The sequence below is a fragment of the Lepisosteus platostomus genome, chromosome 6 (assembly GCF_059453375.1).
Source record: "Lepisosteus platostomus isolate fLepPlt1 chromosome 6, fLepPlt1.hap1, whole genome shotgun sequence".
Lineage (NCBI taxonomy): Eukaryota > Metazoa > Chordata > Actinopteri > Semionotiformes > Lepisosteidae > Lepisosteus > Lepisosteus platostomus.
The window spans coordinates 48,065,327-48,137,415 of record NC_142616.1 but is presented as its reverse complement, the minus strand read 5'-3'; positions in this window follow the sequence as shown (position 1 = coordinate 48,137,415).

The following is a 72,089-nucleotide window of genomic DNA, read 5'->3' as shown; positions in this document are numbered from 1 at the left end:
GTCTGAAAAAACGCGTTTATTTCAGGCTGAAAAACACGTTTTGAAAAGTGTGCTGTTACTGCCCCATAACTTACATGGGGTTGACCAAACTTGCAGAAACATGTTTATTTCTGCTGAAAAACACGTTTTGACCCTTTCTGCACACTGGGGTTAAGAGCTGAGTGTGTGGGCTCTTCTGAGCCTTGCTGTTACATGGGGATTCAGTTGTCTGAAAAAAAGTGTTTATTTCGGGCTGAAAAACACGTTTTGAAAAGTGTGCTGTTACTGCCCCATAACTTACATGGGGTTGACCAAACTTGCAGAAACATGTTTATTTCTGCTGAAAAACACGTTTTGACCCTTTCTGCACACTGGGGTTAAGAGCTGAGTGTGTGGGCTCTTCTGAGCCTTGCTGTTACATGGGGATTCAGTTGTCTGAAAAAACGCGTTTATTTCGTGCTGAAAAACACATTTTGAAAAGTGTGCTGTTACTGCCCCATAACTTACATGGGGTTGACCAAACTTGCGGAAACATGTTTATTTCTGCTGAAAAACACGTTTTGACACTTTCTGCACACTGGGGTTAAGAGCTGAGTGTGTGGGCTCTTCTGAGCCTTGCTGTTACATGGGGATTCAGTTGTCTGAAAAAACGTGTTTATTTCGGGTGAAAAACCCGTTTTGAAAAGTGTGCTGTTACTGCCCCATAACTTACATGGGGTTGACCAAACTTGCAGAAACATGTTTATTTCTGCTGAAAAACACGTTTTGACACTTTCTGCACACTGGGGTTAAGAGCTGAGTGTGTGGGCTCTTCTGAGCCTTGCTGTTACATGGGGATTCAGTTGTCTGAAAAAACGCGTTTATTTCGGGCTGAAAAACACATTTTGAAAAGTGTGCTGTTACTGCCCCATAACTTACATGGGGTTGACCAAACTTGCAGAAACATGTTTATTTCTGCTGAAAAACACGTTTTGACACTTTCTGCACACTGGGGTTAAGAGCTGAGTGTGTGGGCTCTTCTGAGCCTTGCTGTTACATGGGGATTCAGTTGTCTGAAAAAACGCGTTTATTTCGGGCTGAAAAACACGTTTTGAAAAGTGTGCTGTTACTGCCCCATAACTTACATGGGGTTGACCAAACTTGCAGAAACATGTTTATTTCTGCTGAAAAACACGTTTTGACCCTTTCTGCACACTGGGGTTAAGAGCTGAGTGTGTGGGCTCTTCTGAGCCTTGCTGTTACATGGGGATTCAGTTGTCTGAAAAAACGCGTTTATTTCGGGCTGAAAAACACGTTTTGAAAAGTGTGCTGTTACTGCCCCATAACTTACATGGGGTTGACCAAACTTGCAGAAACATGTTTATTTCTGCTGAAAAACACGTTTTGACACTTTCTGCACACTGGGGTTAAGAGCTGAGTGTGTGGGCTCTTCTGAGCCTTGCTGTTACATGGGGATTCAGTTGTCTGAAAAAACGCGTTTATTTCGGGCTGAAAAACACGTTTTGAAAAGTGTGCTGTTACTGCCCCATAACTTACATGGGGTTGACCAAACTTGCAGAAACATGTTTATTTCTGCTGAAAAACACGTTTTGACCCTTTCTGCACACTGGGGTTAAGAGCTGAGTGTGTGGGCTCTTCTGAGCCTTGCTGTTACATGGGGATTCAGTTGTCTGAAAAAACGTGTTTATTTCGGGTTGAAAAACACGTTTTGAAAAGTGTGCTGTTACTGCCCCATAACTTACATGGGGTTGACCAAACTTGCAGAAACATGTTTATTTCTGCTGAAAAACACGTTTTGACCCTTTCTGCACACTGGGGTTAAGAGCTGAGTGTGTGGGCTCTTCTGAGCCCTGCTGTTACATGGGGATTCAGTTGTCTGAAAAAACGCGTTTATTTCGTGCTGAAAAACACATTTTGAAAAGTGTGCTGTTACTGCCCCATAACTTACATGGGGTTGACCAAACTTGCAGAAACATGTTTATTTCTGCTGAAAAACACGTTTTGACACTTTCTGCACACTGGGGTTAAGAGCTGAGTGTGTGGGCTCTTCTGAGCCTTGCTGTTACATGGGGATTCAGTTGTCTGAAAAAACGTGTCTATTTCGGGTGAAAAACACGTTTTGAAAAGTGTGCTGTTACTGCCCCATAACTTACATGGGGTTGACCAAACTTGCAGAAACATGTTTATTTCTGCTGAAAAACACGTTTTGACACTTTCTGCACACTGGGGTTAAGAGCTGAGTGTGTGGGCTCTTCTGAGCCTTGCTGTTACATGGGGATTCAGTTGTCTGAAAAAACGCGTTTATTTCGGGCTGAAAAACACGTTTTGAAAAGTGTGCTGTTACTGCCCCATAACTTACATGGGGTTGACCAAACTTGCAGAAACATGTTTATTTCTGCTGAAAAACACGTTTTGACCCTTTCTGCACACTGGGGTTAAGAGCTGAGTGTGTGGGCTCTTCTGAGCCTTGCTGTTACATGGGGATTCAGTTGTCTGAAAAAACGCGTTTATTTCGGGCTGAAAAACACGTTTTGAAAAGTGTGCTGTTACTGCCCCATAACTTACATGGGGTTGACCAAACTTGCAGAAACATGTTTATTTCTGCTGAAAAACACGTTTTGACCCTTTCTGCACACTGGGGTTAAGAGCTGAGTGTGTGGGCTCTTCTGAGCCTTGCTGTTACATGGGGATTCAGTTGTCTGAAAAAACGCGTTTATTTCGGGCTGAAAAACACGTTTTGAAAAGTGTGCTGTTACTGCCCCATAACTTACATGGGGTTGACCAAACTTGCAGAAACATGTTTATATCTGCTGAAAAACACGTTTTGACACTTTCTGCACACTGGGGTTAAGAGCTGAGTGTGTGGGCTCTTCTGAGCCTTGCTGTTACATGGGGATTCAGTTGTCTGAAAAAACGCGTTTATTTCGGGCTGAAAAACACGTTTTGAAAAGTGTGCTGTTTCTGCCCCATAACTTACATGGGGTTGACCAAACTTGCAGAAACATGTTTATTTCTGCTGAAAAACACGTTTTGACACTTTCTGCACACTGGGGTTAAGAGCTGAGTGTGTGGGCTCTTCTGAGCCTTGCTGTTACATGGGGATTCAGTTGTCTAAAAAAACGCGTTTATTTCGGGCTGAAAAACACGTTTTGAAAAGTGTGCTGTTACTGCCCCATAACTTACATGGGGTTGACCAAACTTGCAGAAACATGTTTATTTCTGCTGAAAAACACGTTTTGACCCTTTCTGCACACTGGGGTTAAGAGCTGAGCGTGTGGGCTCTTCTGAGCCTTGCTGTTACATGGGGATTCAGTTGTCTGAAAAAACGCGTTTATTTCGGGCTGAAAAACAAGTTTTGAAAAGTGTGCTGTTACTGCCCCATAACTTACATGGGGTTGACCAAACTTGGAGAAACATGTTTATTTCTGCTGAAAAACACGTTTTGACACTTTCTGCACGCTGGGGCTAAGAGCTGAGTGTTTGGGCTCTTCTGAGCCTTGCTGTTACATGGGGATTCAGTTGTCTGAAAAAACGCGTTTATTTCGGGCTGAAAAACACGTTTTGAAAAGTGTGCTGTTACTGCCCCATAACTTACATGGGGTTGACCAAACTTGCAGAAACATGTTTATTTCTGCTGAAAAACACGTTTTGACCCTTTCTGCACACTGGGGTTAAGAGCTGAGTGTGTGGGCTCTTCTGAGCCTTGCTGTTACATGGGGATTTAGTTGTCTGAAAAAACGCGTTTATTTCAGGCTGAAAAACACGTTTTGAAAAGTGTGCTGTTACTGCCCCATAACTTACATGGGGTTGACCAAACTTGCAGAAACATGTTTATTTCTGCTGAAAAACACGTTTTGACCCTTTCTGCACACTGGGGTTAAGAGCTGAGTGTGTGGGCTCTTCTGAGCCTTGCTGTTACATGGGGATTCAGTTGTCTGAAAAAACGCGTTTATTTCGTGCTGAAAAACACATTTTGAAAAGTGTGCTGTTACTGCCCCATAACTTACATGGGGTTGACCAAACTTGCGGAAACATGTTTATTTCTGCTGAAAAACACGTTTTGACACTTTCTGCACACTGGGGTTAAGAGCTGAGTGTGTGGGCTCTTCTGAGCCTTGCTGTTACATGGGGATTCAGTTGTCTGAAAAAACGTGTTTATTTCGGGTGAAAAACCCGTTTTGAAAAGTGTGCTGTTACTGCCCCATAACTTACATGGGGTTGACCAAACTTGCAGAAACATGTTTATTTCTGCTGAAAAACACGTTTTGACACTTTCTGCACACTGGGGTTAAGAGCTGAGTGTGTGGGCTCTTCTGAGCCTTGCTGTTACATGGGGATTCAGTTGTCTGAAAAAACGCGTTTATTTCGGGCTGAAAAACACGTTTTGAAAAGTGTGCTGTTACTGCCCCATAACTTACATGGGGTTGACCAAACTTGCAGAAACATGTTTATTTCTGCTGAAAAACACGTTTTGACACTTTCTGCACACTGGGGTTAAGAGCTGAGTGTGTGGGCTCTTCTGAGCCTTGCTGTTACATGGGGATTCAGTTGTCTGAAAAAACGCGTTTATTTCGGGCTGAAAAACACGTTTTGAAAAGTGTGCTGTTTCTGCCCCATAACTTACATGGGGTTGACCAAACTTGCAGAAACATGTTTATTTCTGCTGAAAAACACGTTTTGACACTTTCTGCACACTGGGGTTAAGAGCTGAGTGTGTGGGCTCTTCTGAGCCTTGCTGTTACATGGGGATTCAGTTGTCTGAAAAAACGCGTTTATTTCGGGCTGAAAAACACGTTTTGAAAAGTGTGCTGTTACTGCCCCATAACTTACATGGGGTTGACCAAACTTGCAGAAACATGTTTATTTCTGCTGAAAAACACGTTTTGACCCTTTCTGCACACTGGGGTTAAGAGCTGAGCGTGTGGGCTCTTCTGAGCCTTGCTGTTACATGGGGATTCAGTTGTCTGAAAAAACGCGTTTATTTCGGGCTGAAAAACAAGTTTTGAAAAGTGTGCTGTTACTGCCCCATAACTTACATGGGGTTGACCAAACTTGGAGAAACATGTTTATTTCTGCTGAAAAACACGTTTTGACACTTTCTGCACGCTGGGGCTAAGAGCTGAGTGTTTGGGCTCTTCTGAGCCTTGCTGTTACATGGGGATTCAGTTGTCTGAAAAAACGTGTCTATTTCGGGTGAAAAACACGTTTTGAAAAGTGTGCTGTTACTGCCCCATAACTTACATGGGGTTGACCAAACTTGCAGAAACATGTTTATTTCTGCTGAAAAACACGTTTTGACACTTTCTGCACACTGGGGTTAAGAGCTGAGTGTGTGGGCTCTTCTGAGCCTTGCTGTTACATGGGGATTCAGTTGTCTGAAAAAACGCGTTTATTTCGGGCTGAAAAACACGTTTTGAAAAGTGTGCTGTTACTGCCCCATAACTTACATGGGGTTGACCAAACTTGCAGAAACATGTTTATTTCTGCTGAAAAACACGTTTTGACCCTTTCTGCACACTGGGGTTAAGAGCTGAGTGTGTGGGCTCTTCTGAGCCTTGCTGTTACATGGGGATTCAGTTGTCTGAAAAAACGCGTTTATTTCGGGCTGAAAAACACGTTTTGAAAAGTGTGCTGTTACTGCCCCATAACTTACATGGGGTTGACCAAACTTGCAGAAACATGTTTATTTCTGCTGAAAAACACGTTTTGACACTTTCTGCACACTGGGGTTAAGAGCTGAGTGTGTGGGCTCTTCTGAGCCTTGCTGTTACATGGGGATTCAGTTGTCTGAAAAAACGCGTTTATTTCGGGCTGAAAAACACGTTTTGAAAAGTGTGCTGTTACTGCCCCATAACTTACATGGGGTTGACCAAACTTGCAGAAACATGTTTATTTCTGCTGAAAAACACGTTTTGACCCTTTCTGCACACTGGGGTTAAGAGCTGAGTGTGTGGGCTCTTCTGAGCCTTGCTGTTACATGGGGATTCAGTTGTCTGAAAAAACGTGTTTATTTCGGGTTGAAAAACACGTTTTGAAAAGTGTGCTGTTACTGCCCCATAACTTACATGGGGTTGACCAAACTTGCAGAAACATGTTTATTTCTGCTGAAAAACACGTTTTGACCCTTTCTGCACACTGGGGTTAAGAGCTGAGTGTGTGGGCTCTTCTGAGCCCTGCTGTTACATGGGGATTCAGTTGTCTGAAAAAACGCGTTTATTTCGTGCTGAAAAACACATTTTGAAAAGTGTGCTGTTACTGCCCCATAACTTACATGGGGTTGACCAAACTTGCAGAAACATGTTTATTTCTGCTGAAAAACACGTTTTGACACTTTCTGCACACTGGGGTTAAGAGCTGAGTGTGTGGGCTCTTCTGAGCCTTGCTGTTACATGGGGATTCAGTTGTCTGAAAAAACGTGTCTATTTCGGGTGAAAAACACGTTTTGAAAAGTGTGCTGTTACTGCCCCATAACTTACATGGGGTTGACCAAACTTGCAGAAACATGTTTATTTCTGCTGAAAAACACGTTTTGACCCTTTCTGCACACTGGGGTTAAGAGCTGAGTGTGTGGGCTCTTCTGAGCCTTGCTGTTACATGGGGATTCAGTTGTCTGAAAAAACGCGTTTATTTCGGGCTGAAAAACACGTTTTGAAAAGTGTGCTGTTACTGCCCCATAACTTACATGGGGTTGACCAAACTTGCAGAAACATGTTTATTTCTGCTGAAAAACACGTTTTGACACTTTCTGCACACTGGGGTTAAGAGCTGAGTGTGTGGGCTCTTCTGAGCCTTGCTGTTACATGGGGATTCAGTTGTCTGAAAAAACGCGTTTATTTCGGGCTGAAAAACACGTTTTGAAAAGTGTGCTGTTTCTGCCCCATAACTTACATGGGGTTGACCAAACTTGCAGAAACATGTTTATTTCTGCTGAAAAACACGTTTTGACCCTTTCTGCACACTGGGGTTAAGAGCTGAGTGTGTGGGCTCTTCTGAGCCTTGCTGTTACATGGGGATTCAGTTGTCTGAAAAAACACGTTTATTTCGTGCTGAAAAACACATTTTGAAAAGTGTGCTGTTACTGCCCCATAACTTACATGGGGTTGACCAAACTTGCAGAAACATGTTTATTTCTGTTGAAAAACACGTTTTGACACTTTCTGCACACTGGGGTTAAGAGCTGAGTGTGTGGGCTCTTCTGAGCCTTGCTGTTACATGGGGATTCAGTTGTCTGAAAAAACGTGTTTATTTTGGGTGAAAAACACGTTTTGAAAAGTGTGCTGTTACTGCCCCATAACTTACATGGGGTTGACCAAACTTGCAGAAACATGTTTATTTCTGCTGAAAAACACGTTTTGACACTTTCTGCACACTGGGGTTAAGAGCTGAGTGTGTGGGCTCTTCTGAGCCTTGCTGTTACATGGGGATTCAGTTGTCTGAAAAAACACGTTTATTTCGTGCTGAAAAACACATTTTGAAAAGTGTGCTGTTACTGCCCCATAACTTACATGGGGTTGACCAAACTTGCAGAAACATGTTTATTTCTGTTGAAAAACACGTTTTGACACTTTCTGCACACTGGGGTTAAGAGCTGAGTGTGTGGGCTCTTCTGAGCCTTGCTGTTACATGGGGATTCAGTTGTCTGAAAAAACGTGTTTATTTTGGGTGAAAAACACGTTTTGAAAAGTGTGCTGTTACTGCCCCATAACTTACATGGGGTTGACCAAACTTGCAGAAACATGTTTATTTCTGCTGAAAAACACGTTTTGACACTTTCTGCACACTGGGGTTAAGAGCTGAGTGTGTGGGCTCTTCTGAGCCTTGCTGTTACATGGGGATTCAGTTGTCTGAAAAAACGCGTTTATTTCGGGCTGAAAAACACGTTTTGAAAAGTGTGCTGTTTCTGCCCCATAACTTACATGGGGTTAACCAAACTTGCAGAAACATGTTTATTTCTGCTGAAAAACACGTTTTGACACTTTCTGCACACTGGGGTTAAGAGCTGAGTGTGTGGGCTCTTCTGAGCCTTGCTGTTACATGGGGATTCAGTTGTCTGAAAAAACGCGTTTATTTCGGGCTGAAAAACACGTTTTGAAAAGAGTGCTGTTACTGCCCCATAACTTACATGGGGTTGACCAAACTTGCAGAAACATGTTTATTTCTGCTGAAAAACACGTTTTGACCCTTTCTGCACACTGGGGTTAAGAGCTGAGCGTGTGGGCTCTTCTGAGCCTTGCTGTTACATGGGGATTCAGTTGTCTGAAAAAACGCGTTTATTTCGGGCTGAAAAACAAGTTTTGAAAAGTGTGCTGTTACTGCCCCATAACTTACATGGGGTTGACCAAACTTGGAGAAACATGTTTATTTCTGCTGAAAAACACGTTTTGACACTTTCTGCACGCTGGGGCTAAGAGCTGAGTGTTTGGGCTCTTCTGAGCCTTGCTGTTACATGGGGATTCAGTTGTCTGAAAAAACGCGTTTATTTCGGGCTGAAAAACACGTTTTGAAAAGTGTGCTGTTACTGCCCCATAACTTACATGGGGTTGACCAAACTTGCAGAAACATGTTTATTTCTGCTGAAAAACACGTTTTGACACTTTCTGCACACTGGGGTTAAGAGCTGAGTGTGTGGGCTCTTCTGAGCCTTGCTGTTACATGGGGATTCAGTTGTCTGAAAAAACGCGTTTATTTCGGGCTGAAAAACACGTTTTGAAAAGTGTGCTGTTTCTGCCCCATAACTTACATGGGGTTGACCAAACTTGCAGAAACATGTTTATTTCTGCTGAAAAACACGTTTTGACACTTTCTGCACACTGGGGTTAAGAGCTGAGTGTGTGGGCTCTTCTGAGCCTTGCTGTTACATGGGGATTCAGTTGTCTGAAAAAACGCGTTTATTTCGGGCTGAAAAACACGTTTTGAAAAGTGTGCTGTTACTGCCCCATAACTTACATGGGGTTGACCAAACTTGCAGAAACATGTTTATTTCTGCTGAAAAACACGTTTTGACCCTTTCTGCACACTGGGGTTAAGAGCTGAGCGTGTGGGCTCTTCTGAGCCTTGCTGTTACATGGGGATTCAGTTGTCTGAAAAAACGCGTTTATTTCGGGCTGAAAAACAAGTTTTGAAAAGTGTGCTGTTACTGCCCCATAACTTACATGGGGTTGACCAAACTTGGAGAAACATGTTTATTTCTGCTGAAAAACACGTTTTGACACTTTCTGCACGCTGGGGCTAAGAGCTGAGTGTTTGGGCTCTTCTGAGCCTTGCTGTTACATGGGGATTCAGTTGTCTGAAAAAACGTGTCTATTTCGGGTGAAAAACACGTTTTGAAAAGTGTGCTGTTACTGCCCCATAACTTACATGGGGTTGACCAAACTTGCAGAAACATGTTTATTTCTGCTGAAAAACACGTTTTGACACTTTCTGCACACTGGGGTTAAGAGCTGAGTGTGTGGGCTCTTCTGAGCCTTGCTGTTACATGGGGATTCAGTTGTCTGAAAAAACGCGTTTATTTCGGGCTGAAAAACACGTTTTGAAAAGTGTGCTGTTACTGCCCCATAACTTACATGGGGTTGACCAAACTTGCAGAAACATGTTTATTTCTGCTGAAAAACACGTTTTGACCCTTTCTGCACACTGGGGTTAAGAGCTGAGTGTGTGGGCTCTTCTGAGCCTTGCTGTTACATGGGGATTCAGTTGTCTGAAAAAACGCGTTTATTTCGGGCTGAAAAACACGTTTTGAAAAGTGTGCTGTTACTGCCCCATAACTTACATGGGGTTGACCAAACTTGCAGAAACATGTTTATTTCTGCTGAAAAACACGTTTTGACACTTTCTGCACACTGGGGTTAAGAGCTGAGTGTGTGGGCTCTTCTGAGCCTTGCTGTTACATGGGGATTCAGTTGTCTGAAAAAACGCGTTTATTTCGGGCTGAAAAACACGTTTTGAAAAGTGTGCTGTTACTGCCCCATAACTTACATGGGGTTGACCAAACTTGCAGAAACATGTTTATTTCTGCTGAAAAACACGTTTTGACCCTTTCTGCACACTGGGGTTAAGAGCTGAGTGTGTGGGCTCTTCTGAGCCTTGCTGTTACATGGGGATTCAGTTGTCTGAAAAAACGTGTTTATTTCGGGTTGAAAAACACGTTTTGAAAAGTGTGCTGTTACTGCCCCATAACTTACATGGGGTTGACCAAACTTGCAGAAACATGTTTATTTCTGCTGAAAAACACGTTTTGACCCTTTCTGCACACTGGGGTTAAGAGCTGAGTGTGTGGGCTCTTCTGAGCCCTGCTGTTACATGGGGATTCAGTTGTCTGAAAAAACGCGTTTATTTCGTGCTGAAAAACACATTTTGAAAAGTGTGCTGTTACTGCCCCATAACTTACATGGGGTTGACCAAACTTGCAGAAACATGTTTATTTCTGCTGAAAAACACGTTTTGACACTTTCTGCACACTGGGGTTAAGAGCTGAGTGTGTGGGCTCTTCTGAGCCTTGCTGTTACATGGGGATTCAGTTGTCTGAAAAAACGTGTCTATTTCGGGTGAAAAACACGTTTTGAAAAGTGTGCTGTTACTGCCCCATAACTTACATGGGGTTGACCAAACTTGCAGAAACATGTTTATTTCTGCTGAAAAACACGTTTTGACCCTTTCTGCACACTGGGGTTAAGAGCTGAGTGTGTGGGCTCTTCTGAGCCTTGCTGTTACATGGGGATTCAGTTGTCTGAAAAAACGCGTTTATTTCGGGCTGAAAAACACGTTTTGAAAAGTGTGCTGTTACTGCCCCATAACTTACATGGGGTTGACCAAACTTGCAGAAACATGTTTATTTCTGCTGAAAAACACGTTTTGACACTTTCTGCACACTGGGGTTAAGAGCTGAGTGTGTGGGCTCTTCTGAGCCTTGCTGTTACATGGGGATTCAGTTGTCTGAAAAAACGCGTTTATTTCGGGCTGAAAAACACGTTTTGAAAAGTGTGCTGTTTCTGCCCCATAACTTACATGGGGTTGACCAAACTTGCAGAAACATGTTTATTTCTGCTGAAAAACACGTTTTGACCCTTTCTGCACACTGGGGTTAAGAGCTGAGTGTGTGGGCTCTTCTGAGCCTTGCTGTTACATGGGGATTCAGTTGTCTGAAAAAACACGTTTATTTCGTGCTGAAAAACACATTTTGAAAAGTGTGCTGTTACTGCCCCATAACTTACATGGGGTTGACCAAACTTGCAGAAACATGTTTATTTCTGTTGAAAAACACGTTTTGACACTTTCTGCACACTGGGGTTAAGAGCTGAGTGTGTGGGCTCTTCTGAGCCTTGCTGTTACATGGGGATTCAGTTGTCTGAAAAAACGTGTTTATTTTGGGTGAAAAACACGTTTTGAAAAGTGTGCTGTTACTGCCCCATAACTTACATGGGGTTGACCAAACTTGCAGAAACATGTTTATTTCTGCTGAAAAACACGTTTTGACACTTTCTGCACACTGGGGTTAAGAGCTGAGTGTGTGGGCTCTTCTGAGCCTTGCTGTTACATGGGGATTCAGTTGTCTGAAAAAACGCGTTTATTTCGGGCTGAAAAACACGTTTTGAAAAGTGTGCTGTTTCTGCCCCATAACTTACATGGGGTTGACCAAACTTGCAGAAACATGTTTATTTCTGCTGAAAAACACGTTTTGACACTTTCTGCACACTGGGGTTAAGAGCTGAGTGTGTGGGCTCTTCTGAGCCTTGCTGTTACATGGGGATTCAGTTGTCTGAAAAAACGCGTTTATTTCGGGCTGAAAAACACGTTTTGAAAAGAGTGCTGTTACTGCCCCATAACTTACATGGGGTTGACCAAACTTGCAGAAACATGTTTATTTCTGCTGAAAAACACGTTTTGACCCTTTCTGCACACTGGGGTTAAGAGCTGAGTGTGTGGGCTCTTCTGAGCCTTGCTGTTACATGGGGATTCAGTTGTCTGAAAAAACGCGTTTATTTCGGGCTGAAAAACACGTTTTGAAAAGTGTGCTGTTACTGCCCCATAACTTACATGGGGTTGACCAAACTTGCAGAAACATGTTTATTTCTGCTGAAAAACACGTTTTGACACTTTCTGCACACTGGGGTTAAGAGCTGAGTGTGTGGGCTCTTCTGAGCCTTGCTGTTACATGGGGATTCAGTTGTCTGAAAAAACGCGTTTATTTCGGGCTGAAAAACACGTTTTGAAAAGTGTGCTGTTACTGCCCCATAACTTACATGGGGTTGACCAAACTTGCAGAAACATGTTTATTTCTGCTGAAAAACACGTTTTGACCCTTTCTGCACACTGGGGTTAAGAGCTGAGTGTGTGGGCTCTTCTGAGCCTTGCTGTTACATGGGGATTCAGTTGTCTGAAAAAACGTGTTTATTTCGGGTTGAAAAACACGTTTTGAAAAGTGTGCTGTTACTGCCCCATAACTTACATGGGGTTGACCAAACTTGCAGAAACATGTTTATTTCTGCTGAAAAACACGTTTTGACCCTTTCTGCACACTGGGGTTAAGAGCTGAGTGTGTGGGCTCTTCTGAGCCCTGCTGTTACATGGGGATTCAGTTGTCTGAAAAAACGCGTTTATTTCGTGCTGAAAAACACATTTTGAAAAGTGTGCTGTTACTGCCCCATAACTTACATGGGGTTGACCAAACTTGCAGAAACATGTTTATTTCTGCTGAAAAACACGTTTTGACACTTTCTGCACACTGGGGTTAAGAGCTGAGTGTGTGGGCTCTTCTGAGCCTTGCTGTTACATGGGGATTCAGTTGTCTGAAAAAACGTGTCTATTTCGGGTGAAAAACACGTTTTGAAAAGTGTGCTGTTACTGCCCCATAACTTACATGGGGTTGACCAAACTTGCAGAAACATGTTTATTTCTGCTGAAAAACACGTTTTGACCCTTTCTGCACACTGGGGTTAAGAGCTGAGTGTGTGGGCTCTTCTGAGCCTTGCTGTTACATGGGGATTCAGTTGTCTGAAAAAACGCGTTTATTTCGGGCTGAAAAACACGTTTTGAAAAGTGTGCTGTTACTGCCCCATAACTTACATGGGGTTGACCAAACTTGCAGAAACATGTTTATTTCTGCTGAAAAACACGTTTTGACACTTTCTGCACACTGGGGTTAAGAGCTGAGTGTGTGGGCTCTTCTGAGCCTTGCTGTTACATGGGGATTCAGTTGTCTGAAAAAACGCGTTTATTTCGGGCTGAAAAACACGTTTTGAAAAGTGTGCTGTTTCTGCCCCATAACTTACATGGGGTTGACCAAACTTGCAGAAACATGTTTATTTCTGCTGAAAAACACGTTTTGACCCTTTCTGCACACTGGGGTTAAGAGCTGAGTGTGTGGGCTCTTCTGAGCCTTGCTGTTACATGGGGATTCAGTTGTCTGAAAAAACACGTTTATTTCGTGCTGAAAAACACATTTTGAAAAGTGTGCTGTTACTGCCCCATAACTTACATGGGGTTGACCAAACTTGCAGAAACATGTTTATTTCTGTTGAAAAACACGTTTTGACACTTTCTGCACACTGGGGTTAAGAGCTGAGTGTGTGGGCTCTTCTGAGCCTTGCTGTTACATGGGGATTCAGTTGTCTGAAAAAACGTGTTTATTTTGGGTGAAAAACACGTTTTGAAAAGTGTGCTGTTACTGCCCCATAACTTACATGGGGTTGACCAAACTTGCAGAAACATGTTTATTTCTGCTGAAAAACACGTTTTGACACTTTCTGCACACTGGGGTTAAGAGCTGAGTGTGTGGGCTCTTCTGAGCCTTGCTGTTACATGGGGATTCAGTTGTCTGAAAAAACGCGTTTATTTCGGGCTGAAAAACACGTTTTGAAAAGTGTGCTGTTTCTGCCCCATAACTTACATGGGGTTGACCAAACTTGCAGAAACATGTTTATTTCTGCTGAAAAACACGTTTTGACACTTTCTGCACACTGGGGTTAAGAGCTGAGTGTGTGGGCTCTTCTGAGCCTTGCTGTTACATGGGGATTCAGTTGTCTGAAAAAACGCGTTTATTTCGGGCTGAAAAACACGTTTTGAAAAGAGTGCTGTTACTGCCCCATAACTTACATGGGGTTGACCAAACTTGCAGAAACATGTTTATTTCTGCTGAAAAACACGTTTTGACCCTTTCTGCACACTGGGGTTAAGAGCTGAGCGTGTGGGCTCTTCTGAGCCTTGCTGTTACATGGGGATTCAGTTGTCTGAAAAAACGCGTTTATTTCGGGCTGAAAAACAAGTTTTGAAAAGTGTGCTGTTACTGCCCCATAACTTACATGGGGTTGACCAAACTTGGAGAAACATGTTTATTTCTGCTGAAAAACACGTTTTGACACTTTCTGCACGCTGGGGCTAAGAGCTGAGTGTTTGGGCTCTTCTGAGCCTTGCTGTTACATGGGGATTCAGTTGTCTGAAAAAACGCGTTTATTTCGGGCTGAAAAACACGTTTTGAAAAGTGTGCTGTTACTGCCCCATAACTTACATGGGGTTGACCAAACTTGCAGAAACATGTTTATTTCTGCTGAAAAACACGTTTTGACACTTTCTGCACGCTGGGGTTAAGAGCTGAGTGTGTGGGCTCTTCTGAGTCTTGCTGTTACATGGGGATTCAGTTGTCTGAAAAAACGCGTTTATTTCGGGCTGAAAAACAAGTTTTGAAAAGTGTGCTGTTACTGCCCCATAACTTACATGGGGTTGACCAAACTTGCAGAAACATGTTTATTTCTGCTGAAAAACACGTTTTGACCCTTTCTGCACACTGGGGTTAAGAGCTGAGTGTGTGGGCTCTTCTGAGCCTTGCTGTTACATGGGGATTCAGTTGTCTGAAAAAACGCGTTTATTTCGGGCTGAAAAACACGTTTTGAAAAGTGTGCTGTTACTGCCCCATAACTTACATGGGGTTGACCAAACTTGCAGAAACATGTTTATTTCTGCTGAAAAACACGTTTTGACCCTTTCTGCACACTGGGGTTAAGAGCTGAGTGTGTGGGCTCTTCTGAGCCTTGCTGTTACATGGGGATTCAGTTGTCTGAAAAAACGTGTTTATTTCGGGCTGAAAAACACGTTTTGAAAAGTGTGCTGTTACTGCCCCATAACTTACATGGGGTTGACCAAACTTGCAGAAACATGTTTATTTCTGCTGAAAAACACGTTTTGACCCTTTCTGCACACTGGGGTTAAGAGCTGAGTGTGTGGGCTCTTCTGAGCCTTGCTGTTACATGGGGATTCAGTTGTCTGAAAAAACGTGTTTATTTCGGGCTGAAAAACACGTTTTGAAAAGTGTGCTGTTACTGCCCCATAACTTACATGGGGTTGACCAAACTTGCAGAAACATGTTTATTTCTGCTGAAAAACACGTTTTGACCCTTTCTGCACACTGGGGTTAAGAGCTGAGTGTGTGGGCTCTTCTGAGCCTTGCTGTTACATGGGGATTCAGTTGTCTGAAAAAACGTGTTTATTTTGGGTGAAAAACACGTTTTGAAAAGTGTGCTGTTACTGCCCCATAACTTACATGGGGTTGACCAAACTTGCAGAAACATGTTTATTTCTGCTGAAAAACACGTTTTGACACTTTCTGCACACTGGGGTTAAGAGCTGAGTGTGTGGGCTCTTCTGAGCCTTGCTGTTACATGGGGATTCAGTTGTCTGAAAAAACGCGTTTATTTCGGGCTGAAAAACACGTTTTGAAAAGTGTGCTGTTACTGCCCCATAACTTACATGGGGTTGACCAAACTTGCAGAAACATGTTTATTTCTGCTGAAAAACACGTTTTGACACTTTCTGCACACTGGGGTTAAGAGCTGAGTGTGTGGGCTCTTCTGAGCCTTGCTGTTACATGGGGATTCAGTTGTCTGAAAAAACGCGTTTATTTCGGGCTGAAAAACACGTTTTGAAAAGTGTGCTGTTTCTGCCCCATAACTTACATGGGGTTGACCAAACTTGCAGAAACATGTTTATTTCTGCTGAAAAACACGTTTTGACCCTTTCTGCACACTGGGGTTAAGAGCTGAGTGTGTGGGCTCTTCTGAGCCTTGCTGTTACATGGGGATTCAGTTGTCTGAAAAAACACGTTTATTTCGTGCTGAAAAACACATTTTGAAAAGTGTGCTGTTACTGCCCCATAACTTACATGGGGTTGACCAAACTTGCAGAAACATGTTTATTTCTGTTGAAAAACACGTTTTGACACTTTCTGCACACTGGGGTTAAGAGCTGAGTGTGTGGGCTCTTCTGAGCCTTGCTGTTACATGGGGATTCAGTTGTCTGAAAAAACGTGTTTATTTTGGGTGAAAAACACGTTTTGAAAAGTGTGCTGTTACTGCCCCATAACTTACATGGGGTTGACCAAACTTGCAGAAACATGTTTATTTCTGCTGAAAAACACGTTTTGACACTTTCTGCACACTGGGGTTAAGAGCTGAGTGTGTGGGCTCTTCTGAGCCTTGCTGTTACATGGGGATTCAGTTGTCTGAAAAAACGCGTTTATTTCGGGCTGAAAAACACGTTTTGAAAAGTGTGCTGTTTCTGCCCCATAACTTACATGGGGTTGACCAAACTTGCAGAAACATGTTTATTTCTGCTGAAAAACACGTTTTGACACTTTCTGCACACTGGGGTTAAGAGCTGAGTGTGTGGGCTCTTCTGAGCCTTGCTGTTACATGGGGATTCAGTTGTCTGAAAAAACGCGTTTATTTCGGGCTGAAAAACACGTTTTGAAAAGAGTGCTGTTACTGCCCCATAACTTACATGGGGTTGACCAAACTTGCAGAAACATGTTTATTTCTGCTGAAAAACACGTTTTGACCCTTTCTGCACACTGGGGTTAAGAGCTGAGCGTGTGGGCTCTTCTGAGCCTTGCTGTTACATGGGGATTCAGTTGTCTGAAAAAACGCGTTTATTTCGGGCTGAAAAACAAGTTTTGAAAAGTGTGCTGTTACTGCCCCATAACTTACATGGGGTTGACCAAACTTGGAGAAACATGTTTATTTCTGCTGAAAAACACGTTTTGACACTTTCTGCACGCTGGGGCTAAGAGCTGAGTGTTTGGGCTCTTCTGAGCCTTGCTGTTACATGGGGATTCAGTTGTCTGAAAAAACGCGTTTATTTCGGGCTGAAAAACACGTTTTGAAAAGTGTGCTGTTACTGCCCCATAACTTACATGGGGTTGACCAAACTTGCAGAAACATGTTTATTTCTGCTGAAAAACACGTTTTGACACTTTCTGCACGCTGGGGTTAAGAGCTGAGTGTGTGGGCTCTTCTGAGTCTTGCTGTTACATGGGGATTCAGTTGTCTGAAAAAACGCGTTTATTTCGGGCTGAAAAACAAGTTTTGAAAAGTGTGCTGTTACTGCCCCATAACTTACATGGGGTTGACCAAACTTGCAGAAACATGTTTATTTCTGCTGAAAAACACGTTTTGACCCTTTCTGCACACTGGGGTTAAGAGCTGAGTGTGTGGGCTCTTCTGAGCCTTGCTGTTACATGGGGATTCAGTTGTCTGAAAAAACGCGTTTATTTCGGGCTGAAAAACACGTTTTGAAAAGTGTGCTGTTACTGCCCCATAACTTACATGGGGTTGACCAAACTTGCAGAAACATGTTTATTTCTGCTGAAAAACACGTTTTGACCCTTTCTGCACACTGGGGTTAAGAGCTGAGTGTGTGGGCTCTTCTGAGCCTTGCTGTTACATGGGGATTCAGTTGTCTGAAAAAACGTGTTTATTTCGGGCTGAAAAACACGTTTTGAAAAGTGTGCTGTTACTGCCCCATAACTTACATGGGGTTGACCAAACTTGCAGAAACATGTTTATTTCTGCTGAAAAACACGTTTTGACCCTTTCTGCACACTGGGGTTAAGAGCTGAGTGTGTGGGCTCTTCTGAGCCTTGCTGTTACATGGGGATTCAGTTGTCTGAAAAAACGTGTTTATTTCGGGCTGAAAAACACGTTTTGAAAAGTGTGCTGTTACTGCCCCATAACTTACATGGGGTTGACCAAACTTGCAGAAACATGTTTATTTCTGCTGAAAAACACGTTTTGACCCTTTCTGCACACTGGGGTTAAGAGCTGAGTGTGTGGGCTCTTCTGAGCCTTGCTGTTACATGGGGATTCAGTTGTCTGAAAAAACGTGTTTATTTTGGGTGAAAAACACGTTTTGAAAAGTGTGCTGTTACTGCCCCATAACTTACATGGGGTTGACCAAACTTGCAGAAACATGTTTATTTCTGCTGAAAAACACGTTTTGACACTTTCTGCACACTGGGGTTAAGAGCTGAGTGTGTGGGCTCTTCTGAGCCTTGCTGTTACATGGGGATTCAGTTGTCTGAAAAAACGCGTTTATTTCGGGCTGAAAAACACGTTTTGAAAAGTGTGCTGTTTCTGCCCCATAACTTACATGGGGTTGACCAAACTTGCAGAAACATGTTTATTTCTGCTGAAAAACACGTTTTGACACTTTCTGCACACTGGGGTTAAGAGCTGAGTGTGTGGGCTCTTCTGAGCCTTGCTGTTACATGGGGATTCAGTTGTCTGAAAAAACGCGTTTATTTCGGGCTGAAAAACACGTTTTGAAAAGTGTGCTGTTACTGCCCCATAACTTACATGGGGTTGACCAAACTTGCAGAAACATGTTTATTTCTGCTGAAAAACACGTTTTGACCCTTTCTGCACACTGGGGTTAAGAGCTGAGCGTGTGGGCTCTTCTGAGCCTTGCTGTTACATGGGGATTCAGTTGTCTGAAAAAACGCGTTTATTTCGGGCTGAAAAACAAGTTTTGAAAAGTGTGCTGTTACTGCCCCATAACTTACATGGGGTTGACCAAACTTGGAGAAACATGTTTATTTCTGCTGAAAAACACGTTTTAACACTTTCTGCACGCTGGGGCTAAGAGCTGAGTGTTTGGGCTCTTCTGAGCCTTGCTGTTACATGGGGATTCAGTTGTCTGAAAAAACGCGTTTATTTCGGGCTGAAAAACACGTTTTGAAAAGTGTGCTGTTACTGCCCCATAACTTACATGGGGTTGACCAAACTTGCAGAAACATGTTTATTTCTGCTGAAAAACACGTTTTGACACTTTCTGCACGCTGGGGTTAAGAGCTGAGTGTGTGGGCTCTTCTGAGTCTTGCTGTTACATGGGGATTCAGTTGTCTGAAAAAACGCGTTTATTTCGGGCTGAAAAACAAGTTTTGAAAAGTGTGCTGTTACTGCCCCATAACTTACATGGGGTTGACCAAACTTGCAGAAACATGTTTATTTCTGCTGAAAAACACGTTTTGACCCTTTCTGCACACTGCGGTTAAGAGCTGAGTGTGTGGGCTCTTCTGAGCCTTGCTGTTACATGGGGATTCAGTTGTCTGAAAAAACGCGTTTATTTCGGGCTGAAAAACACGTTTTGAAAAGTGTGCTGTTACTGCCCCATAACTTACATGGGGTTGACCAAACTTGCAGAAACATGTTTATTTCTGCTGAAAAACACGTTTTGACCCTTTCTGCACACTGGGGTTAAGAGCTGAGTGTGTGGGCTCTTCTGAGCCTTGCTGTTACATGGGGATTCAGTTGTCTGAAAAAACGTGTTTATTTCGGGTTGAAAAACACGTTTTGAAAAGTGTGCTGTTACTGCCCCATAACTTACATGGGGTTGACCAAACTTGCAGAAACATGTTTATTTCTGCTGAAAAACACGTTTTGACCCTTTCTGCACACTGGGGTTAAGAGCTGAGTGTGTGGGCTCTTCTGAGCCCTGCTGTTACATGGGGATTCAGTTGTCTGAAAAAACGCGTTTATTTCGTGCTGAAAAACACATTTTGAAAAGTGTGCTGTTACTGCCCCATAACTTACATGGGGTTGACCAAACTTGCAGAAACATGTTTATTTCTGCTGAAAAACACGTTTTGACACTTTCTGCACACTGGGGTTAAGAGCTGAGTGTGTGGGCTCTTCTGAGCCTTGCTGTTACATGGGGATTCAGTTGTCTGAAAAAACGTGTCTATTTCGGGTGAAAAACACGTTTTGAAAAGTGTGCTGTTACTGCCCCATAACTTACATGGGGTTGACCAAACTTGCAGAAACATGTTTATTTCTGCTGAAAAACACGTTTTGACCCTTTCTGCACACTGGGGTTAAGAGCTGAGTGTGTGGGCTCTTCTGAGCCTTGCTGTTACATGGGGATTCAGTTGTCTGAAAAAACGCGTTTATTTCGGGCTGAAAAACACGTTTTGAAAAGTGTGCTGTTACTGCCCCATAACTTACATGGGGTTGACCAAACTTGCAGAAACATGTTTATTTCTGCTGAAAAACACGTTTTGACACTTTCTGCACACTGGGGTTAAGAGCTGAGTGTGTGGGCTCTTCTGAGCCTTGCTGTTACATGGGGATTCAGTTGTCTGAAAAAACGCGTTTATTTCGGGCTGAAAAACACGTTTTGAAAAGTGTGCTGTTTCTGCCCCATAACTTACATGGGGTTGACCAAACTTGCAGAAACATGTTTATTTCTGCTGAAAAACACGTTTTGACCCTTTCTGCACACTGGGGTTAAGAGCTGAGTGTGTGGGCTCTTCTGAGCCTTGCTGTTACATGGGGATTCAGTTGTCTGAAAAAACACGTTTATTTCGTGCTGAAAAACACATTTTGAAAAGTGTGCTGTTACTGCCCCATAACTTACATGGGGTTGACCAAACTTGCAGAAACATGTTTATTTCTGTTGAAAAACACGTTTTGACACTTTCTGCACACTGGGGTTAAGAGCTGAGTGTGTGGGCTCTTCTGAGCCTTGCTGTTACATGGGGATTCAGTTGTCTGAAAAAACGTGTTTATTTTGGGTGAAAAACACGTTTTGAAAAGTGTGCTGTTACTGCCCCATAACTTACATGGGGTTGACCAAACTTGCAGAAACGTTTATTTCTGCTGAAAAACACGTTTTGACACTTTCTGCACACTGGGGTTAAGAGCTGAGTGTGTGGGCTCTTCTGAGCCTTGCTGTTACATGGGGATTCAGTTGTCTGAAAAAACGCGTTTATTTCGGGCTGAAAAACACGTTTTGAAAAGTGTGCTGTTTCTGCCCCATAACTCACATGGGGTTGACCAAACTTGCAGAAACATGTTTATTTCTGCTGAAAAACACGTTTTGACACTTTCTGCACACTGGGGTTAAGAGCTGAGTGTGTGGGCTCTTCTGAGCCTTGCTGTTACATGGGGATTCAGTTGTCTGAAAAAACGCGTTTATTTCGGGCTGAAAAACACGTTTTGAAAAGAGTGCTGTTACTGCCCCATAACTTACATGGGGTTGACCAAACTTGCAGAAACATGTTTATTTCTGCTGAAAAACACGTTTTGACCCTTTCTGCACACTGGGGTTAAGAGCTGAGCGTGTGGGCTCTTCTGAGCCTTGCTGTTACATGGGGATTCAGTTGTCTGAAAAAACGCGTTTATTTCGGGCTGAAAAACAAGTTTTGAAAAGTGTGCTGTTACTGCCCCATAACTTACATGGGGTTGACCAAACTTGGAGAAACATGTTTATTTCTGCTGAAAAACACGTTTTGACACTTTCTGCACGCTGGGGCTAAGAGCTGAGTGTTTGGGCTCTTCTGAGCCTTGCTGTTACATGGGGATTCAGTTGTCTGAAAAAACGCGTTTATTTCGGGCTGAAAAACACGTTTTGAAAAGTGTGCTGTTACTTGCCCATAACTTACATGGGGTTGACCAAACTTGCAGAAACATGTTTATTTCTGCTGAAAAACACGTTTTGACACTTTCTGCACACTGGGGTTAAGAGCTGAGTGTGTGGGCTCTTCTGAGCCTTGCTGTTACATGGGGATTCAGTTGTCTGAAAAAACGCGTTTATTTCGGGCTGAAAAACACGTTTTGAAAAGTGTGCTGTTACTGCCCCATAACTTACATGGGGTTGACCAAACTTGCAGAACCATGTTTATTTCTGCTGAAAAACACGTTTTGACCCTTTCTGCACACTGGGGTTAAGAGCTGAGTGTGTGGGCTCTTCTGAGCCTTGCTGTTACATGGGGATTCAGTTGTCTGAAAAAACGTGTTTATTTCGGGCTGAAAAACACGTTTTGAAAAGTGTGCTGTTACTGCCCCATAACTTACATGGGGTTGACCAAACTTGCAGAAACATGTTTATTTCTGCTGAAAAACCCGTTTTGACCCTTTCTGCACACTGGGGTTAAGAGCTGAGTGTGTGGGCTCTTCTGAGCCTTGCTGTTACATGGGGATTCAGTTGTCTGAAAAAACGTGTTTATTTTGGGTGAAAAACACGTTTTGAAAAGTGTGCTGTTACTGCCCCATAACTTACATGGGGTTGACCAAACTTGCAGAAACATGTTTATTTCTGCTGAAAAACACGTTTTGACACTTTCTGCACACTGGGGTTAAGAGCTGAGTGTGTGGGCTCTTCTGAGCCTTGCTGTTACATGGGGATTCAGTTGTCTGAAAAAACGCGTTTATTTCGGGCTGAAAAACACGTTTTGAAAAGTGTGCTGTTTCTGCCCCATAACTTACATGGGGTTGACCAAACTTGCAGAAACATGTTTATTTCTGCTGAAAAACACGTTTTGACACTTTCTGCACACTGGGGTTAAGAGCTGAGTGTGTGGGCTCTTCTGAGCCTTGCTGTTACATGGGGATTCAGTTGTCTGAAAAAACGCGTTTATTTCGGGCTGAAAAACACGTTTTGAAAAGTGTGCTGTTACTGCCCCATAACTTACATGGGGTTGACCAAACTTGCAGAAACATGTTTATTTCTGCTGAAAAACACGTTTTGACCCTTTCTGCACACTGGGGTTAAGAGCTGAGCGTGTGGGCTCTTCTGAGCCTTGCTGTTACATGGGGATTCAGTTGTCTGAAAAAACGCGTTTATTTCGGGCTGAAAAACAAGTTTTGAAAAGTGTGCTGTTACTGCCCCATAACTTACATGGGGTTGACCAAACTTGGAGAAACATGTTTATTTCTGCTGAAAAACACGTTTTGACACTTTCTGCACGCTGGGGCTAAGAGCTGAGTGTTTGGGCTCTTCTGAGCCTTGCTGTTACATGGGGATTCAGTTGTCTGAAAAAACGCGTTTATTTCGGGCTGAAAAACACGTTTTGAAAAGTGTGCTGTTACTGCCCCATAACTTACATGGGGTTGACCAAACTTGCAGAAACATGTTTATTTCTGCTGAAAAACACGTTTTGACACTTTCTGCACGCTGGGGTTAAGAGCTGAGTGTGTGGGCTCTTCTGAGTCTTGCTGTTACATGGGGATTCAGTTGTCTGAAAAAACGCGTTTATTTCGGGCTGAAAAACAAGTTTTGAAAAGTGTGCTGTTACTGCCCCATAACTTACATGGGGTTGACCAAACTTGCAGAAACATGTTTATTTCTGCTGAAAAACACGTTTTGACCCTTTCTGCACACTGCGGTTAAGAGCTGAGTGTGTGGGCTCTTCTGAGCCTTGCTGTTACATGGGGATTCAGTTGTCTGAAAAAACGCGTTTATTTCGGGCTGAAAAACACGTTTTGAAAAGTGTGCTGTTACTGCCCCATAACTTACATGGGGTTGACCAAACTTGCAGAAACATGTTTATTTCTGCTGAAAAACACGTTTTGACCCTTTCTGCACACTGGGGTTAAGAGCTGAGTGTGTGGGCTCTTCTGAGCCTTGCTGTTACATGGGGATTCAGTTGTCTGAAAAAACGTGTTTATTTCGGGCTGAAAAACACGTTTTGAAAAGTGTGCTGTTACTGCCCCATAACTTACATGGGGTTGACCAAACTTGCAGAAACATGTTTATTTCTGCTGAAAAACACGTTTTGACCCTTTCTGCACACTGGGGTTAAGAGCTGAGTGTGTGGGCTCTTCTGAGCCTTGCTGTTACATGGGGATTCAGTTGTCTGAAAAAACGCGTTTATTTCGGGCTGAAAAACACGTTTTGAAAAGTGTGCTGTTACTGCCCCAATACTTACATGGGGTTGACCAAACTTGCAGAAACATGTTTATTTCTGCTGAAAAACACGTTTTGACACTTTCTGCACACTGGGGTTAAGAGCTGAGTGTGTGGGCTCTTCTGAGCCTTGCTGTTACATGGGGATTCAGTTGTCTGAAAAAACGCGTTTATTTCGGGCTGAAAAACACGTTTTGAAAAGTGTGCTGTTTCTGCCCCATAACTTACATGGGGTTGACCAAACTTGCAGAAACATGTTTATTTCTGCTGAAAAACACGTTTTGACCCTTTCTGCACACTGGGGTTAAGAGCTGAGTGTGTGGGCTCTTCTGAGCCTTGCTGTTACATGGGGATTCAGTCGTCTGAAAAAACACGTTTATTTCGTGCTGAAAAACACATTTTGAAAAGTGTGCTGTTACTGCCCCATAACTTACATGGGGTTGACCAAACTTGCAGAAACATGTTTATTTCTGTTGAAAAACACGTTTTGACACTTTCTGCACACTGGGGTTAAGAGCTGAGTGTGTGGGCTCTTCTGAGCCTTGCTGTTACATGGGGATTCAGTTGTCTGAAAAAACGTGTTTATTTTGGGTGAAAAACACGTTTTGAAAAGTGTGCTGTTACTGCCCCATAACTTACATGGGGTTGACCAAACTTGGAGAAACATGTTTATTTCTGCTGAAAAACACGTTTTGACACTTTCTGCACACTGGGGTTAAGAGCTGAGTGTGTGGGCTCTTCTGAGCCTTGCTGTTACATGGGGATTCAGTTGTCTGAAAAAACGCGTTTATTTCGGGCTGAAAAACACGTTTTGAAAAGTGTGCTGTTTCTGCCCCATAACTTACATGGGGTTGACCAAACTTGCAGAAACATGTTTATTTCTGCTGAAAAACACGTTTTGACACTTTCTGCACACTGGGGTTAAGAGCTGAGTGTGTGGGCTCTTCTGAGCCTTGCTGTTACATGGGGATTCAGTTGTCTGAAAAAACGCGTTTATTTCGGGCTGAAAAACACGTTTTGAAAAGAGTGCTGTTACTGCCCCATAACTTACATGAGGTTGACCAAACTTGCAGAAACATGTTTATTTCTGCTGAAAAACACGTTTTGACCCTTTCTGCACACTGGGGTTAAGAGCTGAGTGTGTGGGCTCTTCTGAGCCTTGCTGTTACATGGGGATTCAGTTGTCTGAAAAAACGTGTTTATTTTGGGTGAAAAACACGTTTTGAAAAGTGTGCTGTTACTGCCCCATAACTTACATGGGGTTGACCAAACTTGCAGAAACATGTTTATTTCTGCTGAAAAACACGTTTTGACACTTTCTGCACACTGGGGTTAAGAGCTGAGTGTGTGGGCTCTTCTGAGCCTTGCTGTTACATGGGGATTCAGTTGTCTGAAAAAACGCGTTTATTTCGGGCTGAAAAACACGTTTTGAAAAGTGTGCTGTTTCTGCCCCATAACTTACATGGGGTTGACCAAACTTGCAGAAACATGTTTATTTCTGCTGAAAAACACGTTTTGACACTTTCTGCACACTGGGGTTAAGAGCTGAGTGTGTGGGCTCTTCTGAGCCTTGCTGTTACATGGGGATTCAGTTGTCTGAAAAAACGCGTTTATTTCGGGCTGAAAAACACGTTTTGAAAAGTGTGCTGTTACTGCCCCATAACTTACATGGGGTTGACCAAACTTGCAGAAACATGTTTATTTCTGCTGAAAAACACGTTTTGACCCTTTCTGCACACTGGGGTTAAGAGCTGAGCGTGTGGGCTCTTCTGAGCCTTGCTGTTACATGGGGATTCAGTTGTCTGAAAAAACGCGTTTATTTCGGGCTGAAAAACAAGTTTTGAAAAGTGTGCTGTTACTGCCCCATAACTTACATGGGGTTGACCAAACTTGGAGAAACATGTTTATTTCTGCTGAAAAACACGTTTTAACACTTTCTGCACGCTGGGGCTAAGAGCTGAGTGTTTGGGCTCTTCTGAGCCTTGCTGTTACATGGGGATTCAGTTGTCTGAAAAAACGCGTTTATTTCGGGCTGAAAAACACGTTTTGAAAAGTGTGCTGTTACTGCCCCATAACTTACATGGGGTTGACCAAACTTGCAGAAACATGTTTATTTCTGCTGAAAAACACGTTTTGACACTTTCTGCACGCTGGGGTTAAGAGCTGAGTGTGTGGGCTCTTCTGAGTCTTGCTGTTACATGGGGATTCAGTTGTCTGAAAAAACGCGTTTATTTCGGGCTGAAAAACAAGTTTTGAAAAGTGTGCTGTTACTGCCCCATAACTTACATGGGGTTGACCAAACTTGCAGAAACATGTTTATTTCTGCTGAAAAACACGTTTTGACCCTTTCTGCACACTGCGGTTAAGAGCTGAGTGTGTGGGCTCTTCTGAGCCTTGCTGTTACATGGGGATTCAGTTGTCTGAAAAAACGCGTTTATTTCGGGCTGAAAAACACGTTTTGAAAAGTGTGCTGTTACTGCCCCAATACTTACATGGGGTTGACCAAACTTGCAGAAACATGTTTATTTCTGCTGAAAAACACGTTTTGACACTTTCTGCACACTGGGGTTAAGAGCTGAGTGTGTGGGCTCTTCTGAGCCTTGCTGTTACATGGGGATTCAGTTGTCTGAAAAAACGCGTTTATTTCGGGCTGAAAAACACGTTTTGAAAAGTGTGCTGTTTCTGCCCCATAACTTACATGGGGTTGACCAAACTTGCAGAAACATGTTTATTTCTGCTGAAAAACACGTTTTGACCCTTTCTGCACACTGGGGTTAAGAGCTGAGTGTGTGGGCTCTTCTGAGCCTTGCTGTTACATGGGGATTCAGTCGTCTGAAAAAACACGTTTATTTCGTGCTGAAAAACACATTTTGAAAAGTGTGCTGTTACTGCCCCATAACTTACATGGGGTTGACCAAACTTGCAGAAACATGTTTATTTCTGTTGAAAAACACGTTTTGACACTTTCTGCACACTGGGGTTAAGAGCTGAGTGTGTGGGCTCTTCTGAGCCTTGCTGTTACATGGGGATTCAGTTGTCTGAAAAAACGTGTTTATTTTGGGTGAAAAACACGTTTTGAAAAGTGTGCTGTTACTGCCCCATAACTTACATGGGGTTGACCAAACTTGGAGAAACATGTTTATTTCTGCTGAAAAACACGTTTTGACACTTTCTGCACACTGGGGTTAAGAGCTGAGTGTGTGGGCTCTTCTGAGCCTTGCTGTTACATGGGGATTCAGTTGTCTGAAAAAACGCGTTTATTTCGGGCTGAAAAACACGTTTTGAAAAGTGTGCTGTTTCTGCCCCATAACTTACATGGGGTTGACCAAACTTGCAGAAACATGTTTATTTCTGCTGAAAAACACGTTTTGACACTTTCTGCACACTGGGGTTAAGAGCTGAGTGTGTGGGCTCTTCTGAGCCTTGCTGTTACATGGGGATTCAGTTGTCTGAAAAAACGCGTTTATTTCGGGCTGAAAAACACGTTTTGAAAAGAGTGCTGTTACTGCCCCATAACTTACATGGGGTTGACCAAACTTGCAGAAACATGTTTATTTCTGCTGAAAAACACGTTTTGACCCTTTCTGCACACTGGGGTTAAGAGCTGAGCGTGTGGGCTCTTCTGAGCCTTGCTGTTACATGGGGATTCAGTTGTCTGAAAAAACGCGTTTATTTCGGGCTGAAAAACAAGTTTTGAAAAGTGTGCTGTTACTGCCCCATAACTTACATGGGGTTGACCAAACTTGGAGAAACATGTTTATTTCTGCTGAAAAACACGTTTTGACACTTTCTGCACGCTGGGGCTAAGAGCTGAGTGTTTGGGCTCTTCTGAGCCTTGCTGTTACATGGGGATTCAGTTGTCTGAAAAAACGCGTTTATTTCGGGCTGAAAAACACGTTTTGAAAAGTGTGCTGTTACTGCCCCATAACTTACATGGGGTTGACCAAACTTGCAGAAACATGTTTATTTCTGCTGAAAAACACGTTTTGACACTTTCTGCACGCTGGGGTTAAGAGCTGAGTGTGTGGGCTCTTCTGAGTCTTGCTGTTACATGGGGATTCAGTTGTCTGAAAAAACGCGTTTATTTCGGGCTGAAAAACAAGTTTTGAAAAGTGTGCTGTTACTGCCCCATAACTTACATGGGGTTGACCAAACTTGCAGAAACATGTTTATTTCTGCTGAAAAACACGTTTTGACCCTTTCTGCACACTGGGGTTAAGAGCTGAGTGTGTGGGCTCTTCTGAGCCTTGCTGTTACATGGGGATTCAGTTGTCTGAAAAAACGCGTTTATTTCGGGCTGAAAAACACGTTTTGAAAAGTGTGCTGTTACTGCCCCATAACTTACATGGGGTTGACCAAACTTGCAGAAACATGTTTATTTCTGCTGAAAAACACGTTTTGACCCTTTCTGCACACTGGGGTTAAGAGCTGAGTGTGTGGGCTCTTCTGAGCCTTGCTGTTACATGGGGATTCAGTTGTCTGAAAAAACGTGTTTATTTCGGGCTGAAAAACACGTTTTGAAAAGTGTGCTGTTACTGCCCCATAACTTACATGGGGTTGACCAAACTTGCAGAAACATGTTTATTTCTGCTGAAAAACACGTTTTGACCCTTTCTGCACACTGGGGTTAAGAGCTGAGTGTGTGGGCTCTTCTGAGCCTTGCTGTTACATGGGGATTCAGTTGTCTGAAAAAACGTGTTTATTTCGGGCTGAAAAACACGTTTTGAAAAGTGTGCTGTTACTGCCCCATAACTTACATGGGGTTGACCAAACTTGCAGAAACATGTTTATTTCTGCTGAAAAACACGTTTTGACCCTTTCTGCACACTGGGGTTAAGAGCTGAGTGTGTGGGCTCTTCTGAGCCTTGCTGTTACATGGGGATTCAGTTGTCTGAAAAAACGTGTTTATTTTGGGTGAAAAACACGTTTTGAAAAGTGTGCTGTTACTGCCCCATAACTTACATGGGGTTGACCAAACTTGCAGAAACATGTTTATTTCTGCTGAAAAACACGTTTTGACACTTTCTGCACACTGGGGTTAAGAGCTGAGTGTTTGGGCTCTTCTGAGCCTTGCTGTTACATGGGGATTCAGTTGTCTGAAAAAACGCGTTTATTTCGGGCTGAAAAACACGTTTTGAAAAGTGTGCTGTTACTGCCCCATAACTTACATGGGGTTGACCAAACTTGCAGAAACATGTTTATTTCTGCTGAAAAACACGTTTTGACACTTTCTGCACGCTGGGGTTAAGAGCTGAGTGTGTGGGCTCTTCTGAGTCTTGCTGTTACATGGGGATTCAGTTGTCTGAAAAAACGCGTTTATTTCGGGCTGAAAAACAAGTTTTGAAAAGTGTGCTGTTACTGCCCCATAACTTACATGGGGTTGACCAAACTTGCAGAAACATGTTTATTTCTGCTGAAAAACACGTTTTGACCCTTTCTGCACACTGCGGTTAAGAGCTGAGTGTGTGGGCTCTTCTGAGCCTTGCTGTTACATGGGGATTCAGTTGTCTGAAAAAACGCGTTTATTTCGGGCTGAAAAACACGTTTTGAAAAGTGTGCTGTTACTGCCCCATAACTTACATGGGGTTGACCAAACTTGCAGAAACATGTTTATTTCTGCTGAAAAACACGTTTTGACCCTTTCTGCACACTGGGGTTAAGAGCTGAGTGTGTGGGCTCTTCTGAGCCTTGCTGTTACATGGGGATTCAGTTGTCTGAAAAAACGTGTTTATTTCGGGTTGAAAAACACGTTTTGAAAAGTGTGCTGTTACTGCCCCATAACTTACATGGGGTTGACCAAACTTGCAGAAACATGTTTATTTCTGCTGAAAAACACGTTTTGACCCTTTCTGCACACTGGGGTTAAGAGCTGAGTGTGTGGGCTCTTCTGAGCCCTGCTGTTACATGGGGATTCAGTTGTCTGAAAAAACGCGTTTATTTCGTGCTGAAAAACACATTTTGAAAAGTGTGCTGTTACTGCCCCATAACTTACATGGGGTTGACCAAACTTGCAGAAACATGTTTAATTCTGCTGAAAAACACGTTTTGACACTTTCTGCACACTGGGGTTAAGAGCTGAGTGTGTGGGCTCTTCTGAGCCTTGCTGTTACATGGGGATTCAGTTGTCTGAAAAAACGTGTCTATTTCGGGTGAAAAACACGTTTTGAAAAGTGTGCTGTTACTGCCCCATAACTTACATGGGGTTGACCAAACTTGCAGAAACATGTTTATTTCTGCTGAAAAACACGTTTTGACCCTTTCTGCACACTGGGGTTAAGAGCTGAGTGTGTGGGCTCTTCTGAGCCTTGCTGTTACATGGGGATTCAGTTGTCTGAAAAAACGCGTTTATTTCGGGCTGAAAAACACGTTTTGAAAAGTGTGCTGTTACTGCCCCATAACTTACATGGGGTTGACCAAACTTGCAGAAACATGTTTATTTCTGCTGAAAAACACGTTTTGACACTTTCTGCACACTGGGGTTAAGAGCTGAGTGTGTGGGCTCTTCTGAGCCTTGCTGTTACATGGGGATTCAGTTGTCTGAAAAAACGCGTTTATTTCGGGCTGAAAAACACGTTTTGAAAAGTGTGCTGTTTCTGCCCCATAACTTACATGGGGTTGACCAAACTTGCAGAAACATGTTTATTTCTGCTGAAAAACACGTTTTGACCCTTTCTGCACACTGGGGTTAAGAGCTGAGTGTGTGGGCTCTTCTGAGCCTTGCTGTTACATGGGGATTCAGTTGTCTGAAAAAACACGTTTATTTCGTGCTGAAAAACACATTTTGAAAAGTGTGCTGTTACTGCCCCATAACTTACATGGGGTTGACCAAACTTGCAGAAACATGTTTATTTCTGTTGAAAAACACGTTTTGACACTTTCTGCACACTGGGGTTAAGAGCTGAGTGTGTGGGCTCTTCTGAGCCTTGCTGTTACATGGGGATTCAGTTGTCTGAAAAAACGTGTTTATTTTGGGTGAAAAACACGTTTTGAAAAGTGTGCTGTTACTGCCCCATAACTTACATGGGGTTGACCAAACTTGCAGAAACATGTTTATTTCTGCTGAAAAACACGTTTTGACACTTTCTGCACACTGGGGTTAAGAGCTGAGTGTGTGGGCTCTTCTGAGCCTTGCTGTTACATGGGGATTCAGTTGTCTGAAAAAACGCGTTTATTTCGGGCTGAAAAACACGTTTTGAAAAGTGTGCTGTTTCTGCCCCATAACTTACATGGGGTTGACCAAACTTGCAGAAACATGTTTATTTCTGCTGAAAAACACGTTTTGACACTTTCTGCACACTGGGGTTAAGAGCTGAGTGTGTGGGCTCTTCTGAGCCTTGCTGTTACATGGGGATTCAGTTGTCTGAAAAAACGCGTTTATTTCGGGCTGAAAAACACGTTTTGAAAAGAGTGCTGTTACTGCCCCATAACTTACATGGGGTTGACCAAACTTGCAGAAACATGTTTATTTCTGCTGAAAAACACGTTTTGACCCTTTCTGCACACTGGGGTTAAGAGCTGAGCGTGTGGGCTCTTCTGAGCCTTGCTGTTACATGGGGATTCAGTTGTCTGAAAAAACGCGTTTATTTCGGGCTGAAAAACAAGTTTTGAAAAGTGTGCTGTTACTGCCCCATAACTTACATGGGGTTGACCAAACTTGGAGAAACATGTTTATTTCTGCTGAAAAACACGTTTTGACACTTTCTGCACGCTGGGGCTAAGAGCTGAGTGTTTGGGCTCTTCTGAGCCTTGCTGTTACATGGGGATTCAGTTGTCTGAAAAAACGCGTTTATTTCGGGCTGAAAAACACGTTTTGAAAAGTGTGCTGTTACTTGCCCATAACTTACATGGGGTTGACCAAACTTGCAGAAACATGTTTATTTCTGCTGAAAAACACGTTTTGACACTTTCTGCACACTGGGGTTAAGAGCTGAGTGTGTGGGCTCTTCTGAGCCTTGCTGTTACATGGGGATTCAGTTGTCTGAAAAAACGCGTTTATTTCGGGCTGAAAAACACGTTTTGAAAAGTGTGCTGTTACTGCCCCATAACTTACATGGGGTTGACCAAACTTGCAGAAACATGTTTATTTCTGCTGAAAAACACGTTTTGACCCTTTCTGCACACTGGGGTTAAGAGCTGAGTGTGTGGGCTCTTCTGAGCCTTGCTGTTACATGGGGATTCAGTTGTCTGAAAAAACGTGTTTATTTCGGGCTGAAAAACACGTTTTGAAAAGTGTGCTGTTACTGCCCCATAACTTACATGGGGTTGACCAAACTTGCAGAAACATGTTTATTTCTGCTGAAAAACACGTTTTGACCCTTTCTGCACACTGGGGTTAAGAGCTGAGTGTGTGGGCTCTTCTGAGCCTTGCTGTTACATGGGGATTCAGTTGTCTGAAAAAACGTGTTTATTTTGGGTGAAAAACACGTTTTGAAAAGTGTGCTGTTACTGCCCCATAACTTACATGGGGTTGACCAAACTTGCAGAAACATGTTTATTTCTGCTGAAAAACACGTTTTGACACTTTCTGCACACTGGGGTTAAGAGCTGAGTGTGTGGGCTCTTCTGAGCCTTGCTGTTACATGGGGATTCAGTTGTCTGAAAAAACGCGTTTATTTCGGGCTGAAAAACACGTTTTGAAAAGTGTGCTGTTTCTGCCCCATAACTTACATGGGGTTGACCAAACTTGCAGAAACATGTTTATTTCTGCTGAAAAACACGTTTTGACACTTTCTGCACACTGGGGTTAAGAGCTGAGTGTGTGGGCTCTTCTGAGCCTTGCTGTTACATGGGGATTCAGTTGTCTGAAAAAACGCGTTTATTTCGGGCTGAAAAACACGTTTTGAAAAGTGTGCTGTTACTGCCCCATAACTTACATGGGGTTGACCAAACTTGCAGAAACATGTTTATTTCTGCTGAAAAACACGTTTTGACCCTTTCTGCACACTGGGGTTAAGAGCTGAGCGTGTGGGCTCTTCTGAGCCTTGCTGTTACATGGGGATTCAGTTGTCTGAAAAAACGCGTTTATTTCGGGCTGAAAAACAAGTTTTGAAAAGTGTGCTGTTACTGCCCCATAACTTACATGGGGTTGACCAAACTTGGAGAAACATGTTTATTTCTGCTGAAAAACACGTTTTGACACTTTCTGCACGCTGGGGCTAAGAGCTGAGTGTTTGGGCTCTTCTGAGCCTTGCTGTTACATGGGGATTCAGTTGTCTGAAAAAACGCGTTTATTTCGGGCTGAAAAACACGTTTTGAAAAGTGTGCTGTTACTGCCCCATAACTTACATGGGGTTGACCAAACTTGCAGAAACATGTTTATTTCTGCTGAAAAACACGTTTTGACACTTTCTGCACGCTGGGGTTAAGAGCTGAGTGTGTGGGCTCTTCTGAGTCTTGCTGTTACATGGGGATTCAGTTGTCTGAAAAAACGCGTTTATTTCGGGCTGAAAAACAAGTTTTGAAAAGTGTGCTGTTACTGCCCCATAACTTACATGGGGTTGACCAAACTTGCAGAAACATGTTTATTTCTGCTGAAAAACACGTTTTGACCCTTTCTGCACACTGCGGTTAAGAGCTGAGTGTGTGGGCTCTTCTGAGCCTTGCTGTTACATGGGGATTCAGTTGTCTGAAAAAACGCGTTTATTTCGGGCTGAAAAACACGTTTTGAAAAGTGTGCTGTTACTGCCCCATAACTTACATGGGGTTGACCAAACTTGCAGAAACATGTTTATTTCTGCTGAAAAACACGTTTTGACCCTTTCTGCACACTGGGGTTAAGAGCTGAGTGTGTGGGCTCTTCTGAGCCTTGCTGTTACATGGGGATTCAGTTGTCTGAAAAAACGTGTTTATTTCGGGCTGAAAAACACGTTTTGAAAAGTGTGCTGTTACTGCCCCATAACTTACATGGGGTTGACCAAACTTGCAGAAACATGTTTATTTCTGCTGAAAAACACGTTTTGACCCTTTCTGCACACTGGGGTTAAGAGCTGAGTGTGTGGGCTCTTCTGAGCCTTGCTGTTACATGGGGATTCAGTTGTCTGAAAAAACGTGTTTATTTCGGGTGAAAAACCCGTTTTGAAAAGTGTGCTGTTACTGCCCCATAACTTACATGGGGTTGACCAAACTTGCAGAAACATGTTTATTTCTGCTGAAAAACACGTTTTGACACTTTCTGCACACTGGGGTTAAGAGCTGAGTGTGTGGGCTCTTCTGAGCCTTGCTGTTACATGGGGTTTCTGTTGTCTGAAAAAACGCGTTTATTTCGGGCTGAAAAACACGTTTTGAAAAGTGTGCTGTTACTGCCCCATAACTTACATGGGGTTGACCAAACTTGCAGAAACATGTTTATTTCTGCTGAAAAACACGTTTTGACCCTTTCTGCACACTGGGGTTAAGAGCTGAGTGTGTGGGCTCTTCTGAGCCTTGCTGTTACATGGGGATTCAGTTGTCTGAAAAAACGCGTTTATTTCGGGCTGAAAAACACGTTTTGAAAAGTGTGCTGTTACTGCCCCATAACTTACATGGGGTTGACCAAACTTGCAGAAACATGTTTATTTCTGCTGAAAAACACGTTTTGACACTTTCTGCACACTGGGGTTAAGAGCTGAGTGTGTGGGCTCTTCTGAGCCTTGCTGTTACATGGGGATTCAGTTGTCTGAAAAAACGCGTTTATTTCGGGCTGAAAAACACGTTTTGAAAAGAACTTGAACTTGAACTTTATTGCCATATGTAACCGGTACTGGTACAATGGAATTCTTACTTACAGAAAGTCTCTCGATTATAAAACAAGTGTAAAAAACAAAACAAAGTGCAAACAGTGCATCAAGACAATGTACAAACAAACAATAGACAATGTGCAAGTAAACATGCAGACAGTTTGACTGTAAACAATACAGACGTGTAAACAATGACTGGAGACGTACAATTAATAAATTACAATGAGGTAGATGGTGATGGTGTAGGTGTGGTCCGAGGGGGATGGCTAAATGTGTTCGCCAGTCTCACTGCTTGTGGATAGAAGCTATTGAAGAATCTAGTGGTAAGTGTCCGTATGCTCTTATATCTCTTGCCTGAGGGCAGTGGGGTGAAGAGCTCATGCCCGGGGTGGTGACTGTCCTCTGTGATGGCCAGAATTCTACCACGGCAGCGGTCCTCATAGAGCTGTTTAATCTCGGTGAGACCGCAGCCGATGATCTTCTGGGCCATATTGACCATTCTCTGCAGTGCCTTTCTTTCTCGCGAAGAGGTGTTGCCATACCACACGGTGATCCCGTTGGTGAGGACGCTCTCGATAGTGCAGCGGTAGAAGTTCACCAACACATGTGTTGGCATCCCCCATCGCTTGAGGCACCTCAAGAAATAAAGGCGCTGCTGAGCCTTCTTCATGATAGAGTCAGTGTTCACAGTCCAGGTTAGATCTTTAGAGATGTGAATTCCCAAAAACCTAAAGCTGGTGACTGTTTCCACTTCCGTTCCATCAATACTGAGTGGGCTGTGAGTGTGTGGCCTGTGTCTCCGAAAGTCCACTATTAGCTCTTTCGTTTTCTTTATGTTCAAGTCCAGGTTATTGCTATGACACCACCTAAGCAGCTGTACAACTTCATCCCTGTAAGTGGACTCGTCATCATCACTGATCAGTCCTATTATAGTGGTGTCATCGGCAAACTTAATGATGCGGTTATTGCTGTGTCTTGCTGTGCAGTCGTGAGTAAATAGGGAGTACAACCTTGGACTCAGACAGCAGCCTTGTGGGGTTCCAGTGCTCAGGGTGAGTGGTGTTGATGTTTTATTGCCTATCCGCACCACCTGTGGTCTCTCGATAAGAAAGTCCAGCAGCCAGTTGCAGACAGAGTTGCACAGACCTAATCCCCTGAGCTTTGTCACCAGTTGACAGGGTATGATGGAATTAAATGCTGAACTGTAGTCCACAAACAGCACTCTCACATACGAGTTCTTAGTGTCCAGGTGTTCCAAGGCTGTATGCAGAGCCAGGGAGACAGCATCATCCACTGATCTGTTGTTCTGGTAGGCGAACTGCAGGGGGTCCAGGGACTCTGTGATGGAGGAGTTGATGTGTGACAACACCAGCTTCTCCAGGCATTTCATCACCACAGATGTTAATGCTACTGGGCGGTAATCATTCAGGCATGTCACTTTTGTCTTTTTGGGGGTTGGAACAATAGTGGTTTTTTTAAAGCAGGTGGGGACCATGGACTGTGACAGGGAGGAGTTAAAGATGTCTGTAAACACTGTGGTCAGCTGGGCTGCACATGTCCTCAGGACGCGAGGTGGTATCCCATCAGGCCCTGCAGCCTTACGGATTTTCACCCTGCTCAGAGTCTTCTGCACGTCCTGCTCTGAGAGTTTCAGAACAAACTCGCCCTGCACGCTTGGGGTCTTCTCGGCAGTGCCCGTGTTCAGAGCATCAAAGCGGGCATAGAAGTGGTTCAGCTCGTCAGGCAGGGATGTGTTGTTCGTGTCAATCTCCTGGCTGCAGCCCTTGTAGCCTGTGATTGACTGTAATCCCTGCCACAGCCTCCGGGTGTCAGCGCACTGCATTTCAAGCCGCACTCTGTAGCTCCGTTTGGCGCGTTTTATGGCTTCTTCTAATGCATACCGTGATTTCTTGTACAGCTCTTTGTCCCCCGATTTGAACGCGGTGGATCTATCTTTTATTTTATTGCGAATGTCGTGGTTGAACCACGGTTTCTGATTGGGAAATGACCTAATTTTCATTTCTGGTACACAAACGTCGGTGCAGTATTTAATATAGCTGGTGACCGCGTCCGTATACTCATTTAAATCTGTGTCGGGAGCTCTGAATGCGTCCCAGTCTGTACTATCAAAGCAGTCTATTAACTTGCTTTCCGCCTCCTCAGACCAACAACGCACTGACCTGTTCGCAATGGGGGAGGTCTTCAGCTTCTGTTTGTACTCAGGAAGCAACAGGAGAGCGATGTGGTCCGACTTACCGAAACTCGGTTTGGGAAGCGCTTTGTATGCCCCTTTTATTGTTGTGTAGCAGTGGTCTAAAATATTGCCTCCTCTTGTCGGTACAGTGACATGCTGAATGTATTTTTGCAGAACTTTCCTCAGATTGCAGTGGTTGAAGTCCCCAACTACAATTGAGACGGCTTCTGGGTGGGAGTTTTCGTGCTTGTTGATAATGTCGTGGAGTTCGCTATGTGCTGCTTCCACGCAGGCTTGAGGTTGAATGTAAACGATTGTGATAATAGTGGCGGAAAACTCCCTCGGCAAATAAAAGGGTCGACATTTTATGGTCAGGTGTTCTAGATTCGGCGAGAGGGATTTAGAGATTACCTTCACGTCGGTGCACCACTTGCTGTTGACCAGGAAGCAAACGCCTCCGCGTTTGTGCTGTTTCTGCCCCATAACTTACATGGGGTTGACCAAACTTGCAGAAACATGTTTATTTCTGCTGAAAAACACGTTTTGACCCTTTCTGCACACTGGGGTTAAGAGCTGAGTGTGTGGGCTCTTCTGAGCCTTGCTGTTACATGGGGATTCAGTTGTCTGAAAAAACGCGTTTATTTCGGGCTGAAAAACACGTTTTGAAAAGTGTGCTGTTACTGCCCCATAACTTACATGGGGTTGACCAAACTTGCAGAAACATGTTTATATCTGCTGAAAAACACGTTTTGACACTTTCTGCACACTGGGGTTAAGAGCTGAGTGTGTGGGCTCTTCTGAGCCTTGCTGTTACATGGGGATTCAGTTGTCTGAAAAAACGCGTTTATTTCGGGCTGAAAAACACGTTTTGAAAAGTGTGCTGTTTCTGCCCCATAACTTACATGGGGTTGACCAAACTTGCAGAAACATGTTTATTTCTGCTGAAAAACACGTTTTGACACTTTCTGCACACTGGGGTTAAGAGCTGAGTGTGTGGGCTCTTCTGAGCCTTGCTGTTACATGGGGATTCAGTTGTCTGAAAAGACGCGTTTATTTCGGGCTGAAAAACACGTTTTGAAAAGTGTGCTGTTACTGCCCCATTACTTACATGGGGTTGACCAAACTTGCAGAAACATGTTTATTTCTGCTGAAAAACACGTTTTGACACTTTCTGCACACTGGGGTTAAGAGCTGAGTGTGTGGGCTCTTCTGAGCCTTGCTGTTACATGGGGATTCAGTTGTCTGAAAAAACGCGTTTATTTCGGGCTGAAAAACACGTTTTGAAAAGTGTGCTGTTACTGCCCCATAACTTACATGGGGTTGACCAAACTTGCAGAAACATGTTTATTTCTGCTGAAAAACACGTTTTGACCCTTTCTGCACACTGGGGTTAAGAGCTGAGTGTGTGGGCTCTTCTGAGCCTTGCTGTTACATGGGGATTCAGTTGTCTGAAAAATGCGTTTATTTCGGGCTGAAAAACACGTTTTGAAAAGTGTGCTGTTACTGCCCCATAACTTACATGGGGTTGACCAAACTTGCAGAAACATGTTTATTTCTGCTGAAAAACACGTTTTGACCCTTTCTGCACACTGGGGTTAAGAGCTGAGTGTGTGGGCTCTTCTGAGCCTTGCTGTTACATGGGGATTCAGTTGTCTGAAAAAACGCGTTTATTTCGGGCTGAAAAACACGTTTTGAAAAGTGTGCTGTTACTGCCCCATAACTTACATGGGGTTGACCAAACTTGCAGAAACATGTTTATATCTGCTGAAAAACACGTTTTGACACTTTCTGCACACTGGGGTTAAGAGCTGAGTGTGTGGGCTCTTCTGAGCCTTGCTGTTACATGGGGATTCAGTTGTCTGAAAAAACGCGTTTATTTCGGGCTGAAAAACACGTTTTGAAAAGTGTGCTGTTTCTGCCCCATAACTTACATGGGGTTGACCAAACTTGCAGAAACATGTTTATTTCTGCTGAAAAACACGTTTTGACACTTTCTGCACACTGGGGTTAAGAGCTGAGTGTGTGGGCTCTTCTGAGCCTTGCTGTTACATGGGGATTCAGTTGTCTGAAAAGACGCGTTTATTTCGGGCTGAAAAACACGTTTTGAAAAGTGTGCTGTTACTGCCCCATAACTTACATGGGGTTGACCAAACTTGCAGAAACATGTTTATTTCTGCTGAAAAACACGTTTTGACACTTTCTGCACACTGGGGTTAAGAGCTGAGTGTGTGGGCTCTTCTGAGCCTTGCTGTTACATGGGGATTCAGTTGTCTGAAAAAACGCGTTTATTTCGGGCTGAAAAACACGTTTTGAAAAGTGTGCTGTTACTGCCCCATAACTTACATGGGGTTGACCAAACTTGCAGAAACATGTTTATTTCTGCTGAAAAACACGTTTTGACCCTTTCTGCACACTGGGGTTAAGAGCTGAGCGTGTGGGCTCTTCTGAGCCTTGCTGTTACATGGGGATTCAGTTGTCTGAAAAAACGCGTTTATTTCGGGCTGAAAAACAAGTTTTGAAAAGTGTGCTGTTACTGCCCCATAACTTACATGGGGTTGACCAAACTTGGAGAAACATGTTTATTTCTGCTGAAAAACACGTTTTGACACTTTCTGCACGCTGGGGCTAAGAGCTGAGTGTTTGGGCTCTTCTGAGCCTTGCTGTTACATGGGGATTCAGTTGTCTGAAAAAACGCGTTTATTTCGGGCTGAAAAACACGTTTTGAAAAGTGTGCTGTTACTGCCCCATAACTTACATGGGGTTGACCAAACTTGCAGAAACATGTTTATTTCTGCTGAAAAACACGTTTTGACACTTTCTGCACGCTGGGGTTAAGAGCTGAGTGTGTGGGCTCTTCTGAGTCTTGCTGTTACATGGGGATTCAGTTGTCTGAAAAAACGCGTTTATTTCGGGCTGAAAAACAAGTTTTGAAAAGTGTGCTGTTACTGCCCCATAACTTACATGGGGTTGACCAAACTTGCAGAAACATGTTTATTTCTGCTGAAAAACACGTTTTGACCCTTTCTGCACACTGGGGTTAAGAGCTGAGTGTGTGGGCTCTTCTGAGCCTTGCTGTTACATGGGGATTCAGTTGTCTGAAAAAACGTGTTTATTTCGGGCTGAAAAACACGTTTTGAAAAGTGTGCTGTTACTGCCCCATAACTTACATGGGGTTGACCAAACTTGCAGAAACATGTTTATTTCTGCTGAAAAACACGTTTTGACCCTTTCTGCACACTGGGGTTAAGAGCTGAGTGTGTGGGCTCTTCTGAGCCTTGCTGTTACATGGGGATTCAGTTGTCTGAAAAAACGCGTTTATTTCGTGCTGAAAAACACATTTTGAAAAGTGTGCTGTTACTGCCCCATAACTTACATGGGGTTGACCAAACTTGCAGAAACATGTTTATTTCTGCTGAAAAACACGTTTTGACACTTTCTGCACACTGGGGTTAAGAGCTGAGTGTGTGGGCTCTTCTGAGCCTTGCTGTTACATGGGGATTCAGTTGTCTGAAAAAACGCGTTTATTTCGGGCTGAAAAACAAGTTTTGAAAAGTGTGCTGTTACTGCCCCATAACTTACATGGGGTTGACCAAACTTGGAGAAACATGTTTATTTCTGCTGAAAAACACGTTTTGACACTTTCTGCACGCTGGGGCTAAGAGCTGAGTGTTTGGGCTCTTCTGAGCCTTGCTGTTACATGGGGATTCAGTTGTCTGAAAAAACGTGTCTATTTCGGGTGAAAAACACGTTTTGAAAAGTGTGCTGTTACTGCCCCATAACTTACATGGGGTTGACCAAACTTGCAGAAACATGTTTATTTCTGCTGAAAAACACGTTTTGACACTTTCTGCACACTGGGGTTAAGAGCTGAGTGTGTGGGCTCTTCTGAGCCTTGCTGTTACATGGGGATTCAGTTGTCTGAAAAAACGCGTTTATTTCGGGCTGAAAAACACGTTTTGAAAAGTGTGCTGTTACTGCCCCATAACTTACATGGGGTTGACCAAACTTGCAGAAACATGTTTATATCTGCTGAAAAACACGTTTTGACACTTTCTGCACACTGGGGTTAAGAGCTGAGTGTGTGAGCTCTTCTGAGCCTTGCTGTTACATGGGGATTCAGTTGTCTGAAAAAACGCGTTTATTTCGGGCTGAAAAACACGTTTTGAAAAGTGTGCTGTTTCTGCCCCACAACTTACATGGGGTTGACCAAACTTGCAGAAACATGTTTATTTCTGCTGAAAAACACGTTTTGACACTTTCTGCACACTGGGGTTAAGAGCTGAGTGTGTGGGCTCTTCTGAGCCTTGCTGTTACATGGGGATTCAGTTGTCTGAAAAGACGCGTTTATTTCGGGCTGAAAAACACGTTTTGAAAAGTGTGCTGTTACTGCCCCATAACTTACATGGGGTTGACCAAACTTGCAGAAACATGTTTATTTCTGCTGAAAAACACGTTTTGACACTTTCTGCACACTGGGGTTAAGAGCTGAGTGTGTGGGCTCTTCTGAGCCTTGCTGTTACATGGGGATTCAGTTGTCTGAAAAGACGCGTTTATTTCGGGCTGAAAAACACGTTTTGAAAAGTGTGCTGTTACTGCCCCATAACTTACATGGGGTTGACCAAACTTGCAGAAACATGTTTATTTCTGCTGAAAAACACGTTTTGACACTTTCTGCACACTGGGGTTAAGAGCTGAGTGTGTGGGCTCTTCTGAGCCTTGCTGTTACATGGGGATTCAGTTGTCTGAAAAAACGCGTTTATTTCGGGCTGAAAAACACGTTTTGAAAAGTGTGCTGTTACTGCCCCATAACTTACATGGGGTTGACCAAACTTGCAGAAACATGTTTATTTCTGCTGAAAAACACGTTTTGACCCTTTCTGCACACTGGGGTTAAGAGCTGAGCGTGTGGGCTCTTCTGAGCCTTGCTGTTACATGGGGATTCAGTTGTCTGAAAAAACGCGTTTATTTCGGGCTGAAAAACAAGTTTTGAAAAGTGTGCTGTTACTGCCCCATAACTTACATGGGGTTGACCAAACTTGGAGAAACATGTTTATTTCTGCTGAAAAACACGTTTTGACACTTTCTGCACGCTGGGGCTAAGAGCTGAGTGTTTGGGCTCTTCTGAGCCTTGCTGTTACATGGGGATTCAGTTGTCTGAAAAAACGCGTTTATTTCGGGCTGAAAAACACGTTTTGAAAAGTGTGCTGTTACTGCCCCATAACTTACATGGGGTTGACCAAACTTGCAGAAACATGTTTATTTCTGCTGAAAAACACGTTTTGACACTTTCTGCACGCTGGGGTTAAGAGCTGAGTGTGTGGGCTCTTCTGAGTCTTGCTGTTACATGGGGATTCAGTTGTCTGAAAAAACGCGTTTATTTCGGGCTGAAAAACAAGTTTTGAAAAGTGTGCTGTTACTGCCCCATAACTTACATGGGGTTGACCAAACTTGCAGAAACATGTTTATTTCTGCTGAAAAACACGTTTTGACCCTTTCTGCACACTGGGGTTAAGAGCTGAGTGTGTGGGCTCTTCTGAGCCTTGCTGTTACATGGGGATTCAGTTGTCTGAAAAAACGTGTTTATTTCGGGCTGAAAAACACGTTTTGAAAAGTGTGCTGTTACTGCCCCATAACTTACATGGGGTTGACCAAACTTGCAGAAACATGTTTATTTCTGCTGAAAAACACGTTTTGACCCTTTCTGCACACTGGGGTTAAGAGCTGAGTGTGTGGGCTCTTCTGAGCCTTGCTGTTACATGGGGATTCAGTTGTCTGAAAAAACGCGTTTATTTCGTGCTGAAAAACACATTTTGAAAAGTGTGCTGTTACTGCCCCATAACTTACATGGGGTTGACCAAACTTGCAGAAACATGTTTATTTCTGCTGAAAAACACGTTTTGACACTTTCTGCACACTGGGGTTAAGAGCTGAGTGTGTGGGCTCTTCTGAGCCTTGCTGTTACATGGGGATTCAGTTGTCTGAAAAAACGCGTTTATTTCGGGCTGAAAAACAAGTTTTGAAAAGTGTGCTGTTACTGCCCCATAACTTACATGGGGTTGACCAAACTTGGAGAAACATGTTTATTTCTGCTGAAAAACACGTTTTGACACTTTCTGCACGCTGGGGCTAAGAGCTGAGTGTTTGGGCTCTTCTGAGCCTTGCTGTTACATGGGGATTCAGTTGTCTGAAAAAACGTGTCTATTTCGGGTGAAAAACACGTTTTGAAAAGTGTGCTGTTACTGCCCCATAACTTACATGGGGTTGACCAAACTTGCAGAAACATGTTTATTTCTGCTGAAAAACACGTTTTGACACTTTCTGCACACTGGGGTTAAGAGCTGAGTGTGTGGGCTCTTCTGAGCCTTGCTGTTACATGGGGATTCAGTTGTCTGAAAAAACGCGTTTATTTCGGGCTGAAAAACACGTTTTGAAAAGTGTGCTGTTACTGCCCCATAACTTACATGGGGTTGACCAAACTTGCAGAAACATGTTTATATCTGCTGAAAAACACGTTTTGACACTTTCTGCACACTGGGGTTAAGAGCTGAGTGTGTGAGCTCTTCTGAGCCTTGCTGTTACATGGGGATTCAGTTGTCTGAAAAAACGCGTTTATTTCGGGCTGAAAAACACGTTTTGAAAAGTGTGCTGTTTCTGCCCCACAACTTACATGGGGTTGACCAAACTTGCAGAAACATGTTTATTTCTGCTGAAAAACACGTTTTGACACTTTCTGCACACTGGGGTTAAGAGCTGAGTGTGTGGGCTCTTCTGAGCCTTGCTGTTACATGGGGATTCAGTTGTCTGAAAAGACGCGTTTATTTCGGGCTGAAAAACACGTTTTGAAAAGTGTGCTGTTACTGCCCCATAACTTACATGGGGTTGACCAAACTTGCAGAAACATGTTTATTTCTGCTGAAAAACACGTTTTGACACTTTCTGCACACTGGGGTTAAGAGCTGAGTGTGTGGGCTCTTCTGAGCCTTGCTGTTACATGGGGATTCAGTTGTCTGAAAAAACGCGTTTATTTCGGGCTGAAAAACACGTTTTGAAAAGTGTGCTGTTACTGCCCCATAACTTACATGGGGTTGACCAAACTTGCAGAAACATGTTTATTTCTGCTGAAAAACACGTTTTGACCCTTTCTGCACACTGGGGTTAAGAGCTGAGTGTGTGGGCTCTTCTGAGCCTTGCTGTTACATGGGGATTCAGTTGTCTGAAAAAACGCGTTTATTTCGGCTGAAAAACACGTTTTGAAAAGTGTGCTGTTACTGCCCCATAACTTACATGGGGTTGACCAAACTTGCAGAAACATGTTTATATCTGCTGAAAAACACGTTTTGACACTTTCTGCACACTGGGGTTAAGAGCTGAGTGTGTGGGCTCTTCTGAGCCTTGCTGTTACATGGGGATTCAGTTGTCTGAAAAAACGCGTTTATTTCGGGCTGAAAAACACGTTTTGAAAAGTGTGCTGTTTCTGCCCCATAACTTACATGGGGTTGACCAAACTTGCAGAAACATGTTTATTTCTGCTGAAAAACACGTTTTGACACTTTCTGCACACTGGGGTTAAGAGCTGAGTGTGTGGGCTCTTCTGAGCCTTGCTGTTACATGGGGATTCAGTTGTCTGAAAAGACGTGTTTATTTCGGGCTGAAAAACACGTTTTGAAAAGTGTGCTGTTACTGCCCCATAACTTACATGGGGTTGACCAAACTTGCAGAAACATGTTTATTTCTGCTGAAAAACACGTTTTGACACTTTCTGCACACTGGGGTTAAGAGCTGAGTGTGTGGGCTCTTCTGAGCCTTGCTGTTACATGGGGATTCAGTTGTCTGAAAAAACGCGTTTATTTCGGGCTGAAAAACACGTTTTGAAAAGTGTGCTGTTACTGCCCCATAACTTACATGGGGTTGACCAAACTTGCAGAAACATGTTTATTTCTGCTGAAAAACACGTTTTGACCCTTTCTGCACACTGGGGTTAAGAGCTGAGCGTGTGGGCTCTTCTGAGCCTTGCTGTTACATGGGGATTCAGTTGTCTGAAAAAACGCGTTTATTTCGGGCTGAAAAACAAGTTTTGAAAAGTGTGCTGTTACTGCCCCATAACTTACATGGGGTTGACCAAACTTGGAGAAACATGTTTATTTCTGCTGAAAAACACGTTTTGACACTTTCTGCACGCTGGGGCTAAGAGCTGAGTGTTTGGGCTCTTCTGAGCCTTGCTGTTACATGGGGATTCAGTTGTCTGAAAAAACGCGTTTATTTCGGGCTGAAAAACAAGTTTTGAAAAGTGTGCTGTTACTGCCCCATAACTTACATGGGGTTGACCAAACTTGCAGAAACATGTTTATTTCTGCTGAAAAACACGTTTTGACCCTTTCTGCACACTGGGGTTAAGAGCTGAGTGTGTGGGCTCTTCTGAGCCTTGCTGTTACATGGGGATTCAGTTGTCTGAAAAAATGCGTTTATTTCGGGCTGAAAAACACGTTTTGAAAAGTGTGCTGTTACTGCCCCATAACTTACATGGGGTTGACCAAACTTGAAGAAACATGTTTATTTCTGCTGAAAAACACGTTTTGACCCTTTCTGCACACTGGGGTTAAGAGCTGAGTGTGTGGGCTCTTCTGAGCCTTGCTGTTACATGGGGATTCAGTTGTCTGAAAAAACGCGTTTATTTCGGGCTGAAAAACACGTTTTGAAAAGTGTGCTGTTACTGCCCCATAACTTACATGGGGTTGACCAAACTTGCAGAAACATGTTTATTTCTGCTGAAAAACACGTTTTGACCCTTTCTGCACACTGGGGTTAAGAGCTGAGTGTGTGGGCTCTTCTGAGCCTTGCTGTTACATGGGGATTCAGTTGTCTGAAAAAACGCGTTTATTTCGGGCTGAAAAACACGTTTTGAAAAGTGTGCTGTTACTGCCCCATAACTTACATGGGGTTGACCAAACTTGCAGAAACATGTTTATTTCTGCTGAAAAACACGTTTTGACCCTTTCTGCACACTGGGGTTAAGAGCTGAGTGTGTGGGCTCTTCTGAGCCTTGCTGTTACATGGGGATTCAGTTGTCTGAAAAAACGTGTTTATTTCGGGCTGAAAAACACGTTTTGAAAAGTGTGCTGTTACTGCCCCATAACTTACATGGGGTTGACCAAACTTGCAGAAACATGTTTATTTCTGCTGAAAAACACGTTTTGACCCTTTCTGCACACTGGGGTTAAGAGCTGAGTGTGTGGGCTCTTCTGAGCCTTGCTGTTACATGGGGATTCAGTTGTCTGAAAAAACGCGTTTATTTCGTGCTGAAAAACACATTTTGAAAAGTGTGCTGTTACTGCCCCATAACTTACATGGGGTTGACCAAACTTGCAGAAACATGTTTATTTCTGCTGAAAAACACGTTTTGACACTTTCTGCACACTGGGGTTAAGAGCTGAGTGTGTGGGCTCTTCTGAGCCTTGCTGTTACATGGGGATTCAGTTGTCTGAAAAAACGCGTTTATTTCGGGCTGAAAAACAAGTTTTGAAAAGTGTGCTGTTACTGCCCCATAACTTACATGGGGTTGACCAAACTTGGAGAAACATGTTTATTTCTGCTGAAAAACACGTTTTGACACTTTCTGCACGCTGGGGCTAAGAGCTGAGTGTTTGGGCTCTTCTGAGCCTTGCTGTTACATGGGGATTCAGTTGTCTGAAAAAACGTGTCTATTTCGGGTGAAAAACACGTTTTGAAAAGTGTGCTGTTACTGCCCCATAACTTACATGGGGTTGACCAAACTTGCAGAAACATGTTTATTTCTGCTGAAAAACACGTTTTGACACTTTCTGCACACTGGGGTTAAGAGCTGAGTGTGTGGGCTCTTCTGAGCCTTGCTGTTACATGGGGATTCAGTTGTCTGAAAAAACGCGTTTATTTCGGGCTGAAAAACACGTTTTGAAAAGTGTGCTGTTACTGCCCCATAACTTACATGGGGTTGACCAAACTTGCAGAAACATGTTTATTTCTGCTGAAAAACACGTTTTGACCCTTTCTGCACACTGGGGTTAAGAGCTGAGTGTGTGGGCTCTTCTGAGCCTTGCTGTTACATGGGGATTCAGTTGTCTGAAAAAACGCGTTTATTTCGGGCTGAAAAACACATTTTGAAAAGTGTGCTGTTACTGCCCCATAACTTACATGGGGTTGACCAAACTTGCAGAAACATGTTTATTTCTGCTGAAAAACACGTTTTGACACTTTCTGCACACTGGGGTTAAGAGCTGAGTGTGTGGGCTCTTCTGAGCCTTGCTGTTACATGGGGATTCAGTTGTCTGAAAAAACGCGTTTATTTCGGGCTGAAAAACACGTTTTGAAAAGTGTGCTGTTTCTGCCCCATAACTTACATGGGGTTGACCAAACTTGCAGAAACATGTTTATTTCTGCTGAAAAACACGTTTTGACACTTTCTGCACACTGGGGTTAAGAGCTGAGTGTGTGGGCTCTTCTGAGCCTTGCTGTTACATGGGGATTCAGTTGTCTGAAAAGACGCGTTTATTTCGGGCTGAAAAACACGTTTTGAAAAGTGTGCTGTTACTGCCCCATAACTTACATGGGGTTGACCAAACTTGCAGAAACATGTTTATTTCTGCTGAAAAACACGTTTTGACACTTTCTGCACACTGGGGTTAAGAGCTGAGTGTGTGGGCTCTTCTGAGCCTTGCTGTTACATGGGGATTCAGTTGTCTGAAAAAACGCGTTTATTTCGGGCTGAAAAACACGTTTTGAAAAGTGTGCTGTTACTGCCCCATAACTTACATGGGGTTGACCAAACTTGCAGAAACATGTTTATTTCTGCTGAAAAACACGTTTTGACCCTTTCTGCACACTGGGGTTAAGAGCTGAGCGTGTGGGCTCTTCTGAGCCTTGCTGTTACATGGGGATTCAGTTGTCTGAAAAAACGCGTTTATTTCGGGCTGAAAAACAAGTTTTGAAAAGTGTGCTGTTACTGCCCCATAACTTACATGGGGTTGACCAAACTTGGAGAAACATGTTTATTTCTGCTGAAAAACATGTTTTGACACTTTCTGCACGCTGGGGCTAAGAGCTGAGTGTTTGGGCTCTTCTGAGCCTTGCTGTTACATGGGGATTCAGTTGTCTGAAAAAACGCGTTTATTTCGGGCTGAAAAACACGTTTTGAAAAGTGTGCTGTTACTGCCCCATAACTTACATGGGGTTGACCAAACTTGCAGAAACATGTTTATTTCTGCTGAAAAACACGTTTTGACACTTTCTGCACGCTGGGGTTAAGAGCTGAGTGTGTGGGCTCTTCTGAGTCTTGCTGTTACATGGGGATTCAGTTGTCTGAAAAAACGCGTTTATTTCGGGCTGAAAAACAAGTTTTGAAAAGTGTGCTGTTACTGCCCCATAACTTACATGGGGTTGACCAAACTTGCAGAAACATGTTTATTTCTGCTGAAAAACACGTTTTGACCCTTTCTGCACACTGGGGTTAAGAGCTGAGTGTGTGGGCTCTTCTGAGCCTTGCTGTTACATGGGGATTCAGTTGTCTGAAAAAACGCGTTTATTTCGTGCTGAAAAACACATTTTGAAAAGTGTGCTGTTACTGCCCCATAACTTACATGGGGTTGACCAAACTTGCAGAAACATGTTTATTTCTGCTGAAAAACACGTTTTGACACTTTCTGCACACTGGGGTTAAGAGCTGAGTGTGTGGGCTCTTCTGAGCCTTGCTGTTACATGGGGATTCAGTTGTCTGAAAAAACGCGTTTATTTCGGGCTGAAAAACAAGTTTTGAAAAGTGTGCTGTTACTGCCCCATAACTTACATGGGGTTGACCAAACTTGGAGAAACATGTTTATTTCTGCTGAAAAACACGTTTTGACACTTTCTGCACGCTGGGGCTAAGAGCTGAGTGTTTGGGCTCTTCTGAGCCTTGCTGTTACATGGGGATTCAGTTGTCTGAAAAAACGTGTCTATTTCGGGTGAAAAACACGTTTTGAAAAGTGTGCTGTTACTGCCCCATAACTTACATGGGGTTGACCAAACTTGCAGAAACATGTTTATTTCTGCTGAAAAACACGTTTTGACACTTTCTGCACACTGGGGTTAAGAGCTGAGTGTGTGGGCTCTTCTGAGCCTTGCTGTTACATGGGGATTCAGTTGTCTGAAAAAACGCGTTTATTTCGGGCTGAAAAACACGTTTTGAAAAGTGTGCTGTTACTGCCCCATAACTTACATGGGGTTGACCAAACTTGCAGAAACATGTTTATTTCTGCTGAAAAACACGTTTTGACCCTTTCTGCACACTGGGGTTAAGAGCTGAGTGTGTGGGCTCTTCTGAGCCTTGCTGTTACATGGGGATTCAGTTGTCTGAAAAAACGCGTTTATTTCGGGCTGAAAAACACATTTTGAAAAGTGTGCTGTTACTGCCCCATAACTTACATGGGGTTGACCAAACTTGCAGAAACATGTTTATTTCTGCTGAAAAACACGTTTTGACACTTTCTGCACACTGGGGTTAAGAGCTGAGTGTGTGGGCTCTTCTGAGCCTTGCTGTTACATGGGGATTCAGTTGTCTGAAAAAACGCGTTTATTTCGGGCTGAAAAACACGTTTTGAAAAGTGTGCTGTTTCTGCCCCATAACTTACATGGGGTTGACCAAACTTGCAGAAACATGTTTATTTCTGCTGAAAAACACGTTTTGACACTTTCTGCACACTGGGGTTAAGAGCTGAGTGTGTGGGCTCTTCTGAGCCTTGCTGTTACATGGGGATTCAGTTGTCTGAAAAGACGCGTTTATTTCGGGCTGAAAAACACGTTTTGAAAAGTGTGCTGTTACTGCCCCATAACTTACATGGGGTTGACCAAACTTGCAGAAACATGTTTATTTCTGCTGAAAAACACGTTTTGACACTTTCTGCACACTGGGGTTAAGAGCTGAGTGTGTGGGCTCTTCTGAGCCTTGCTGTTACATGGGGATTCAGTTGTCTGAAAAAACGCGTTTATTTCGGGCTGAAAAACACGTTTTGAAAAGTGTGCTGTTACTGCCCCATAACTTACATGGGGTTGACCAAACTTGCAGAAACATGTTTATTTCTGCTGAAAAACACGTTTTGACCCTTTCTGCACACTGGGGTTAAGAGCTGAGCGTGTGGGCTCTTCTGAGCCTTGCTGTTACATGGGGATTCAGTTGTCTGAAAAAACGCGTTTATTTCGGGCTGAAAAACAAGTTTTGAAAAGTGTGCTGTTACTGCCCCATAACTTACATGGGGTTGACCAAACTTGGAGAAACATGTTTATTTCTGCTGAAAAACATGTTTTGACACTTTCTGCACGCTGGGGCTAAGAGCTGAGTGTTTGGGCTCTTCTGAGCCTTGCTGTTACATGGGGATTCAGTTGTCTGAAAAAACGCGTTTATTTCGGGCTGAAAAACACGTTTTGAAAAGTGTGCTGTTACTGCCCCATAACTTACATGGGGTTGACCAAACTTGCAGAAACATGTTTATTTCTGCTGAAAAACACGTTTTGACACTTTCTGCACGCTGGGGTTAAGAGCTGAGTGTGTGGGCTCTTCTGAGTCTTGCTGTTACATGGGGATTCAGTTGTCTGAAAAAACGCGTTTATTTCGGGCTGAAAAACAAGTTTTGAAAAGTGTGCTGTTACTGCCCCATAACTTACATGGGGTTGACCAAACTTGCAGAAACATGTTTATTTCTGCTGAAAAACACGTTTTGACCCTTTCTGCACACTGGGGTTAAGAGCTGAGTGTGTGGGCTCTTCTGAGCCTTGCTGTTACATGGGGATTCAGTTGTCTGAAAAAACGCGTTTATTTCGGGCTGAAAAACACGTTTTGAAAAGTGTGCTGTTACTGCCCCATAACTTACATGGGGTTGACCAAACTTGCAGAAACATGTTTATTTCTGCTGAAAAACACGTTTTGACCCTTTCTGCACACTGGGGTTAAGAGCTGAGTGTGTGGGCTCTTCTGAGCCTTGCTGTTACATGGGGATTCAGTTGTCTGAAAAAACGTGTTTATTTCGGGCTGAAAAACACGTTTTGAAAAGTGTGCTGTTACTGCCCCATAACTTACATGGGGTTGACCAAACTTGCAGAAACATGTTTATTTCTGCTGAAAAACACGTTTTGACCCTTTCTGCACACTGGGGTTAAGAGCTGAGTGTGTGGGCTCTTCTGAGCCTTGCTGTTACATGGGGATTCAGTTGTCTGAAAAAACGCGTTTATTTCGTGCTGAAAAACACATTTTGAAAAGTGTGCTGTTACTGCCCCATAACTTACATGGGGTTGACCAAACTTGCAGAAACATGTTTATTTCTGTTGAAAAACACGTTTTGACACTTTCTGCACACTGGGGTTAAGAGCTGAGTGTGTGGGCTCTTCTGAGCCTTGCTGTTACATGGGGATTCAGTTGTCTGAAAAAACGTGTTTATTTTGGGTGAAAAACACGTTTTGAAAAGTGTGCTGTTACTGCCCCATAACTTACATGGGGTTGACCAAACTTGCAGAAACATGTTTATTTCTGCTGAAAAACACGTTTTGACACTTTCTGCACACTGGGGTTAAGAGCTGAGTGTGTGGGCTCTTCTGAGCCTTGCTGTTACATGGGGATTCAGTTGTCTGAAAAAACGCGTTTATTTCGGGCTGAAAAACACGTTTTGAAAAGTGTGCTGTTACTGCCCCATAACTTACATGGGGTTGACCAAACTTGCAGAAACATGTTTATTTCTGCTGAAAAACACGTTTTGACACTTTCTGCACACTGGGGTTAAGAGCTGAGTGTGTGGGCTCTTCTGAGCCTTGCTGTTACATGGGGATTCAGTTGTCTGAAAAAACGCGTTTATTTCGGGCTGAAAAACACGTTTTGAAAAGTGTGCTGTTACTGCCCCATAACTTACATGGGGTTGACCAAACTTGCAGAAACATGTTTATTTCTGCTGAAAAACACGTTTTGACCCTTTCTGCACACTGGGGTTAAGAGCTGAGCGTGTGGGCTCTTCTGAGCCTTGCTGTTACATGGGGATTCAGTTGTCTGAAAAAACGCGTTTATTTCGGGCTGAAAAACAAGTTTTGAAAAGTGTGCAGTTACTGCCCCATAACTTACATGGGGTTGACCAAACTTGGAGAAACATGTTTATTTCTGTTGAAAAACACGTTTTGACACTTTCTGCACGCTGGGGCTAAGAGCTGAGTGTTTGGGCTCTTCTGAGCCTTGCTGTTACATGGGGATTCAGTTGTCTGAAAAAACGTGTCTATTTCGGGTGAAAAACACGTTTTGAAAAGTGTGCTGTTATTGCCCCATAACTTACATGGGGTTGACCAAACTTGCAGAAACATGTTTATTTCTGCTGAAAAACACGTTTTGACACTTTCTGCACGCTGGGGCTAAGAGCTGAGTGTTTGGGCTCTTCTGAGCCTTGCTGTTACATGGGGATTCAGTTGTCTGAAAAAACGCGTTTATTTCGGGCTGAAAAACACGTTTTGAAAAGTGTGCTGTTTCTGCCCCATAACTTACATGGGGTTGACCAAACTTGCAGAAACATGTTTATTTCTGCTGAAAAACACATTTTGACACTTTCTGCACACTGGGGTTAAGAGCTGAGTGTGTGGGCTCTTCTGAGCCTTGCTGTTACATGGGGATTCAGTTGTCTGAAAAAACGCGTTTATTTCGGGCTGAAAAACACGTTTTGAAAAGTGTGCTGTTACTGCCCCATAACTTACATGGGGTTGACCAAACTTGCAGAAACATGTTTATTTCTGCTGAAAAACACGTTTTGAACCTTTCTGCACACTGGGGTTAAGAGCTGAGTGTGTGGGCTCTTCTGAGCCTTGCTGTTACATGGGGATTTAGTTGTCTGAAAAAACGCGTTTATTTCGGGCTGAAAAACACGTTTTGAAAAGTGTGCTGTTACTGCCCCATAACTTACATGGGGTTGACCAAACTTGCAGAAACATGTTTATTTCTGCTGAAAAACACGTTTTGACCCTTTCTGCACACTGGGGTTAAGAGCTGAGTGTGTGGGCTCTTCTGAGCCTTGCTGTTACATGGGGATTCAGTTGTCTGAAAAAACGTGTTTATTTCGGGCTGAAAAACACGTTTTGAAAAGTGTGCTGTTACTGCCCCATAACTTACATGGGGTTGACCAAACTTGCAGAAACATGTTTATTTCTGCTGAAAAACACGTTTTGACCCTTTCTGCACACTGGGGTTAAGAGCTGAGTGTGTGGGCTCTTCTGAGCCTTGCTGTTACATGGGGATTCAGTTGTCTGAAAAAACGCGTTTATTTCGTGCTGAAAAACACATTTTGAAAAGTGTGCTGTTACTGCCCCATAACTTACATGGGGTTGACCAAACTTGCAGAAACATGTTTATTTCTGCTGAAAAACACGTTTTGACCCTTTCTGCACACTGGGGTTAAGAGCTGAGTGTGTGGGCTCTTCTGAGCCTTGCTGTTACATGGGGATTCAGTTGTCTGAAAAAACGTGTTTATTTCGGGCTGAAAAACACGTTTTGAAAAGTGTGCTGTTACTGCCCCATAACTTACATGGGGTTGACCAAACTTGCAGAAACATGTTTATTTCTGCTGAAAAACACGTTTTGACCCTTTCTGCACACTGGGGTTAAGAGCTGAGTGTGTGGGCTCTTCTGAGCCTTGCTGTTACATGGGGATTCAGTTGTCTGAAAAAACGCGTTTATTTCGTGCTGAAAAACACATTTTGAAAAGTGTGCTGTTACTGCCCCATAACTTACATGGGGTTGACCAAACTTGCAGAAACATGTTTATTTCTGTTGAAAAACACGTTTTGACACTTTCTGCACACTGGGGTTAAGAGCTGAGTGTGTGGGCTCTTCTGAGCCTTGCTGTTACATGGGGATTCAGTTGTCTGAAAAAACGTGTTTATTTTGGGTGAAAAACACGTTTTGAAAAGTGTGCTGTTACTGCCCCATAACTTACATGGGGTTGACCAAACTTGCAGAAACATGTTTATTTCTGCTGAAAAACACGTTTTGACACTTTCTGCACACTGGGGTTAAGAGCTGAGTGTGTGGGCTCTTCTGAGCCTTGCTGTTACATGGGGATTCAGTTGTCTGAAAAAACGCGTTTATTTCGGGCTGAAAAACACGTTTTGAAAAGTGTGCTGTTTCTGCCCCATAACTTACATGGGGTTGACCAAACTTGCAGAAACATGTTTATTTCTGCTGAAAAACACGTTTTGACACTTTCTGCACACTGGGGTTAAGAGCTGAGTGTGTGGGCTCTTCTGAGCCTTGCTGTTACATGGGGATTCAGTTGTCTGAAAAAACGCGTTTATTTCGGGCTGAAAAACACGTTTTGAAAAGTGTGCTGTTACTGCCCCATAACTTACATGGGGTTGACCAAACTTGCAGAAACATGTTTATTTCTGCTGAAAAACACGTTTTGACACTTTCTGCACACTGGGGTTAAGAGCTGAGTGTGTGGGCTCTTCTGAGCCTTGCTGTTACATGGGGATTCAGTTGTCTGAAAAAACGCGTTTATTTCGGGCTGAAAAACACGTTTTGAAAAGTGTGCTGTTACTGCCCCATAACTTACATGGGGTTGACCAAACTTGCAGAAACATGTTTATTTCTGCTGAAAAACACGTTTTGACCCTTTCTGCACACTGGGGTTAAGAGCTGAGCGTGTGGGCTCTTCTGAGCCTTGCTGTTACATGGGGATTCAGTTGTCTGAAAAAACGCGTTTATTTCGGGCTGAAAAACAAGTTTTGAAAAGTGTGCAGTTACTGCCCCATAACTTACATGGGGTTGACCAAACTTGCAGAAACATGTTTATTTCTGCTGAAAAACACGTTTTGACACTTTCTGCACACTGGGGTTAAGAGCTGAGTGTGTGGGCTCTTCTGAGTCTTGCTGTTACATGGGGATTCAGTTGTCTGAAAAAACGCGTTTATTTCGGGCTGAAAAACAAGTTTTGAAAAGTGTGCTGTTACTGCCCCATAACTTACATGGGGTTGACCAAACTTGCAGAAACATGTTTATTTCTGCTGAAAAACACGTTTTGACCCTTTCTGCACACTGGGGTTAAGAGCTGAGTGTGTGGGCTCTTCTGAGCCTTGCTGTTACATGGGGATTCAGTTGTCTGAAAAAACGCGTTTATTTCGGGCTGAAAAACACGTTTTGAAAAGTGTGCTGTTACTGCCCCATAACTTACATGGGGTTGACCAAACTTGCAGAAACATGTTTATTTCTGCTGAAAAACACGTTTTGACCCTTTCTGCACACTGGGGTTAAGAGCTGAGTGTGTGGGCTCTTCTGAGCCTTGCTGTTACATGGGGATTCAGTTGTCTGAAAAAACGTGTTTATTTCGGGCTGAAAAACACGTTTTGAAAAGTGTGCTGTTACTGCCCCATAACTTACATGGGGTTGACCAAACTTGCAGAAACATGTTTATTTCTGCTGAAAAACACGTTTTGACCCTTTCTGCACACTGGGGTTAAGAGCTGAGTGTGTGGGCTCTTCTGAGCCTTGCTGTTACATGGGGATTCAGTTGTCTGAAAAAACGCGTTTATTTCGTGCTGAAAAACACATTTTGAAAAGTGTGCTGTTACTGCCCCATAACTTACATGGGGTTGACCAAACTTGCAGAAACATGTTTATTTCTGTTGAAAAACACGTTTTGACACTTTCTGCACACTGGGGTTAAGAGCTGAGTGTGTGGGCTCTTCTGAGCCTTGCTGTTACATGGGGATTCAGTTGTCTGAAAAAACGTGTTTATTTTGGGTGAAAAACACGTTTTGAAAAGTGTGCTGTTACTGCCCCATAACTTACATGGGGTTGACCAAACTTGCAGAAACATGTTTATTTCTGCTGAAAAACACGTTTTGACACTTTCTGCACACTGGGGTTAAGAGCTGAGTGTGTGGGCTCTTCTGAGCCTTGCTGTTACATGGGGATTCAGTTGTCTGAAAAAACGCGTTTATTTCGGGCTGAAAAACACGTTTTGAAAAGTGTGCTGTTACTGCCCCATAACTTACATGGGGTTGACCAAACTTGCAGAAACATGTTTATTTCTGCTGAAAAACACGTTTTGACACTTTCTGCACACTGGGGTTAAGAGCTGAGTGTGTGGGCTCTTCTGAGCCTTGCTGTTACATGGGGATTCAGTTGTCTGAAAAAACGCGTTTATTTCGGGCTGAAAAACACGTTTTGAAAAGTGTGCTGTTACTGCCCCATAACTTACATGGGGTTGACCAAACTTGCAGAAACATGTTTATTTCTGCTGAAAAACACGTTTTGACCCTTTCTGCACACTGGGGTTAAGAGCTGAGCGTGTGGGCTCTTCTGAGCCTTGCTGTTACATGGGGATTCAGTTGTCTGAAAAAACGCGTTTATTTCGGGCTGAAAAACAAGTTTTGAAAAGTGTGCAGTTACTGCCCCATAACTTACATGGGGTTGACCAAACTTGGAGAAACATGTTTATTTCTGTTGAAAAACACGTTTTGACACTTTCTGCACGCTGGGGCTAAGAGCTGAGTGTTTGGGCTCTTCTGAGCCTTGCTGTTACATGGGGATTCAGTTGTCTGAAAAAACGTGTCTATTTCGGGTGAAAAACACGTTTTGAAAAGTGTGCTGTTACTGCCCCATAACTTACATGGGGTTGACCAAACTTGCAGAAACATGTTTATTTCTGCTGAAAAACACGTTTTGACACTTTCTGCACGCTGGGGCTAAGAGCTGAGTGTTTGGGCTCTTCTGAGCCTTGCTGTTACATGGGGATTCAGTTGTCTGAAAAAACGCGTTTATTTCGGGCTGAAAAACACGTTTTGAAAAGTGTGCTGTTTCTGCCCCATAACTTACATGGGGTTGACCAAACTTGCAGAAACATGTTTATTTCTGCTGAAAAACACATTTTGACACTTTCTGCACACTGGGGTTAAGAGCTGAGTGTGTGGGCTCTTCTGAGCCTTGCTGTTACATGGGGATTCAGTTGTCTGAAAAAACGCGTTTATTTCGGGCTGAAAAACACGTTTTGAAAAGTGTGCTGTTACTGCCCCATAACTTACATGGGGTTGACCAAACTTGCAGAAACATGTTTATTTCTGCTGAAAAACACGTTTTGAACCTTTCTGCACACTGGGGTTAAGAGCTGAGTGTGTGGGCTCTTCTGAGCCTTGCTGTTACATGGGGATTTAGTTGTCTGAAAAAACGCGTTTATTTCGGGCTGAAAAACACGTTTTGAAAAGTGTGCTGTTACTGCCCCATAACTTACATGGGGTTGACCAAACTTGCAGAAACATGTTTATTTCTGCTGAAAAACACGTTTTGACCCTTTCTGCACACTGGGGTTAAGAGCTGAGTGTGTGGGCTCTTCTGAGCCTTGCTGTTACATGGGGATTCAGTTGTCTGAAAAAACGTGTTTATTTCGGGCTGAAAAACACGTTTTGAAAAGTGTGCTGTTACTGCCCCATAACTTACATGGGGTTGACCAAACTTGCAGAAACATGTTTATTTCTGCTGAAAAACACGTTTTGACCCTTTCTGCACACTGGGGTTAAGAGCTGAGTGTGTGGGCTCTTCTGAGCCTTGCTGTTACATGGGGATTCAGTTGTCTGAAAAAACGCGTTTATTTCGTGCTGAAAAACACATTTTGAAAAGTGTGCTGTTACTGCCCCATAACTTACATGGGGTTGACCAAACTTGCAGAAACATGTTTATTTCTGCTGAAAAACACGTTTTGACCCTTTCTGCACACTGGGGTTAAGAGCTGAGTGTGTGGGCTCTTCTGAGCCTTGCTGTTACATGGGGATTCAGTTGTCTGAAAAAACGTGTTTATTTCGGGCTGAAAAACACGTTTTGAAAAGTGTGCTGTTACTGCCCCATAACTTACATGGGGTTGACCAAACTTGCAGAAACATGTTTATTTCTGCTGAAAAACACGTTTTGACCCTTTCTGCACACTGGGGTTAAGAGCTGAGTGTGTGGGCTCTTCTGAGCCTTGCTGTTACATGGGGATTCAGTTGTCTGAAAAAACGCGTTTATTTCGTGCTGAAAAACACATTTTGAAAAGTGTGCTGTTACTGCCCCATAACTTACATGGGGTTGACCAAACTTGCAGAAACATGTTTATTTCTGTTGAAAAACACGTTTTGACACTTTCTGCACACTGGGGTTAAGAGCTGAGTGTGTGGGCTCTTCTGAGCCTTGCTGTTACATGGGGATTCAGTTGTCTGAAAAAACGTGTTTATTTTGGGTGAAAAACACGTTTTGAAAAGTGTGCTGTTACTGCCCCATAACTTACATGGGGTTGACCAAACTTGCAGAAACATGTTTATTTCTGCTGAAAAACACGTTTTGACACTTTCTGCACACTGGGGTTAAGAGCTGAGTGTGTGGGCTCTTCTGAGCCTTGCTGTTACATGGGGATTCAGTTGTCTGAAAAAACGCGTTTATTTCGGGCTGAAAAACACGTTTTGAAAAGTGTGCTGTTTCTGCCCCATAACTTACATGGGGTTGACCAAACTTGCAGAAACATGTTTATTTCTGCTGAAAAACACGTTTTGACACTTTCTGCACACTGGGGTTAAGAGCTGAGTGTGTGGGCTCTTCTGAGCCTTGCTGTTACATGGGGATTCAGTTGTCTGAAAAAACGCGTTTATTTCGGGCTGAAAAACACGTTTTGAAAAGTGTGCTGTTACTGCCCCATAACTTACATGGGGTTGACCAAACTTGCAGAAACATGTTTATTTCTGCTGAAAAACACGTTTTGACACTTTCTGCACACTGGGGTTAAGAGCTGAGTGTGTGGGCTCTTCTGAGCCTTGCTGTTACATGGGGATTCAGTTGTCTGAAAAAACGCGTTTATTTCGGGCTGAAAAACACGTTTTGAAAAGTGTGCTGTTACTGCCCCATAACTTACATGGGGTTGACCAAACTTGCAGAAACATGTTTATTTCTGCTGAAAAACACGTTTTGACCCTTTCTGCACACTGGGGTTAAGAGCTGAGCGTGTGGGCTCTTCTGAGCCTTGCTGTTACATGGGGATTCAGTTGTCTGAAAAAACGCGTTTATTTCGGGCTGAAAAACAAGTTTTGAAAAGTGTGCAGTTACTGCCCCATAACTTACATGGGGTTGACCAAACTTGGAGAAACATGTTTATTTCTGTTGAAAAACACGTTTTGACACTTTCTGCACGCTGGGGCTAAGAGCTGAGTGTTTGGGCTCTTCTGAGCCTTGCTGTTACATGGGGATTCAGTTGTCTGAAAAAACGTGTCTATTTCGGGTGAAAAACACGTTTTGAAAAGTGTGCTGTTACTGCCCCATAACTTACATGGGGTTGACCAAACTTGCAGAAACATGTTTATTTCTGCTGAAAAACACGTTTTGACACTTTCTGCACGCTGGGGCTAAGAGCTGAGTGTTTGGGCTCTTCTGAGCCTTGCTGTTACATGGGGATTCAGTTGTCTGAAAAAACGCGTTTATTTCGGGCTGAAAAACACGTTTTGAAAAGTGTGCTGTTTCTGCCCCATAACTTACATGGGGTTGACCAAACTTGCAGAAACATGTTTATTTCTGCTGAAAAACACATTTTGACACTTTCTGCACACTGGGGTTAAGAGCTGAGTGTGTGGGCTCTTCTGAGCCTTGCTGTTACATGGGGATTCAGTTGTCTGAAAAAACGCGTTTATTTCGTGCTGAAAAACACATTTTGAAAAGTGTGCTGTTACTGCCCCATAACTTACATGGGGTTGACCAAACTTGCAGAAACATGTTTATTTCTGTTGAAAAACACGTTTTGACACTTTCTGCACACTGGGGTTAAGAGCTGAGTGTGTGGGCTCTTCTGAGCCTTGCTGTTACATGGGGATTCAGTTGTCTGAAAAAACGTGTTTATTTTGGGTGAAAAACACGTTTTGAAAAGTGTGCTGTTACTGCCCCATAACTTACATGGGGTTGACCAAACTTGCAGAAACATGTTTATTTCTGCTGAAAAACACGTTTTGACACTTTCTGCACACTGGGGTTAAGAGCTGAGTGTGTGGGCTCTTCTGAGCCTTGCTGTTACATGGGGATTCAGTTGTCTGAAAAAACGCGTTTATTTCGGGCTGAAAAACACGTTTTGAAAAGTGTGCTGTTACTGCCCCATAACTTACATGGGGTTGACCAAACTTGCAGAAACATGTTTATTTCTGCTGAAAAACACGTTTTGACACTTTCTGCACACTGGGGTTAAGAGCTGAGTGTGTGGGCTCTTCTGAGCCTTGCTGTTACATGGGGATTCAGTTGTCTGAAAAAACGCGTTTATTTCGGGCTGAAAAACACGTTTTGAAAAGTGTGCTGTTACTGCCCCATAACTTACATGGGGTTGACCAAACTTGCAGAAACATGTTTATTTCTGCTGAAAAACACGTTTTGACCCTTTCTGCACACTGGGGTTAAGAGCTGAGCGTGTGGGCTCTTCTGAGCCTTGCTGTTACATGGGGATTCAGTTGTCTGAAAAAACGCGTTTATTTCGGGCTGAAAAACAAGTTTTGAAAAGTGTGCAGTTACTGCCCCATAACTTACATGGGGTTGACCAAACTTGGAGAAACATGTTTATTTCTGTTGAAAAACACGTTTTGACACTTTCTGCACGCTGGGGCTAAGAGCTGAGTGTTTGGGCTCTTCTGAGCCTTGCTGTTACATGGGGATTCAGTTGTCTGAAAAAACGTGTCTATTTCGGGTGAAAAACACGTTTTGAAAAGTGTGCTGTTACTGCCCCATAACTTACATGGGGTTGACCAAACTTGCAGAAACATGTTTATTTCTGCTGAAAAACACGTTTTGACACTTTCTGCACGCTGGGGCTAAGAGCTGAGTGTTTGGGCTCTTCTGAGCCTTGCTGTTACATGGGGATTCAGTTGTCTGAAAAAACGCGTTTATTTCGGGCTGAAAAACACGTTTTGAAAAGTGTGCTGTTTCTGCCCCATAACTTACATGGGGTTGACCAAACTTGCAGAAACATGTTTATTTCTGCTGAAAAACACATTTTGACACTTTCTGCACACTGGGGTTAAGAGCTGAGTGTGTGGGCTCTTCTGAGCCTTGCTGTTACATGGGGATTCAGTTGTCTGAAAAAACGCGTTTATTTCGGGCTGAAAAACACGTTTTGAAAAGTGTGCTGTTACTGCCCCATAACTTACATGGGGTTGACCAAACTTGCAGAAACATGTTTATTTCTGCTGAAAAACACGTTTTGAACCTTTCTGCACACTGGGGTTAAGAGCTGAGTGTGTGGGCTCTTCTGAGCCTTGCTGTTACATGGGGATTTAGTTGTCTGAAAAAACGCGTTTATTTCGGGCTGAAAAACACGTTTTGAAAAGTGTGCTGTTACTGCCCCATAACTTACATGGGGTTGACCAAACTTGCAGAAACATGTTTATTTCTGCTGAAAAACACGTTTTGACCCTTTCTGCACACTGGGGTTAAGAGCTGAGTGTGTGGGCTCTTCTGAGCCTTGCTGTTACATGGGGATTCAGTTGTCTGAAAAAACGTGTTTATTTCGGGCTGAAAAACACGTTTTGAAAAGTGTGCTGTTACTGCCCCATAACTTACATGGGGTTGACCAAACTTGCAGAAACATGTTTATTTCTGCTGAAAAACACGTTTTGACCCTTTCTGCACACTGGGGTTAAGAGCTGAGTGTGTGGGCTCTTCTGAGCCTTGCTGTTACATGGGGATTCAGTTGTCTGAAAAAACGCGTTTATTTCGTGCTGAAAAACACATTTTGAAAAGTGTGCTGTTACTGCCCCATAACTTACATGGGGTTGACCAAACTTGCAGAAACATGTTTATTTCTGCTGAAAAACACGTTTTGACCCTTTCTGCACACTGGGGTTAAGAGCTGAGTGTGTGGGCTCTTCTGAGCCTTGCTGTTACATGGGGATTCAGTTGTCTGAAAAAACGTGTTTATTTCGGGCTGAAAAACACGTTTTGAAAAGTGTGCTGTTACTGCCCCATAACTTACATGGGGTTGACCAAACTTGCAGAAACATGTTTATTTCTGCTGAAAAACACGTTTTGACCCTTTCTGCACACTGGGGTTAAGAGCTGAGTGTGTGGGCTCTTCTGAGCCTTGCTGTTACATGGGGATTCAGTTGTCTGAAAAAACGCGTTTATTTCGTGCTGAAAAACACATTTTGAAAAGTGTGCTGTTACTGCCCCATAACTTACATGGGGTTGACCAAACTTGCAGAAACATGTTTATTTCTGTTGAAAAACACGTTTTGACACTTTCTGCACACTGGGGTTAAGAGCTGAGTGTGTGGGCTCTTCTGAGCCTTGCTGTTACATGGGGATTCAGTTGTCTGAAAAAACGTGTTTATTTTGGGTGAAAAACACGTTTTGAAAAGTGTGCTGTTACTGCCCCATAACTTACATGGGGTTGACCAAACTTGCAGAAACATGTTTATTTCTGCTGAAAAACACGTTTTGACACTTTCTGCACACTGGGGTTAAGAGCTGAGTGTGTGGGCTCTTCTGAGCCTTGCTGTTACATGGGGATTCAGTTGTCTGAAAAAACGCGTTTATTTCGGGCTGAAAAACACGTTTTGAAAAGTGTGCTGTTTCTGCCCCATAACTTACATGGGGTTGACCAAACTTGCAGAAACATGTTTATTTCTGCTGAAAAACACGTTTTGACACTTTCTGCACACTGGGGTTAAGAGCTGAGTGTGTGGGCTCTTCTGAGCCTTGCTGTTACATGGGGATTCAGTTGTCTGAAAAAACGCGTTTATTTCGGGCTGAAAAACACGTTTTGAAAAGTGTGCTGTTACTGCCCCATAACTTACATGGGGTTGACCAAACTTGCAGAAACATGTTTATTTCTGCTGAAAAACACGTTTTGACACTTTCTGCACACTGGGGTTAAGAGCTGAGTGTGTGGGCTCTTCTGAGCCTTGCTGTTACATGGGGATTCAGTTGTCTGAAAAAACGCGTTTATTTCGGGCTGAAAAACACGTTTTGAAAAGTGTGCTGTTACTGCCCCATAACTTACATGGGGTTGACCAAACTTGCAGAAACATGTTTATTTCTGCTGAAAAACACGTTTTGACCCTTTCTGCACACTGGGGTTAAGAGCTGAGCGTGTGGGCTCTTCTGAGCCTTGCTGTTACATGGGGATTCAGTTGTCTGAAAAAACGCGTTTATTTCGGGCTGAAAAACAAGTTTTGAAAAGTGTGCAGTTACTGCCCCATAACTTACATGGGGTTGACCAAACTTGGAGAAACATGTTTATTTCTGTTGAAAAACACGTTTTGACACTTTCTGCACGCTGGGGCTAAGAGCTGAGTGTTTGGGCTCTTCTGAGCCTTGCTGTTACATGGGGATTCAGTTGTCTGAAAAAACGTGTCTATTTCGGGTGAAAAACACGTTTTGAAAAGTGTGCTGTTACTGCCCCATAACTTACATGGGGTTGACCAAACTTGCAGAAACATGTTTATTTCTGCTGAAAAACACGTTTTGACACTTTCTGCACGCTGGGGCTAAGAGCTGAGTGTTTGGGCTCTTCTGAGCCTTGCTGTTACATGGGGATTCAGTTGTCTGAAAAAACGCGTTTATTTCGGGCTGAAAAACACGTTTTGAAAAGTGTGCTGTTTCTGCCCCATAACTTACATGGGGTTGACCAAACTTGCAGAAACATGTTTATTTCTGCTGAAAAACACATTTTGACACTTTCTGCACACTGGGGTTAAGAGCTGAGTGTGTGGGCTCTTCTGAGCCTTGCTGTTACATGGGGATTCAGTTGTCTGAAAAAACGCGTTTATTTCGGGCTGAAAAACACGTTTTGAAAAGTGTGCTGTTACTGCCCCATAACTTACATGGGGTTGACCAAACTTGCAGAAACATGTTTATTTCTGCTGAAAAACACGTTTTGAACCTTTCTGCACACTGGGGTTAAGAGCTGAGTGTGTGGGCTCTTCTGAGCCTTGCTGTTACATGGGGATTTAGTTGTCTGAAAAAACGCGTTTATTTCGGGCTGAAAAACACGTTTTGAAAAGTGTGCTGTTACTGCCCCATAACTTACATGGGGTTGACCAAACTTGCAGAAACATGTTTATTTCTGCTGAAAAACACGTTTTGACCCTTTCTGCACACTGGGGTTAAGAGCTGAGTGTGTGGGCTCTTCTGAGCCTTGCTGTTACATGGGGATTCAGTTGTCTGAAAAAACGTGTTTATTTCGGGCTGAAAAACACGTTTTGAAAAGTGTGCTGTTACTGCCCCATAACTTACATGGGGTTGACCAAACTTTCAGAAACATGTTTATTTCTGCTGAAAAACACGTTTTGACCCTTTCTGCACACTGGGGTTAAGAGCTGAGTGTGTGGGCTCTTCTGAGCCTTGCTGTTACATGGGGATTCAGTTGTCTGAAAAAACGCGTTTATTTCGTGCTGAAAAACACATTTTGAAAAGTGTGCTGTTACTGCCCCATAACTTACATGGGGTTGACCAAACTTGCAGAAACATGTTTATTTCTGCTGAAAAACACGTTTTGACACTTTCTGCACACTGGGGTTAAGAGCTGAGTGTGTGGGCTCTTCTGAGCCTTGCTGTTACATGGGGATTCAGTTGTCTGAAAAAACGCGTTTATTTCGGGCTGAAAAACACGTTTTGAAAAGTGTGCTGTTTCTGCCCCATAACTTACATGGGGTTGACCAAACTTGCAGAAACATGTTTATTTCTGCTGAAAAACACATTTTGACACTTTCTGCACACTGGGGTTAAGAGCTGAGTGTGTGGGCTCTTCTGAGCCTTGCTGTTACATGGGGATTCAGTTGTCTGAAAAAACGCGTTGATTTCGGGCTGAAAAACACGTTTTGAAAAGTGTGCTGTTACTGCCCCATAACTTACATGGGGTTGACCAAACTTGCAGAAACATGTTTATTTCTGCTGAAAAACACGTTTTGAACCTTTCTGCACACTGGGGTTAAGAGCTGAGTGTGTGGGCTCTTCTGAGCCTTGCTGTTACATGGGGATTTAGTTGTCTGAAAAAACGCGTTTATTTCGGGCTGAAAAACACGTTTTGAAAAGTGTGCTGTTACTGCCCCATAACTTACATGGGGTTGACCAAACTTGCAGAAACATGTTTATTTCTGCTGAAAAACACGTTTTGACCCTTTCTGCACACTGGGGTTAAGAGCTGAGTGTGTGGGCTCTTCTGAGCCTTGCTGTTACATGGGGATTCAGTTGTCTGAAAAAACGTGTTTATTTCGGGCTGAAAAACACGTTTTGAAAAGTGTGCTGTTACTGCCCCATAACTTACATGGGGTTGACCAAACTTGCAGAAACATGTTTATTTCTGCTGAAAAACACGTTTTGACCCTTTCTGCACACTGGGGTTAAGAGCTGAGTGTGTGGGCTCTTCTGAGCCTTGCTGTTAAATGGGGATTCAGTTGTCTGAAAAAACGCGTTTATTTCGTGCTGAAAAACACATTTTGAAAAGTGTGCTGTTACTGCCCCATAACTTACATGGGGTTGACCAAACTTGCAGAAACATGTTTATTTCTGCTGAAAAACACGTTTTGACACTTTCTGCACACTGGGGTTAAGAGCTGAGTGTGTGGGCTCTTCTGAGCCTTGCTGTTACATGGGGATTCAGTTGTCTGAAAAAACGTGTTTATTTCGGGTGAAAAACACGTTTTGAAAAGTGTGCTGTTACTGCCCCATAACTTACATGGGGTTGACCAAACTTGCAGAAACATGTTTATTTCTGCTGAAAAACACGTTTTGACCCTTTCTGCACACTGGGGTTAAGAGCTGAGCGTGTGGGCTCTTCTGAGCCTTGCTGTTACATGGGGATTCAGTTGTCTGAAAAAACGCGTTTATTTCGGGCTGAAAAACAAGTTTTGAAAAGTGTGCTGTTACTGCCCCATAAATTACATGGGGTTGACCAAACTTGGAGAAACATGTTTATTTCTGCTGAAAAACATGTTTTGACACTTTCTGCACGCTGGGGCTAAGAGCTGAGTGTTTGGGCTCTTCTGAGCCTTGCTGTTACATGGGGATTCAGTTGTCTGAAAAAACGCGTTTATTTCGGGCTGAAAAACACGTTTTGAAAAGTGTGCTGTTACTGCCCCATAACTTACATGGGGTTGACCAAACTTGCAGAAACATGTTTATTTCTGCTGAAAAACATGTTTTGACACTTTCTGCACGCTGGGGTTAAGAGCTGAGTGTGTGGGCTCTTCTGAGTCTTGCTGTTACATGGGGATTCAGTTGTCTGAAAAAACGCGTTTATTTCGGGCTGAAAAACAAGTTTTGAAAAGTGTGCTGTTACTGCCCCATAACTTACATGGGGTTGACCAAACTTGCAGAAACATGTTTATTTCTGCTGAAAAACACGTTTTGACCCTTTCTGCACACTGGGGTTAAGAGCTGAGTGTGTGGGCTCTTCTGAGCCTTGCTGTTACATGGGGATTCAGTTGTCTGAAAAAACGCGTTTATTTCGGGCTGAAAAACACGTTTTGAAAAGTGTGCTGTTACTGCCCCATAACTTACATGGGGTTGACCAAACTTGCAGAAACATGTTTATTTCTGCTGAAAAACACGTTTTGACCCTTTCTGCACACTGGGGTTAAGAGCTGAGTGTGTGGGCTCTTCTGAGCCTTGCTGTTACATGGGGATTCAGTTGTCTGAAAAAACGTGTTTATTTCTGGCTGAAAAACACGTTTTGAAAAGTGTGCTGTTACTGCCCCATAACTTACATGGGGTTGACCAAACTTGCATAAACATGTTTATTTCTGCTGAAAAACACGTTTTGACCCTTTCTGCACACTGGGGTTAAGAGCTGAGTGTGTGGGCTCTTCTGAGCCTTGCTGTTACATGGGGATTCAGTTGTCTGAAAAAACGCGTTTATTTCGTGCTGAAAAACACATTTTGAAAAGTGTGCTGTTACTGCCCCATAACTTACATGGGGTTGACCAAACTTGCAGAAACATGTTTATTTCTGCTGAAAAACACGTTTTGACACTTTCTGCACACTGGGGTTAAGAGCTGAGTGTGTGGGCTCTTCTGAGCCTTGCTGTTACATGGGGATTCAGTTGTCTGAAAAAACGCGTTTATTTCGGGCTGAAAAACACGTTTTGAAAAGTGTGCTGTTTCTGCCCCATAACTTACATGGGGTTGACCAAACTTGCAGAAACATGTTTATTTCTGCTGAAAAACACGTTTTGACACTTTCTGCACACTGGGGTTAAGAGCTGAGTGTGTGGGCTCTTCTGAGCCTTGCTGTTACATGGGGATTCAGTTGTCTGAAAAAACGCGTTTATTTCGGGCTGAAAAACACGTTTTGAAAAGTGTGCTGTTACTGCCCCATAACTTACATGGGGTTGACCAAACTTGCAGAAACATGTTTATTTCTGCTGAAAAACACGTTTTGACACTTTCTGCACACTGGGGTTAAGAGCTGAGTGTGTGGGCTCTTCTGAGCCTTGCTGTTACATGGGGATTCAGTTGTCTGAAAAAACGCGTTTATTTCGGGCTGAAAAACACGTTTTGAAAAGTGTGCTGTTACTGCCCCATAACTTACATGGGGTTGACCAAACTTGCAGAAACATGTTTATTTCTGCTGAAAAACACGTTTTGACCCTTTCTGCACACTGGGGTTAAGAGCTGAGCGTGTGGGCTCTTCTGAGCCTTGCTGTTACATGGGGATTCAGTTGTCTGAAAAAACGCGTTTATTTCGGGCTGAAAAACAAGTTTTGAAAAGTGTGCAGTTACTGCCCCATAACTTACATGGGGTTGACCAAACTTGGAGAAACATGTTTATTTCTGTTGAAAAACACGTTTTGACACTTTCTGCACGCTGGGGCTAAGAGCTGAGTGTTTGGGCTCTTCTGAGCCTTGCTGTTACATGGGGATTCAGTTGTCTGAAAAAACGTGTCTATTTCGGGTGAAAAACACGTTTTGAAAAGTGTGCTGTTACTGCCCCATAACTTACATGGGGTTGACCAAACTTGCAGAAACATGTTTATTTCTGCTGAAAAACACGTTTTGACACTTTCTGCACGCTGGGGCTAAGAGCTGAGTGTTTGGGCTCTTCTGAGCCTTGCTGTTACATGGGGATTCAGTTGTCTGAAAAAACGCGTTTATTTCGGGCTGAAAAACACGTTTTGAAAAGTGTGCTGTTTCTGCCCCATAACTTACATGGGGTTGACCAAACTTGCAGAAACATGTTTATTTCTGCTGAAAAACACATTTTGACACTTTCTGCACACTGGGGTTAAGAGCTGAGTGTGTGGGCTCTTCTGAGCCTTGCTGTTACATGGGGATTCAGTTGTCTGAAAAAACGCGTTTATTTCGGGCTGAAAAACACGTTTTGAAAAGTGTGCTGTTACTGCCCCATAACTTACATGGGGTTGACCAAACTTGCAGAAACATGTTTATTTCTGCTGAAAAACACGTTTTGAACCTTTCTGCACACTGGGGTTAAGAGCTGAGTGTGTGGGCTCTTCTGAGCCTTGCTGTTACATGGGGATTTAGTTGTCTGAAAAAACGCGTTTATTTCGGGCTGAAAAACACGTTTTGAAAAGTGTGCTGTTACTGCCCCATAACTTACATGGGGTTGACCAAACTTGCAGAAACATGTTTATTTCTGCTGAAAAACACGTTTTGACCCTTTCTGCACACTGGGGTTAAGAGCTGAGTGTGTGGGCTCTTCTGAGCCTTGCTGTTACATGGGGATTCAGTTGTCTGAAAAAACGTGTTTATTTCGGGCTGAAAAACACGTTTTGAAAAGTGTGCTGTTACTGCCCCATAACTTACATGGGGTTGACCAAACTTGCAGAAACATGTTTATTTCTGCTGAAAAACACGTTTTGACCCTTTCTGCACACTGGGGTTAAGAGCTGAGTGTGTGGGCTCTTCTGAGCCTTGCTGTTAAATGGGGATTCAGTTGTCTGAAAAAACGCGTTTATTTCGTGCTGAAAAACACATTTTGAAAAGTGTGCTGTTACTGCCCCATAACTTACATGGGGTTGACCAAACTTGCAGAAACATGTTTATTTCTGCTGAAAAACACGTTTTGACACTTTCTGCACATTGGGGTTAAGAGCTGAGTGTGTGGGCTCTTCTGAGCCTTGCTGTTACATGGGGATTCAGTTGTCTGAAAAAACGTGTTTATTTCGGGTGAAAAACCCGTTTTGAAAAGTGTGCTGTTACTGCCCCATAACTTACATGGGGTTGACCAAACTTGCAGAAACATGTTTATTTCTGCTGAAAAACACGTTTTGACACTTTCTGCACACTGGGGTTAAGAGCTGAGTGTGTGGGCTCTTCTGAGCCTTGCTGTTACATGGGGATTCAGTTGTCTGAAAAAACGCGTTTATTTCGGGCTGAAAAACACGTTTTGAAAAGTGTGCTGTTACTGCCCCATAACTTACATGGGGTTGACCAAACTTGCAGAAACATGTTTATTTCTGCTGAAAAACACGTTTTGACCCTTTCTGCACACTGGGGTTAAGAGCTGAGTGTGTGGGCTCTACTGAGCCTTGCTGTTACATGGGGATTCAGTTGTCTGAAAAAACGCGTTTATTTCGGGCTGAAAAACACGTTTTGAAAAGTGTGCTGTTACTGCCCCATAACTTACATGGGGTTGACCAAACTTGCAGAAACATGTTTATTTCTGCTGAAAAACACGTTTTGACACTTTCTGCACACTGGGGTTAAGAGCTGAGTATGTGGGCTCTTCTGAGCCTTGCTGTTACATGGGGATTCAGTTGTCTGAAAAAACGCGTTTATTTCGGGCTGAAAAACACGTTTTGAAAAGTGTGCTGTTTCTGCCCCATAACTTACATGGGGTTGACCAAACTTGCAGAAACATGTTTATTTCTGCTGAAAAACACGTTTTGACACTTTCTGCACACTTGGGTGAAGAGCTGAGTGAGTGGGCTCTTCTGAGCCTTGCTGTTACATGGGGATTCAGTTGTCTGAAAAAACGCGTTTATTTCGGGCTGAAAAACACGTTTTGAAAAGTGTGCTGTTACTGCCCCATAACTTACATGGGGTTGACCAAACTTGCAGAAACATGTTTATTTCTGCTGAAAAACACGTTTTGACCCTTTCTGCACACTGGGGTTAAGAGCTGAGCGTGTGGGCTCTTCTGAGCCTTGCTGTTACATGGGGATTCAGTTGTCTGAAAAAACGCGTTTATTTCGGGCTGAAAAACAAGTTTTGAAAAGTGTGCTGTTACTGCCCCATAACTTACATGGGGTTGACCAAACTTGCAGAAACATGTTTATTTCTGCTGAAAAACTTGTTTTGACCCTTTCTGCACACTGGGGTTAAGAGCTGAGTGTGTGGGCTCTTCTGAGCCTTGCTGTTACATGGGGATTCAGTTGTCTGAAAAAACGCGTTTATTTCGGGCTGAAAAACACGTTTTGAAAAGTGTGCTGTTACTGCCCCATAACTTACATGGGGTTGACCAAACTTGCAGAAACATGTTTATTTCTGCTGAAAAACACGTTTTGACACTTTCTGCACACTGGGGTTAAGAGCTGAGTGTGTGGGCTCTTCTGAGCCTTGCTGTTACATGGGGATTCAGTTGTCTGAAAAAACGCGTTTATTTCGGGCTGAAAAACACGTTTTGAAAAGTGTGCTGTTTCTGCCCCATAACTTACATGGGGTTGACCAAACTTGCAGAAACATGTTTATTTCTGCTGAAAAACACGTTTTGACCCTTTCTGCACACTGGGGTTAAGAGCTGAGTGTGTGGGCTCTTCTGAGCCTTGCTGTTACATGGGGATTCAGTTGTCTGAAAAGACGCGTTTATTTCTGGCTGAAAAACACGTTTTGAAAAGTGTGCTGTTACTGCCCCATAACTTACATGGGGTTTACCAAACTTGCAGAAACATGTTTATTTCTGCTGAAAAACACGTTTTGACACTTTCTGCACACTGGGGTTAAGAGCTGAGCGTGTGGGCTCTTCTGAGCCTTGCTGTTACATGGGGATTCAGTTGTCTGAAAAAACGCGTTTATTTCGGGCTGAAAAACAAGTTTTGAAAAGTGTGCTGTTACTGCCCCATAACTTACATGGGGTTGACCAAACTTGGAGAAACATGTTTATTTCTGCTGAAAAACACGTTTTGACACTTTCTGCACGCTGGGGCTAAGAGCTGAGTGTTTGGGCTCTTCTGAGCCTTGCTGTTACATGGGGATTCAGTTGTCTGAAAAAACGCGTTTATTTTGGGCTGAAAAACACGTTTTGAAAAGTGTGCTGTTACTGCCCCATAACTTACATGGGGTTGACCAAACTTGCAGAAACATGTTTATTTCTGCTGAAAAACCCGTTTTGACACTTTCTGCACGCTGGGGTTAAGAGCTGAGTGTGTGGGCTCTTCTGAGTCTTGCTGTTACATGGGGATTCAGTTGTCTGAAAAAACGCGTTTATTTCGGGCTGAAAAACAAGTTTTGAAAAGTGTGCTGTTACTGCCCCATAACTTACATGGGGTTGACCAAACTTGCAGAAACATGTTTATTTCTGCTGAAAAACACGTTTTGACCCTTTCTGCACACTGGGGTTAAGAGCTGAGTGTGTGGGCTCTTCTGAGCCTTGCTGTTACATGGGGATTCAGTTGTCTGAAAAAACGCGTTTATTTCGGGCTGAAAAACACGTTTTGAAAAGTGTGCTGTTACTGCCCCATAATTTACATGGGGTTGACCAAACTTGCAGAAACATGTTTATTTCTGCTGAAAAACACGTTTTGACCCTTTCTGCACACTGGGGTTAAGAGCTGAGTGTGTGGGCTCTTCTGAGCCTTGCTGTTACATGGGGATTCAGTTGTCTGAAAAAACGTGTTTATTTCGGGCTGAAAAACACGTTTTGAAAAGTGTGCTGTTACTGCCCCATAACTTACATGGGGTTGACCAAACTTGCAGAAACATGTTTATTTCTGCTGAAAAACACGTTTTGAACCTTTCTGCACACTGGGGTTAAGAGCTGAGTGTGTGGGCTCTTCTGAGCCTTGCTGTTACATGGGGATTTAGTTGTCTGAAAAAACGCGTTTATTTCGGGCTGAAAAACACGTTTTGAAAAGTGTGCTGTTACTGCCCCATAACTTACATGGGGTTGACCAAACTTGCAGAAACATGTTTATTTCTGCTGAAAAACACGTTTTGACACTTTCTGCACACTGGGGTTTAGAGCTGAGTGTGTGGGCTCTTCTGAGCCTTGCTGTTACATGGGGATTCAGTTGTCTGAAAAAACGCGTTTATTTCGTGCTGAAAAACACATTTT